The sequence below is a fragment of the Thermobia domestica genome, chromosome 4, assembly GCF_964235325.1.
Source record: "Thermobia domestica chromosome 4, izTheDome1.hap1.1, whole genome shotgun sequence".
Taxonomy (NCBI): domain Eukaryota; kingdom Metazoa; phylum Arthropoda; class Insecta; order Zygentoma; family Lepismatidae; genus Thermobia; species Thermobia domestica.
In genome coordinates, this window is record NC_137457.1 from 297912964 (window position 1) to 297985052 (window position 72089).

General features: G+C 36.2%; 1 protein-coding gene across 1 annotated transcript; it reads right to left on the bottom strand.

Moving 5' to 3' along the window:
* Window positions 1-1576: 1576 nt before the first annotated feature.
* On the bottom strand, window positions 1577-41067 carry LOC145684226 (progestin and adipoQ receptor family member 4-like). The gene is made up of 4 exons (XM_081756316.1): window positions 40854-41067; window positions 10897-11000; window positions 5453-5590; window positions 1577-2489 (listed from the first exon to the last, which is right to left on the bottom strand). Exons 1-4 carry the CDS (start codon window positions 41032-41034, stop codon window positions 2235-2237), a joined length of 678 nt encoding a protein of 225 aa, XP_081612442.1. The 5' UTR covers window positions 41035-41067; the 3' UTR covers window positions 1577-2234.
* Between the last annotated feature and the right edge of the window lie 31022 nt (window positions 41068-72089).

A 72089-nucleotide genomic window follows, 5' to 3' on the forward strand; every position in this document is an offset into this window, starting at 1 on the left:
CTTAAAACTATATTGAGTTTAGCTTTACTCACTTCGATCCCATGATATTGCCGGTACCAAACCAAACTCTTTACAAAACTGTCAGGCGTAGATATAAAGGTTAACGTAAGACTGTAATAACATGTACTTCAACTGAAAATCGAATTCAGTGATAATTCGGGGCATTTATTTAGTCACTAAGAGCCTCATTTCTCTAACTTGGAGGTAGTCAAATTAACTTTTGAACACATCAAGCAAATCAAAAATCTCAGGACAAATTCTTATGAATTGAACTTTAGATTGAATCGCAGCACAAAACAAACAGGAAGATCAGCTATGAGTAATTCTACATACTGACCGTAATTAAACAAGTCTAGTATCATGACTTGTGTGAAATAACGAATCTTTCTAATAATTTCAGCTTAGATTGTTATTATATATTTTTATTGTGAAATAATTCGGTACCTCTCATAATTGTCTTTCTCAGAAACATTTCAGTTGTACACATAAATACAAGTAAAATAAATATGTAGCTTTATTAATCTAATATCGAAGCTTCGTTGAACAGTCTGTGCAGTAGTTTAAATTTGTCATTCGTTAAGCATCATATTTTCTAACGTTAAGGATCATATGTTTTAAATATAAATACTGTTTATACTAATATACTTTTTAGAAGTAATACTGAACCAACATCCTAGCCTGTTCCTGTGAGATTTCCCAAATCAAGTAGTGTAGAGTTCGGACAGTACTTGGATGGATGAATATTAGAGAAAACCTGTTGGTATTGGCAGTGGAGCCTCGTTTCCCAACGTTTGAGGATAATTAGGGAGCTACTTGCAAGAAATATGTAGCGAATTCTGATTCCATAATACAAAATAAGAAAAAGTACTGAAACTAACTGGGGTCCATGCATCAAAAATTTATACCGTCAATATCTTAGTAATTAATAGATTTGGTTAATATATCAAATATAATTTTCTCTGATTATAACTTATTCTTTTGGAAGATAATAGATAAGACGATCTCAAAATACACGAAACCTACTTATGAAAAAAAAAATCAATTCATTCTTAATGTATTTTATGCTTTTAAGAAGCAATTTTGTGGTAAATGAATCTCAATGAACACAGGTTTTGGTCTAGTCCAAGGTTAGTCTATTTTTTAAATGTAATTTTGGGATATCTCCATTTGACATTGATACGGGTTTAATACGGGCATCATATTTCACTATGATTCATATCCCAAAGCTCCATTTCCTCAATAAATATTCTGAAATACAACTCTAAAACGAGAACATAAACGAAAGTTTTCTGTAAATGTTTTTTTTTTTTTTTAAAGTATCGACTGAAATACAACTCTAAAACAAGAACATAAATGTAAGTTTTCTCTAAATATTTTCTTTAAAGTATCGAATTAGTCCAGCGAAGTGCTTATTTCAAGATTTTTAACTTATTATAATTTAATTTGTAGCTCTTCCTTCTATCTCCTTCATATTTAAAAATAACGCCACCTTCTGAGATATACATATTTATTTCATGATTAATTCTAATAGCAACGTATTTTGCATCGTTATATTACTCATAAATGAAACAAAGTATTGAAAAACGTAGCTTTTATCATTATTATTATTAAAATAATTTCTATATTTATGATAGTCCCTCTTCTTAACGATTTTCATATATGGAACAAAAATATTGGAATGAATATAGACACTAATATAGCCCCACTTAATTTTTAAAACCAGAATATGTTCTATCTAATGGCAATGAAAATAATTCACACTATTAGAAGTAAAAAATATGTGAAAAACTCATTCAAGAAACGTGCAGGTAATATTGCTGCACACCATCTCTAATATATACTACTTAGTTTTTCTTTCAATTAAGTAATTAAATTAGTGTTTTATGTTATTATATATATATATCTTTTTTTAAATTCACTAACAATGTAATGTATTGGAAATTTTCCCAAATACAAACCTATATTTCTCTAACGGACGTGAAAAAACAATACCAGTATTGTGGCTGTGTTTGTGTCTATCATCCCTTTTTTCACAATATATTTTTTTATGTGCATTCTCTGCCTACTCGTAATACCTTCTTTAGTACAAAATAATAGTAATAATAACAAAGAAACCGAAGTTTTCCCCTTCTTGCCAGTGAAGTACCACACAAAGGAGTCCAACAAAGGGGAAAATTCTTCATCACACAATGTAACGTATTAATTCTTCGTCCGCTGCTAAACAGAAGTTTAAGTCATAGTTCCGTATGCTCCAGTTTGTCCGTAGCATTACTAAAACCTGCTACCTCGTGGTCGTCGTGTGAGTGGCAACCCACTTTAACCATCCACAGCAAGTCTTTCATGGTTGCTTGGTGCATGGAGTACACCGCAAGAACAACTAACACATGCATTATGTTGTGAGAGTTTAGATAAAAGTCTACACAGCCTGGGAACCATTTTTCAGGGATATTCATGGCTCCTATTGCACCTCCTATCACTGATAATAAATCCTAGAATAAATAAAAAATGAATCAGTTAAAGATAACTGCGTGAAAGGCAAATCAATATTAAATGTTATATATAAAGACCGTTAGTTTTGACAAAAATGCCAGAAATGTCAGTATTTTGGAATATTTATAAGAAATTGTAAATAAATGACATTGGCCATATTTGCCATTTTATGATTATTTATTTCAGTGGCGTGGCGTAACACTTTTACAATTGTTACCGGTTGCTGATATTACAAGTATCTCTAGTTTTTCAATAACAGAAAATCTAGTACTTTTTGCTTTTAGCGAATCAATCATTTCAGACTATAGGCATTGGCAACGATTTTTTAAGGGGGGGGGAGAGTCAAATCCCAATTCATTAACCTTAATCTTTTTGAAAAGTGTGGCTCTTCAGGTTTTTCAATTATTTACTAAATATAATCGAAACCGTCTCTCAATGATCTTAGATATTCTTCAAAGTCATTTTTTTTTCTGCAAAAATTTACATCATGAATTTCCTTCTCTAAGATATTGAACAAGATTTCTTATCTTGATCCTATAACATAAAACAGTTCAAGTAAAAAATTGAAGTCAAAACTTTAAAGGGTTTGGTAGAATTTTGCTGCACTAACTCTGGTTTGAGAATCTCATTCGTCGATGTTTTTGTCATGGATTTAAAGAGTCCTAACAGTTCATCTTTAAAGAATACAGCACATCATTTATCTTACTTCTATAGTTCCACCTTGTGTTTGAGGCTGTTGGGATACTTTTGTTGACTACACAGGCCGGTAGCTAGCCCAAAAATGTAGGGGGGGGGGCGGCTGAAGTTCGGAGGGCCCATCCAACCTTATTATAGTTCATCACCATATTATAGTTCGTTTCCATGCGTACCGTGAAAATTTTAGAGGGGGTAGCAAAAATCTACGGGAACCGGCTCCCCTAATCCCTCTGGATACGGGCCTGTGATTACACAGTCCAAAGCATTTGTTCTTTTTGAAGACTTTGAGAATAAAGAAGCAAGTCACGACATAGTTTTAGAAAAAACTTACAGCCTTTTGTATAGCCAACGGACTTTTTTACACTAAATTAAGCCTATAGGCATGACAATGAGAAAATAGACTTTTGTACAAGTATATCTTTGTTTAACAAGAGGCTGCTGCTTCCTACCTCAACAACCATAACCGAAGCTCCATCGTATGTTTGAGCAACAAGTTTTCCGTATTGAAAACGAGTCAGACTGTCAAACACAATTTGGGACAGTCAAACTACGGTATGATTAAGACAATTGCACCGTTCTCTTTCAACACATCAAACTGCATTAAAGTGCAAATTCAACTAGTAGGCTAGAGGCTATAATAAGTATTCCAATTAGAAGGAGCGTCGGGAAACATCTTTACTTCTCTCTAATTATCATTACTATGAAATTGTATACTGTTAAGACAATGAAAGAACTTTACGAATACGAAAATTACAGCTAAGTTTCCACACTGCTAGCTCGATCCTCTATAGTGAGAGGAGAGCGAGTAGAATAAACATGCTGATGATATTCTAGATTCTCCTTGTTTTGACAGGGAAAGTTCCTATTTTTTCCTGTTCCACTCAGCCGAACGGTAACATAAGGGCCATTCCAAACGTCCAAATACGAGTGCGCAGGATGCTTCTGGCTGGCACGCTGAAAGGTACTTCTGGAGTGAATGACCGCTATCGGGATTGGCGTTACCTCTGAAATCTACGGTATCAGCAATAATATGTTCCTATTTGACGCTGGCAGTGTAAATGCGCCATAGGCCGTCCCAACTTAAAAACAAGAAAAAAGAAAAAAGAAAAGAAAAGAAAGAAAGAAAAGGAAAATATGTAAACGTCTTCCCATGTTGATGATAAAATTTAGAGACATATGAAAACAACAAAAACTTTCATATTTTTACCGTTACCGCCGGTAACAGCGGTAATATGCACTACACGTCCCTGATTTATTTTATTTATTTATTCACAGTTTTATACAGTACTAGCAATTAGCTGAAATCGTAAAACATAAAGACAAAAACAAATAAATAAAATGAAATAAAAAAAAGATTCATCTCACAATAAACAAGGTTCTCATCAATTGAGTTCTATTGTTTCTCTTAGACGTAAAAATGTTGACAATGTATTGTAATTGTGCGCTAGTCTGTAAAACAAAGCTCTTTACAATCGATAACCTAGGTGTCTCATAAGTTAGCAAATTGAGAGAGCGAGTTCGCCGCCAAGGAATACGATAGTTAATCTGCGATAGTAAAAATTCAGAGTCAATTTTGCCCTTGATGATCTTATACAAATCAAGTAAATCAGTTCCACGGCGTCGTTGTGGTAAGTGAGAGAGAGAGTGAGCAGAGAGAAGGAAAGTGGTCTGGTGGGAAGGTGCATAGAGCATGAGACAGGTCAGCAAAGAGATTTATTAGTGAAGCAACTCAATGAAGCAACTCAGAATTTGATCGTATAAATTAAATCATACGGGTTTGTTTGCTCAAGGTAAACAATTAAATGTCATGATTAATAAGAGAACAAAGGCACTATCTTACAATCTTATTTACAGTGTGAACAGAGGACACCCTGCTTAAGCACTTTCACTGTCTAAACACAAACTTTCGCTCTCACTTTGTATGCGATTCCAAGACGCATCCCCCATTTTATACCTGAAATTTTGGCAGAAAAAGTGCGTCTTAGAATCGAGTATATTCGGTGTACTGAAAATCTTTTACATTACAATATAACATGTCTGAATGCAGTTGAGGAGTGGATGATACTATCGGGGCGCCCTTCTCCTTTGCTGCCCTCTAGCGTTGTCACTGTTTAGCAGATTGCATCTAGTGTTATTTGGTTTCTTCTGTCGGTAACACATATAGCCCTGCCATAAATTACTAGTAAACTGTCAAAAATAATATCCATTAGAAGTTCTTCATCAGTAAAAATATTTCAATAAGTCTAATATACGAAGAAACAAATACCTGTAAAATTATGTGGAGGAAGGCGGAGGGTTCCCCTCCGCCATATTTGGAGCATCTCAGGAAGCAAAGTGCAACCCTCATTGCAAAAGGCAGCGCGAAACACAGCCTTCTTTCCCACGGTGACCAAGCTCGTAATGCCTACAAAAACGTAAATTGTTAAAGAAATTAAGATCAAAGATAAAACTGAAGTACTATCATACTGTAGTCAAAAGTTTATGCTCTTAAAGTGGATAACGCCTAACAAGTTTGAAAGAGATGGAAGATCATTTAAATGTACGAAACAGAAATAGTTGCAGCTAATAGAAATTAGAATGTCCTTATCTCAATTTTCATGATATTTACAACACTAGCAATACTTATACAACACTAGCAATACTTTTACAACACTAGCAACAATAGTATTTCAAAATCAATCAAGACTCAGTTTAATTTTAATTAAACAAAAATTTTCAACAGATGGAGGCAGAATTACTTACCCTGTAAGAATACCAGATGAGGGGGACAGGAATATAAAATAAATCGTCGAAAGAACTTGAAATTTTGAAATTAAGTAAATTATATTAATTCAAAGGCATTAGTGCTGTATCGCCGGACCAATTTGAAAATCGAAAAAAGTAAGAAAATGTACTGCAATTGATTATATTTGGTTGGATTACATTAAGTTACGTTAAATTACGTTACATTAGGAGTTCAGTATTACAATACGAATCCATAATATTAGTATTAGTAGTAGGAACGGGTTAGGAGCCCCGCAGGGGTTGGTTAGGTTCTGTTCTCGACAGGAAATGGGCAAATTAAAGACTTGCTCAATTTTTTCTGTACATTTTACATTCTATGGATAGGTATAGTATTTCCGTAACTTTTACTATTCCCCTTACCTGACTTTCACTCATTCTTCCTCACAAACTTAAATAAACTCTTCAATTGGCCCGGTAAATTTCCTAAAATTGGTTCGGCGATACAGCACTTAACCCAATTCAAATCCTGCTCAGATGGGTCATTCTGACAAATATATTTAAAAAAAAATCTTAATTTGTAACATAATAATATTTCCTCTTCGAAACCTCAATAGAGGTACTCAATTTTTGAGACGCAGTTATGGACTCTTCTATATTCTTGAAGTTATAAATGTTTGTAATATAAAAATGAATATTGTAGAGTATATTCGATAGATATGAAAAGTCAGTTAAAACTTTATTCTTGCTTTTAAACGTTAATGTAATGTCACTCACATTCATTAATTTTAGATATTACTGGCAACTTTGTTATCTAATTTTATTGAAAGTGGCAGATGTCCGCTAGGATAACCTAGGTTTAAAAGTGATTATTAAGTATATTTTTCACCGAATGTATATTTTATTACTTCCTGTTTATGTTCCAATTAAGTCTCGTTTGCAATATGTCTTTTCTGATTCCTTGATCAATCACCTCACTGTAATACGACTTAAAAATTGTAATTGTATCTAAATAAATGTGAAAAATATTTTAAATCTAATTATATCATTCTAGTTCTTACTGTTTTCTTGATTTAGCACATAACTTTCATTGAAAATTAGCAACCTTGTTCTTTCCTGATTAACTATTACTGTAATTCTTAAATATTGAACCCGGTATATGTAAGACATATTTATTTATTAATATGTAATTAACTGAAATAATACCAATTAAAGGTTCTGTAAAATTATTAAGCAGTGCGAAAAACATGAAGCTGGAGTGTCATATTCTTGTTTTAAAAATCTGGCCATGGCAATCTTTCTTGAAAAGAACATACTGTAGCTATTCTTCCAACTTCATAAAACATTTAGTATTTTAGCTTGAAATAAAGACCCGAAACAACCAGAGAAGAAGCATATTTGCTCACGTATGGCCAGAATTTTGAATTAAATATGTACATTCAAGATTTTGCACATAAAATGTCATGCACATGGTGCAGGAGCGTCATTTCAGATTTTGCTTGGGGGGGGAGGGGCAAGACCACTTGATATAAGTAAAATTTCGCGTTTTTCATTGATTTACTACTATTCTATTGATAAACTCTATATACATCTCAAACTCAGGGGGGCAAATGCCCCTCCCTGCCTCCCCTAAATGACGCCCCTGAGATGATGCCATGTGATTTTGCTACCACCTTCCACTTTTCTAGTGTGAACTTGGCATTGAAGTGCGATGGAGCTAAGCAACTATTAGATTACGTGCACCTCTTGACTTGACCGCAGTTCTGTGGGCAGCTAGTAGTTTTACGGGGGAGTGTGATTTTTTTTCTTTAAGGGACCAGTCTTCTTGCATGTTAAAAGCGAACCAAAAGTTTTCTTTCAAAATATGAAAGAATTAATAACTAAGCAGACACATACGCATATTATGCATATACATATTACTATTATTCTATTGCCAGTACGTTACCTCAATGGTTCTCAACTGGTATGTCACAGAGTCCTATCGGGCATGTCCAGAAATTTTAGAATTTAAAAATCATGAAGCATTTAATAATTAATTAAAATAAATGTTCGAACAAATCATACCAGTCAACGTCTCCAGCAGCAGTAACAATACTCAGTGCTACATAGGGTCAATACTTTATAGACACTTATAAGCTTAATATTATAACTGTTCAAGCAAGCTAGGTGGTGTCAGGATACCGTACGAATTCAGTAAAGTGTGTCAAAAATCAAAAACAGTTGGAACCATTAAGTTACCTTTTTGAAACAAGACTCTTGACAGTGTGTGAATTCAGAATCATAGCCTTTAGGAAATGTACGGTACAGATAAGCTATTTATATGAAAGTCCATTTGTTTGACTGCGTTTATATTGGTATAAATTGTTTCAAATAAAAAAACACGATGAAAAAAATAAAATCAAACTCTAGCACTCCTATGCAATTGTATAATAATAAATTCGCAACTACGTAATCTAATTAGTACAAAGTGGATGGTTAATTTCAATTGTCTTAATTTTTTAACGTGTTGATATGGCTTAAAGTGTACTTTTAATATATATATATATATATATATATATATATATATATATATATATATATATATATATATATATATATATATATATATATATATATATATATATATATATATATATATTTATATATATATTCACATTCTGTCACAAACATTCTTCCTTTGCTGTAAGTGTTAAATATAAGTTTTTAAGTTTAATAAACATAAAACAAACAGGTTTTCAGAGTAGGGGCAGGAGATCATTTGGGAACCAGACTTGCATTTGCCCCACCGTGGCTGCACTTCTGCTTTATTGTATATACCTTGAAATCTTATGACTGCTTTAAGTGATTTTATGAAAATATTTAAATCCTTATGAACCCAAATCCTAGATATCCTTTTCTCCCCATTTTGAAAATGTAAGCAATACAAATAGTTTAGTAAATCACTATACAGGGTTAGCCTAAATGATTCATCGGGTTTCAAAGCACCGACCTTCAGGTCTCATGCCATGTAATTTCTTCCTGTAGAATTATGTTAATGACAAAGTTTCTGTACCCCCAATGCCAACAACGCTGCAAGAACTGTAGGAATGTATCATTGCTGCTGTGACGGGCATTGATGGAAACGTGCTAGTGAACGTTTGAACAAGAACTGGATTACCGTTTGGACGTGTGCCAAGCGACCAAGGGCGAACACATCGAACAATTTGTAGAATGTATTAGAAACTTGATGAGTGTTCGTATCTTTTCATGTACAACCCGCCTTTGTACGTCGTAGACTTGTAAGTAAACAGTGTTTTGACAAACGATGAATCACTTAGGGTAACCCTGTATTTAAGCTTAATAACTACCACAAAATTTACTCTCAGTAGCAAATTGGTTGGGTCAACGTGGGTCAACCATCAGATAATTGATTACATTTTCGGATCGGACACCAGACAGCCAAAAATTTGCCTATATAAGACCTCCACCCTTAATAGGTGTGAAACTTATGTTTTTTTTTTTTTTTTTAAAGTTTCATTCAACATTACGAAATTACAGTTGACTTCCGAACTATGGATATTAAATATTGAAACCGGTTGATCCACCAATTTTGGCTTCAACAGAGAGCACTGATAGTCGGAAATTGAATACATTCTTGGGAATCCATTTTCTGCTGCTTTTCATCTGATACAGACGGACCAGGGCATTTTAGAACTTATACTTAAACGTATCATTGATTAGAGTCTGGTAAAACGTTTAAAAAATAAAAAAATAAAAAAAGATGGTGGGAAATCGAATTTTGGTTCAACATTGGTGAACTACGTAATTTGTATAAGAGGACAAACGTTGCAAAGTAGTTTTTTTTTTTTTTTCGAACGTATGGTACTTTGCATATTATCATTGGCAAGTTACGAGGTGTGATCAAAAATTACGGTGAATAATTTTATTACAAACAAACTAATAAGGTTACATGGAATTTGATTTAATTTTTTTTCAAAGTAAAGTCCTTAGCTTGCAACGCACTTATCCCAACGTTGAATCCATGACTGGAAGCATTTCTGGAAGGCTTCTTCTGGAAGAGCGTTCAGCTGCTCTGACGAGGCCCTCTCAATGTCAGGAATGGTGTCAAAACGTTTTCCTTTAAGCACGGTTTTAATTTTTGGGAAGAGCCAGGAATCGCATGATGCTATATTTGAAGAGCACAGCGAATGTGAACAGACATGCATATTTTTTCGGCTAAAAACTCGCGGATCAAAAGCAAAGTGTGGCACGTCGCGTTTTCGTGGTGGAGAAGAAAGCCATCTGTCAATTTCATCGGCGATTAAAATGCTTTTCATGGTCCCATACGAGATGTTTAGTTCTTCGGAAAGCTCTCAAATAGTCATTCGCCTGTTTGAACAAATCATTTGTGCCACTTTTTGCACTTTTTCATCTGTTTTTGACGTCGAAGGATGTCTCGATCGTTGCTTGTTTTCAATCAACTCTTTGCTGCTTTTGAATTGCTCGTACCACTTGTAAACAGTCTTCAGTGCCACCGCTTCATCGTCATACACTGATTTTGACATTTCATGAGCTTCTTTAGCACTTATTTGCAGCTTACAACTAGACTTAATTATGGGGCGCGACAGACACTCTTAATACGTCCTCACTCTTCTGCCTCCGGAAGCCAACTAGCATGTCACAACTCGCTCAAACTCGACACTGCCTGTGCCAAGTTTTAGGCTACCGGACTTACTAGTTGAAATGGATACATCATCGATAGATGGCAGTGTGCAACTACATTCACTGTACTTTTTGACCACACCTCGTATTTATAAGTTGTTAACGCAATCTTTCGCAGAGCACCATTCCAATTAGCATATAACAATTTGCCAACATTGGTCCAACCATTTTTCCTACTGGAGTGCTTAGCTTATGTATATACATATAAGAGTAACAGAAGTGTGTAAAAGAAATTTGAAGCAGAAAAATAAAGTGGATGCTGTTTTATTTTATTTAAATTGTATTTACCTTATAAAGACCCCAAATAGATAGGAGACAGTAGGAGGAAATAGCCAGCCATTGGTATACCCATGGCAGACAATACACAGACGCACACACTGCAGGAAGAGCCCCTACCACAAAAGATCACAACCAAGTTAGGCCAAAATATATTATAACACAGAACGACAGTGGCGGAACTACTGTGACATAAGTATCTCAAACTACGGGCTATTGAAAGGTACGGTAGATGAAGGAGTGGAGACAAGCGGTTCTGATTCATTGTACGTAAACTTGGCTATTAAGTTCAGTGTTGCCAGGTTCAAGGATAAATCCAACGGCGTGAGAATTTTTGACACGGAGAGGTATTGAGAGATGTTTTACCCAAAGATCTTAAATGAAGGAATATTTCTGCGTAGTCTTTAAAAATAAATGACTTCAAAGTCTTTGAGAATCGAAAATATTCTAGGTTTTGGTGACCAAGAGATAATTTTTAATAATTTGATTGGTCGTCTATCATCTGTAAGACATATAAAGAGAAAGAAATAAGAGGGTACGATATATTGTTGAAAAGACTATAAGTCTAAATTTTGAGTTGTGGTACCAGCATATTACGCAACATCTCTAGGAAGATAGTTGTATAAAACTAAGCCTGCCAAATTATACCTTCGTTGAACAGTGTATCCCACAATGACGCCATTTTATCTGTTTTACGATGGAGGAAACTTTTTCAGATATATATATGTAGTCAAAATTTTCTTTTTACACAGTGATGTATATGAAACTGGAGATATATTTCCCTCTCAAGGAAGAAATTCTTCTGTGACAAGCATGGGGAAATTACTTGACGAAAGGGAGGGGGTCAGTTGATTCGAGCAATGTGAGACTGTATACTAGCTTTTGGGCCACCATGTATATTTATTATTCACATAGTTGAACACAACCATTTATTTACCTGCATATTGAGGCAAATTAAATTAGGTCTACATCTTTATTTGTTGAGAAACGAGTGTGATTTCTCTTCACCTTTCCGTTACATAATCTGTGCTGTATCCCGACTTCTACATTTAAGTTGACAATCATGCATTGTTGTAAGGGAAAGGAGAGAATTTTAATTAGAGCTCTATCAAATTTCTTCGGTGAGGACCCGCAATAGAAGTTCCGCCACTGGATAAAGCATAGACTATTTTGTTAGAAAATAAAGAGAGAAAGCAAGTTAATATTATTATACACAACACAATAAACATAAAAGCAGCAAGATACATAATCCAGTAAAACCTACTAGGTTGGCCACTTTCGTAGTTTGGCAGCCATGTTTTATAGACGACACGAAAAGAGAATTTTTGCTACGAGATAAAGCTCTTTCAATACATCTTCCGAAATAACACATCATTTTCACATAGAGATCAAAGAAAGATGGAGTTTTTTCATAAAAATCCAGTTTTTTAAGAAACAGAAATTTTCGTTTTTTTGTGACCTTCTTATTCAACTACCACCTTTGTTTTCTTGTAGACTAGAACTAAAAAAATGCCTTCACAACATTTACTACTTGTGAACCCTATCTTTCGTCTGGGGTTGGCTATCTTAATTGGTTTTCAAATTGGCATTTCTTCGGTTGCCAGCAAGCGTAAATTATGCAACCCAACGTATCACAAGTGTGAATTTGGTTACCTAACGGCTGCATTAAATGCCCGAAAGTTATACATCTTGTTATATGTGTTTTGCAGACTTCCTAAATTCAAACTGGCTGACAAGAAAAAAGAAAGTATCATAAAGAAACAGATACAAAACCATTTTTGTTTGGTATAAAATTTTGCTTACATTTCGTTCTTCGTTCAGAAAACATTTTATTATGAGTTTCAGATACTCTATTAGAACCTAATATAAGTACATTTTTGGCATAATGTTATTATAACGGTAATAAAACTTCATCATTCACAGATTTTTTTCACACGTGTCATGTAAATATTTTTAAAATAAGATATTTGGGTATTGCGTTTTTAACTTACTCTCCCTTGAATTTAACGACAACAATAAGCTCTATTTATACATATAGATATACTTGTTGCCAGGGGCGCACCCACTGGGGGTCCACCGAGTTCGGACTCCCCCCCTCCCCAAATTTCCTAACTCAACATACATTTGTATACTTTCCCAATAAAACTCTAAGCGCCTTATGGGGTGTTTACACTTGGTCGATTTAGTCGCACGGCTAAATCGACTCGTTGCATTTGCGACTAAATCGAAGCAACTAGGCCGAGTCAGATCGATGGATGTGTTCAATTGTTTCAAGCGAAATTGAATGCTGCTTGTCGACTCGCTCTCCTCTGGTCGATTCGAAATCGACTGGCAATTTTAAAGATGTCCAAGCAAGCAGTAATTGGTACAATTTGCGGTGTTATAGCAGAAGAAAATAGAACGTCTTTCAATTCAGTTGCCAGTCGATTAGTCGCCTTCGATCAACAAGCGATTAAATTGAGGTCCCGTTTACACGGTCGATTAAGTTGAAAGTGACGTCAATTCAACTGAATCGAACGCAAATCGACTAAGTGTAAACGCCCCATTATGCAGTGTCGTTCTGACGCGTCATTAGCGCCATACTAAAGACTTCGACTAACATATGTTTCCTGCGGTAGTCAGGCCTTTAGTATGATGCTAATCATAGGTCAAAACGACTCTGCATAAGGCGGTGCTTGTTTAACAGGAAAATGATTGATGTAGCATGAACTCCATCTCTCTTTCTCTTAAAAAATCTAGTTCTAGAATATCTTTTTTCCTGAAAATATAAAGGGAAATATTTTACAATTACTTATCGTATTTTTTGGATGCAGAATAATACCTGTTCAATATCACATAGACATAGTACCTTGTACTATTAGACCTTCCCTCCACCCCCCTCTCCCAAAGCTTGGACCTATCCCAACAGAAATTTCTGGGTACACGCCTGCTTGTTTCACATAATATCCTACGTAAAATATGTCTGTAACTCGAAATAGACACTAACTAAAGTTTAAGTTTAATCATGAATTGTAATCGATACTGTGTTTCGAAGTTACTATATTTTCAGAACAGTAGTTGCTTACACTATTAAATGTTTTAAATCAAACTTTTTTTTCGCTAAACATTAAAAGATCTACAAACAAATCGTTGTAACCAGGAAGACCACTGTGTCTATTGATTTGATTTCCTTCCTTTCCTATCGAGTAACCGGATTTCTTTCATTCTCGAGTTTGTAAATTGTTTGCTTCAGAATATAGTAATTAAGTGTTATTTCGTTTTTTAATGGAAAAAGAAAGGTAGAATGTGGTGTTATTTCTTCATTAAAATCGAAATGTTCAAAAACGCACAAAATTTCTCCAGAGAAAAGCCTACTTTTATTCGAGCCCTTGCATTTTTACTCTTTCGAGACGGGACAGTCTCTACTCTGGTCTCGTAGGCAAATGTATGTCTGTGGAATAACAAATATTTATAAATAATATTATTTGTAAGATAGCTACCTGGTAATGCGGAACAGGATTCTAATATAGGAATTATTTTCCGCCCACACGTACTATCCAAGTTTTTTCTTTATAAAATAATCACCAAACTTACTTCCACTTTAAAAAGGATTAGCCCGGGAGAGTAATACTCCCGGAAGTAGGAACTAAATACACGGTTCTGATTTTTTGGTGTTATCCGTTTCATGCCACGTAGCATACATATAGTAGATATCAAACGCTCATTGCTGTCGGTCCTCGTGGCCGAAATTGCTAGCGCTACGGGATAATAAAGGAAATCGCTTTTGGCGTGGGTTCAAACCCGGCCAAAGGATTTTTTAAATTTCATAACACTTTTTCATTAAAATAAGATGAAAATAATACTCAAAAAGTGACTTACTTACTTTTGTGCAGATAAGTAGGTAGTAATAGTACTACTACTACTACTACTAGTAGTAGTAGTAACGAGTTAGAAGCCCCGCAGGGCTCGTTTTGTTCTATCTTTACCTCAATGATATAAATTTTGTGACCAACTTAAAACAGCTGGCTAGGGTAGCGCGTAAAACAGCTGAATAGGGTAGCTCGCGAAAAAAAGTACTTTCAGAAGTATTGAGTCTTTAAAATAAAGATATCCGTGCAATCTGGTAAGAAAAATAATATAGTTCTCGAACATCTCAAAACTTGAAAATGCACAGTGTTGGCTACTTTTCCCTTCCCTTTGTATTTACTACTACTACATTCAACCTAATAAAAATAGGATTGAAAATTAGTTTTATTTATTTATGATGCAAATAGTTATATAACGATTATGAAATTTTTTAAATAATATGGTGTAGGCCTATTCAAAATTCAAAAATAAATTATAGCATGTGAATATTTCTAATTGGTTAATTTTCTTCTCTAATTAGATAGCGTCAAACCCACAAACACGCTTCAACAGAATGAAACAAGTCATTCGTAATCATTAGTATATCAGTACTTTAGTTAAAAGAAATTACTGCTAGTTGGTAGCACAATGCAACGCATTATCGCTACCAAATATTCCCTATACAATGAGCGACTGAAATCGAATATTGTAGTGAAGTATAAACAAATCCAGACATGGAATAAAGTCGAATTTTGCAACCAATTTCAGTTCGACTAAAGTCGAATTTCGTAGCAAAAGGGTTAAAATTTCAGTTCATTAACAAGTAACTCTGATAGGGTCAGTAATGAGGATCGCGTGAATTTTACAAATGGGTGTATTTAGGTAGTTCAACCGGCCCTTTGCATGTACCTTCTCATCACTCCAAGATGTGAGGCTTTGTTATTAATTGATACCAAATGACAATAATACTGTAAGCCTTTATATAATCCTCTCTCATGCCCCAAGTGTGTGAGGCATTAACCTTATTAATATTTTCTAACGTTTAACCAAAAAAAAATCCGTTAATTTTCAAAAACACTCTTAAACTCAAGAAACTTTTAACATCAAAAAATTAGCTCAAAGAAATTTCTACCATTTCAATAGGAGGTAGAGTGATTAGGTGTATATATTTTGCTGATGATATGACGCTTGTTACAGAATCTGAAGAGAAAATCAGTAAGATGTTAGAAAACGTGAGGAAGGGCTGTGAAGAATATGGAATGAAAATAAATGTTAGAAAGACAAAAGCTATGGTGATTGGAACGAAGAAATCGGTGTCAAATAAAGAAGTAGGAGGAGAGAAAATTGAACAGGTGACTAGCTTTTAATACCTGCGTAGTATTATTAGTGAGAATAAGAATTGTGGACGTGAAATAAAATCAATGATAGGAATGGCAAAGGAAGTCTTTAGGAGAAAGAACCCTAAAGATCTAAAGAGTCCTAAAGTCTATTTTGTGAGTCCTTAAATAAAAAGTTGGGGAAAAGACTTATAAAATTCTTTTTGTGAAGTATCGTATTGTATGGGTCAGAACATGGACATTACGTAAAAGTGACGAAAAACGACTGGAAGCTTTCGAAATGTGGGTGTGGCGAAGGGCGAAGAGAATTAGTTGGGTCGAGCGGAAAACGAATGAGAGGGTGTTAGAAATGGTGGGGAAGAAAAGAACAATTTTAGATATTATTAAGAAGAGGAAGAAGAACTGGTTGGGACATTGGCTAAGAAAAAATTGAATCATGAGGGACGTGCTAGAGGGTATGGTGACAGGAATGAGAGGGAGGGGACGAAGGAGACTATAATTAATGACCGATATCAAAACAGATAAATCGTACGTGAAGACAGAGAGGTTAGCGTAAGACTGTGGAGCATGGAAGCTTCTCAGTTGCAAAAAGTGACCTGCCAGTAATGGCAGAATACTTATGGTGATAATGATGATGCACATATTTCCAGGGGTGGGAAATGGATACAACCACAGTTAAAGTCATCGTTACTCGTGAATACATTAACGGATTGACCCCATTAACGAAATCAGTCGCAAAAAAAATAATTAAAAAAATACTTTCATTTAAGAGTTATCGTGTGGAGTAACGGACGGACAAATGGACGGGCTGATATTACAATTTTATAAAGCCCACTAGCACAATAATAATAATAATAATAATAATAATAATAATAATAATAATAATAATAATAATAATAATAATAATAATAATAATAATAATAATAATAATTGACTATATAAATCAATGGACTAAAAACGAAAGATGGCGTAAGTATTCTCAACACTACTAACTTTCTGCATCTCCCTTTTCTTTTAAGGTAGGATAAACTGCATTTTTAAAGCAAGACAAACTTGCAAAATTATCCCAGTAAACGGCAAACTTTAACACAAATGAATGTTATATTGACAATGTAAATAGATCTAGAATAGATAACTTCATATTTTTCTACGGTATACCATGCAAGGGGGTGAGTTGAGCAAATCTGTTTTGTAGGAGAAAATAAATAGTTAATTTGTTTGAGGATATTGTTTCAGTTTCTGTGTCAGCAGTTCAGGAACAATTTGTGACATTGTTACAAGTTTGCTTTAATGAAGTTTTCTCTTCAAATCAATATCACAATAACAATTCACGTTTATGATTTCTTTATGACACTGTGTCATCTCACTAAAATACATAGAGCTAATAATAACCTCTTGCATAAACAACAATAATGAGTCATAATGTGAGAATCATTCCAAGCAATATGGTTCATGGATTTTAAAAATAATTCTTTTGGATTTTGTGGTTGTTAAGTCTGTTAATGTAGTAATATTATTTTCAGATGACCGTATTTATAAATTGTAAAATCTGTCGTAGTATATATTATATACACGTCGATAAAGAAGTATATTTTAAACACAAGAAGAAGAAAATTTTCTGCCGATTACGATTGTATTTTATTTTAGCATTTTAGGTCTTCCAAATACACTGCTCCACAAAACTTAAGCAACTCGAAGAAAGTGGCAGAAAATAAAACGACACGATCACTGCACCAAGTATAATGAACAAACAGACGGTCCAGATGCACAATGCAACACAAGTGAAGACGAACAATACAGTTAGGATGTACAGGGTGACCAAAAAGTTCAGCACTACGAAAGCTCAACAGGTGAAGCTGGGTTGTGCGAGGGCATAGGCAGTCAATATGGCATGTAACTACCACGAACAGCTATACAGGCACGACATCTGGCCTCCATGCTGCAAATCAGAGTGTTGATCAAGTCTTGCGGCAGATGGCGCCACTCCTCGAGGAGAGCTGTTTGCAGGTCAGGGAGAGTGTGTGCTGGTGAACTGCGCTGCGCTATTCGCCGCCCTAGAGCATCCCACACATACTCGATGAGATTCAAGTCCGGCGAATATGCAGGCCATGCAATACGCGTAATGCCTTCGCTCTCCAGATACTCGGACACACGATGTGCACGGTGTGGGTGGGCATTGTCATCCATGAACAGGAAGTCTGGGCCAAATGCTCCGCGGAAATTGCACACATGTGTATTGAGAATTTCATCCAGGTACCGTTGTGCTGTCAAACTGCAATGTTGCACAATATGGAGGTCCGTTTTCCCGTCCAGCATAATTCCACCCCACACCATAATGGAACCACCGCCATAGAAGGGCCGTTTAGCAATGAAGTTTGGATGATAGCGTGCTCCTGGCTCTCTCCACACTAAAGTCCGATAATCTGACGACAGGCTGAATCTCGACTCATTAGAGAACATGACACGCGCCCACTGGTGTTACCCCATACAACATGTTCCTGACACCATGTGTAACGCGCACGTTTGTGCTCCAGTTTCATGGCACACACAGCGCAGGCCTTTTTGCATACAGTCCTGCTCTATTGAGCCGCCGACGAACAGTTTCACGATTCACGCGTTGTCCTGTAGCCTGAAACAACTCATTGGCCAGGTGAGAACATGAAGCTTGATGGTTACGTTTGACAGAAAGTGTGAGAAATCCGTCCTCGACGGCCGACGTCTTCTTCGGACGGCCTCCTCCATGACGTCTACTGACTTCACCTACATTTTGAAAGCGATTGCACAGCCTCGACACAACACTTTTGTTCACGTTGAATTCCTGCGCCACTTCCACTTGCGATCGGCCGAATTCCACCGCCCAATTGTTTGCCCGCGGTCAAAGTCACTCAAATGTCGTCTACCAGCCATTGCAAGGTGTGTACCCCACACAAGAACCACTAACTCAATGCTTGGAGCCTCGGACACTACTGGGCTGTGGTGTACAGCTCATGGCATAAGTTGTTCACCGCGCTTGCAACGATGCTGCTTATGCGATAGATTGGGTGTTCGACTTGCCTGTGTGTCTCTGTGTATGTGCATGCCACTAACCAGTGTTGAATGGGCCCCACACGTCACTTATACCACATTCTCTCGGGTTGCTTAAGTTTTGTGGAGCAGTGTAGCATAAGTAGCTTTCTAAGACGGAGCAGAAATGCTAATATGTACTAAGAGCTTGGATTTAACATGAGTCACAAACAATTTTCGTTATACCGAGTGCCTCAGAATCCTTTCCGTGATTATAAACATTCATAAGGTATAAAATATGACACCTTAAACTGTAATATATTCCAGTTTTTTTTGTTTGTTTATTGACTGTTATTTTGTTTGTTACAGCGCTTAGTGACATAACAACAGCGAAATTGGACACCTTTTGCAGAAACATGTACTCTAAACCAGGGGAAAGGTCAATGTGTCCACTGGTATCACGAGACATAGTCACCAAAAACAGTCCAGAGACAATTCCAAAGGGCTTACCATGGACAACCACCAGATGTTAAAGACATCAAGATTTGGTATGCTAACTTCAAGGAAACAGGCAGCGTTAGTGATCTTCCTAGTACAGGCAGAACTGGACCTAATGCGCAAACAATTCAGATAGTGAGAGATACCTTCGTGAGAAGTCCCAAAAAGTCAGTCTGCAGAGTCTCACGTGAGTTGCAGATTCCTAAGACATCAGTGCACCGCATCCAAATAAACGTTTGCTTTTCCGTGCTTTCAAAGTTCACATAACAGTTAGTGCGGTCCCTACAACTAGCGGATTATCGTGCTCGTTATGACTTTGCTATTGCTATGCTGTCTGAGATTGAGGAAGATGTTGACTATCTGAAACGTGTCCTTTTCCCAGACGAGGCCACCTTTCATTTGAATGGTATTGTCAACCGACACAATACTAGGATCTGGAGGTCCGAGAATCTCCGCGCTGCATGGGCGCGCTGCCGAAGGTGGGGCAGGGCAAGGCTGGGGCCCCCTTCTGGCTCATGAAAATGTATAGGTAATATAGCAAACCACATATATTAAATACCAGACGTAATATAGCGACCATGGAGATGCACCCCTAGAAAATTTTCTTCGGGCGCCCCTGCCGCGCTGTGTTTGAGACCGTCAGAGACAGTCCTAAGCGGAACGTGTAGTGCGGTCTTATGTACAATAAAATCATAGAACTTTCCTTCTTCAGTGAAAAGACCACCACAACCAAATACCTACCTCAATATGTTGCAGTTATTTGTTGTGTCACAGATTCAGGACATTCCGGACTTAATTTCCCCACAAAATGTGCCCTATCTTGTTGGAGTTAGATGTCCGTGCCTATTTGGATACATTTCTGGGGAGATGGATCCAGTGTTTCTTCCAGACATATTTTTAGAGGGATTGCCCTCCCGGAGCTCTGAGAGTGCCCCCCGAAGGAGATCAAAATAATACATATATAATATAATAAATAAACTAGTACCAGCAGTGCCCCCCGGAATACGAAGTGTGCCCCCCAGAACATAGTTTCTGAAAGAAATACTGGATGGATCGAGCGTGATGGTCCCATAAACTGGCCTCTACGATCACCGGACATGACACCACTGGACTTATTCCTTTGGGGTTATGTCAAGGATCAGGTTTACCAAATACCAGTGAACGACATCGCAGGATTACGGCGCAGAATTACTTCAGTCATAACATCCATCCCTCACGTAATGTTGACCAACACATGGGTGCAATTAGAATATCGCCTGGATATCCTTCGGGCAACGATTTATTAATTGTGTACACAAATCTTAAGTATATTACATACGATTCAAGATAAAAAGAATTTGTCTATGTGTCATATTTTATGCCTTATGAACGTTTGTAATCAGATAAAGAATTCTGGGACATCTTGTGTATATATCAAACCTATGAAGTATTTCTTGAAGAAAAATACATATGCTATTGAAGTCACACCAATATAAGCTTCATGGGACGTATTAGAGTTATAATTTCTTATATGTTAATCGTCAACCTCCTTGTGGAGCTTTCGATTATTAATTTAACTTCAATATTATTAGTGTTTAAGGGGAAAAATCCAAAAATGAGACATATATCAATCAACACAAATGTGGATAAGCATGAACGTTCATGTCGATGGGTATACGGACAAAGGTGATATGTCCATGCCGTAATTTTTGCAGGTGACAACATTCAATGCATCTCACAAATCAGAGGTTCATGCAAAACTTTGTTTTTATTAATGGAATATTTACTGGAGGTTCTTTTGTTTTAATGTAATGTGCACCAATTGCAAAAATACTTCGGACATTATCCACATGAGCCAAAACCTGACTTTCGAAGAAAAATGGACATATCACCTTTGTGCAGATACCCTGTGTAGTTTTCGAGACTTTTCTTTTGGAGAGTGAACCTAAAAATTAATACTGTACAAGAACCGCTCCACCGATTAAGGTAAATTGACACTTTACTGTATCCTCATCACCTCTTCATTATGACTCTGGCAAGAAGACAGTGCATAGTATGTATTCTTAATGAGATAAAGTTCATAATTATAATTAAGTCCTACTCTTTTATTTCCACTAGGGGAGAGGCCGCGGTAGCTTTTATGGTAAAGCACTCACCTCTGGCGCGTGAGCCCCCTGGTTTTGATGCCAGCTTTGTCAATAACAGTGGCGGAGAGTAATCCCACAAGTAGGGTAGGCCCAACAAACTAATAACATAACATTTAATGTATCATAAAATGTTTAAAATTACAGTCAGAATTATATTTTCCTTATTGAACAAAAAAGCTACCTAATCTATTTATGTTAAAGAACTTTCTTACCTGTATTTCTAACACTGTTTAGAGTTAAAAAATGAAAATGAAATGAAATCTTTAGTTTTACGTCCCACGGTTATGCCGGTTAGGCTAAAGGATACAGTAATGATGAGAGATGAGTGAAATGAAGAAAGTGGGAGGAAACGGGAGAACCCCGAGAAAACCCACGAGCACGGTGTTTGTCCACCACAAAGTCCACACGGCGCGAGCTGGGACCGAACCAGGGACCCCAAGCACCGGAGGTGAACGCTCTACCACTGATGAGTCACCGCGCCCCCTGTTTAGAGTTGAATTTATGTGATGTATAGATAGTAGTTTTTTGTTGTTGTTTAATTTAACAAGAAATAATGAGTATTTATAAGCAAAAGTAGACGCAAAGTAGCCTATTATTATTATTATTATTATTATTATTATTATTATTATTATTATTATTATTATTATTATTATTATTATTATTATTATTATTATTATTATTAAACATTTACATGAGGAAAACACGCAATGGAATATTCTCATTTAGCTTCATTACAAATATCCCTTTCTTCTGTCTGGGATTTGCAGGAGGATGAGGGGAAATTCCTTCTCAGTTGCTGTTTTTATTTTCTGCATATTTGAAAATGGACGGAGAGAAAAAGGAAGTACATTCTGACAGTTAGATATCTAATTTCTTGGATAAGCGTATGTTACTTGCATTTCTCACTTTAAAGTGAGTACAATACTGCATTTAATTAATGTATCACGTGATAATGACTTCACTAGAAATGTTAATGCTCAGAAGAAACTTTATTTGAATGAACTCAAGATATTTAATATTGTATTCTATGGAGTGGCATATATAAGGAGGTGGTTTCCGGGCTTAAGCACTCACCGAAATTTTATCGCAACTTTTTATTGTTTTATACTATATGTTACAGAATTTTCACATTTCCAGGAATAGAGTTACCATAGCCCCTCCCTAAACAAGCAAAGCCCCTCGAAACAAAATCGTAAATACCCCACTGATTCTATGAAATGTAAAACTCAACTAAAATTACATCACAAATATAATTATTTTATCCTGTATGGTAGCATTTAGTAAAATTATACATATTATGTTTTGCGTATCAGACATATTCTACAAGCTATTGTGAACCAGGCCCCATGTAGGTGGAAAAACACAGCTACTCTGAATAACTCCTGATAGTATATACCTAATTTAAACAAGTTTTCACTACTAGAAACACATAATTCTACACAGAAACTTCTTACTCTGTGCTAAGGAAATCATTTTATAACGTATTAACATTGAAAGATGCCTTCAACGCTAAAACCAAACTCCCAGAGGCGAGCCTTCGCACCTTCCCAACAATGCGTACAATCCCCGCGATAATAGCTTCGCTTCCCGAACAGCATAGCCCGCAAACCTGTCTAGCGAGCTGTTGAGGCTCAGACGGAAGGGACTCCCAGTACGTTTCTAACCTACTATTTTGTTACCAAAAAAACGAAATGTTGAAGTATTGACTTTATTTTATAAGAAATCAAAGATAAAGAGAATATACGGTAGAAAACAGGGTAGGCCCGGCCTCAGAGCCTCATAGTATGCTTCGCCACTGGTCAATAAGAACGTGTAGTGGGTGAACACACACCGTGTACGTGGATTTTCTCAGGGTTATGTCGTTTCCTCCCATTTTTGTCATTTCATCATTATCATCCATCTCATCATCTCCTCATGATCTTCTTTGGTCTCAGTACATAACATTGGACGTAAAACGTAACAATAATAATAATAATAATAATAATAATAATAATAATAATAATAATAATAATAATAATAATAATAATAATAATGTACTAAATTCTCTTAAATTATTGTAAATTTTCAGAAAATCGAGACAAATGATATAATTACTTTCGTGGCGCTAAAAAATCGTTTGTTACCAATTTTATACACTTGTTACTTTTTCTTTCAGTTTAACAGACGTGTACGTTGTAGTGTAAGAGAACACTTCAAATCCGTTTTCCAACAATGGTGTATTGTTGTTATGATGAGAGTCCAGGGAACAGTCTGCTAACGTTACTTTTTCATTTACAAGAACCGGTATTCTAATGCAGCAAGGCATTGTATAAGGGGTTCAAACCTGGGTTTGATTTATTTATATAAAGATCTAGCAGGTTCCCCGTTCTTCGCACGGGGAGAATACGTTTCGTTTTGGACATAAAGGGCAATGGGAGCTGAATTTGAATTTAAACGGCATCGAAAGTGTCACTGTTTATCTCAGCGACCCCAAAAACTATGTAACCGACACTAATATCGGTCATTTTGATATTTATTTATATATCTCCCCCTCCCCCAAATTGCAGGGCTGAATTTAGATTTAAACGGCATCGGAAGTGTCATTGTTCATCTCAGCGACCCTGAGAACTATGTAACTGACACTAATATCGGTCATTGTCGATCATTTTTATATATATTTCTCCCTCTTCCAAGTTGCGGGGCTGAATTTGGATTTAAACAGCATCGGAAGTGTCACTGTTCATCTTAATGAACTATGGATTCAACACTAATATCTATCAGTTTCGATTATTTTATAATATCCCCCTCTCCTAAGTTGCACGTTCAAAGTGAAATGATAAAAACCATCCCAAGCCTGAGCCTCATCTATATTGAAAATTTGATCGAGATCGGTCGGCTGGTTCAAGAACTATGAAATCGCATACTTTCAATTTTATACAGGGTGTCTCAAAAGTCCTCTGACAAAGGGTAACTGTTATTATCAGAGCTACAACAAAATGTAAGAGGGGAAACCGTCTCCAAATATGACGTTTCCAATCTAAATTGAAGGATTTTTTTAAAAAAAATCGGAAGAGCCGTTTGGGCTGTATACTCTTTATGCTCCCAATCTTAAATGAAAATGAAACGTTGCCATTTACCTGGATCCACAACATAAGTGAATGAAGTTACTGTCTGTTGTGCTAACGTCTCGATGGCCAGCCCCCATTTCAAACATGCCCCCATTCACCATACTCTTACAAAATATGTTCACTTCCTGTGCCATCCTTCCCGCCCCCAGCTCCAAATCAATGGCAACGTTGCATTTTCATTTAACATTAGGCGCATAAAGAGTGTACAGCCCAAACAGCTCGTCCAATTTTTTTAAAAAAATCCTTCACTTTAGATTGAAAATATTATATTTGGAGACGGTTTCTCCTCTTACATTTTATTGTAACTCTGATAATAACAGAGTTACCCTATGTCAGAGAACTTTTGAGATATCCTGTGTATTAGAAGATAACTACTGCACCATTTAAACAGTCAGCACTTGAATCGAACTGAGTTTTTAGCATTTCCATTCGATTCAAATACGCATCGTAAAATGGAGATAAGAAGGGTCAAATATATCTTTCAAATATTTCCCATAAAGCTATTCTTACCATGGAACGACAGGTAGGCCTACTTTAGCTAGTTTGCGGCAAGTATTTATTATACTATTGGCAGCATAAGACTATGAATTAGATTTTCAATAGACGCTTAGGCAATTTTACCATTTTAATCATGGTCAAATGAAAATTAGGTAAATGTTCATTTGTTATATTATTTTTCTTTAATATAACGGAATTAAATGCACACACACACACACACACACACACACACACACACACACACACACACACACACACATTATTATTTTCGAATGTTAGTGACGCATCCTATTAACCCGTATAAAATCAAAGTAAACTGTGTCAGGAGGTTGAATATTCTGGACAATGTTGGAAAAGGTAAGGTAGGTCTATAATTAGTGAGTTATTTCTGTTCAGCAGATTTTTAGAATTGCTTTTATATCATACGTTGACTTGGCGCCTTTCCATAAAAGAAGAAAGGACAGTTTCAAAGGGGAAATATATATTCTGCGAATTTATATTACTATTATTATCATAGACCCGCCGTTTCGTAAAAGTCAACGTAATCACGACAAACTTTTTTTTTTTTTTTTTAATGTTTGATTTAGTGATGCCAACTTGAAACCTTATAAAATCCGCTTTCAAGAGGCAGAAATTCCCATAGATCTCTATTTCTGTTGAATTTTCCCATGCTGTACTTAATTACAAAATTTTGAAGATTTAGGCTACAAAATGTGTGAAAAATGAAACTATTGTGTTTCACTCACTTTTTCTGGCATATGAATGAATTATTCGTAAATTCCGATCTTTCATGTTTATCAAATAGTTTGTGAACAAGTATCTTCCTTAATTGAAAGAGATATTTGAAAATGCTATGAAAACAAGTACATATTGTTCAGCGCCGTAACTTAGATTTTTTTTTCTAGAAGGGCAAGCATTAATATTTGGGCCCCTAGAAAAAATTGTTTGTATCCCCCGCAAAATTCGAAAATATGAACCTTCTTTCCACCTTTCTCTTACTCTTTGTGGGCCCTCCGGAACCTGTGGGCCCTCTTGCACAACAAGGTTTCAGGGCTATTAGTTACGCCCTTGGGCCCGTTTCGACAAATTAATTAAGGGGACAATATTGACAAATCTCAAACCCATACGATTAAATATTATTTCTAGAGCCCCTAATAGTAAACATTTTGCACTGAAATGGACCCACGACTCATTTTTGTTTTATTTACCTTTTGTGTGCTGTTTTGTTTATGTGATGTAGTGAACCTGTTTGATACTTCATTTATAATTTTATGTTCGTATCGTATATGGACAGACCCATATTTATCTATTATGCTCCCCTGTGCTCTAAATAATTTGCCGCCCCCACCCCCACCCGCACAAACTTACGTCTCAAACAAGGAAACAAGCCGTAATTTTGCAAACATACCTGCTCTTGTTGAGTAGCAGTTTAGGTATTACAAGTTACAAAGGTTGCAACGTAATTTTAAATGGCCAAATTCTCTCAATGATGATTGTGATGTGGTATTCTGCCCTAAGGTAGGTAACCATTGGTGTACATCACTGTGAGACACCAATAATTATTGTTAATAACTGATAAAAAAAAAATTGTTCACATTATTCACCGTCAGTAATGGTTCAATAACATTTATATTAATAATACAATAAGCTGTCTGTCTGTAGCGCTTTTCAACTCGAGGACCATAATAATCTTAGATAGAAACACGAAATTTTAATATGATTTAAAGCTCTTACAGAAATGATCCAAATAACTTGTTCCAGGTACGGTTACACCTTAACTGACAAGTGAGATATGATGGTGCAAAGTTCTCATAAGAATAACAAAGGGTCATTTTAAAAATAATCGAATAGACCATTATTAGAGTTGAATTCATAGTTTACGAGGTCGCTGAGTTTAACACAATCAGTTTTCATGATGTTCAGACTTATCCTCACCCCTTGGGGTGTAGGTGGTTGAGGATGACTTTTTAAAAAATAACCAGATAAGGTAGCTAATTAGTAACTACTGTAATTACAGAGAATTAAACATATTAACATATTTTCTTGCACTTTTGCGGGACTCTGCGGAGTGCTAGTTTTAAATATTACTATTTTATGAATCTTTAAAAAATTCCAAAATTTTGCCGCTCCCTAATTTCTGCCGCCCTGTGCTGGAGCACCGAATAGCACTTGCCTAAGTACGGGCCTATATATGGAGTAAGATTTTTTTTCTTAAAGTGGGCCCCGCTCGAACGGAGGGGAGCTTCCCGGAGGGAGCAGTGGCCCCCACAAGTTACGGCCCTGATTTTATCAAAATTTTATTATTTCAGTCATGTTTTCGTGCCACGGAACGTAACGAAATAAGACAAGTTCAATTCAAGTCATTGTGTGTGGAACGTATTGGAAGTTGGTTGTTTCTCGTTTGGTATTTTGTTGTTATATCTTACGTTATTTTTTCTACAATATCAGAGTACAATTTACATCTCTCTTGTATTTTTTTTCTTTTTTTGATCACTTGTCACTTTAAAAATCACTTCTATACCACAATAAAATTTTACAGTATCAAAATTTGATAATCGGTGTTGATTTCATGTTTATTAAAATCTCATTAATCTCCTTCCTGCCAATAAATGAAAAATCCCATATATGCAGCCGATTTCTACGAAAGTTCCCTATTCGCGAAATTAACGTTAAAAAATCCTATGAAATAGATTTTTTCCTACCGATTGGCATCACTGGTTTGATTCTGTGCAGTTTGCCTTCATTGGAAGTTTGTTTTGCTTTTGTTCAGGGTGTACTATAGTTAAGACGACGCAGTTTTCATGTCCCGTGGAGACAAGTGGAGTGACAGTTCTTTGTTTTCTTTGTATACCAAAAATAAGTTTTATATTATTTGATTGCATAATAATACAACATGCTTGGGAGCAGTCAAGGGGGCAAGTGTAGCCACCGGGGGTGACGCTTTCCCCTTTGTTCCCCTTCTAGCTTCGTCACTAGTGCTTTGTCCTCAGAATATATAAAGCGGTTTCCCAATAAAAATTAATACCAGAAAATTATATTTAAAATACAAATTGATAGATTTTTCTGTTCGTAATCAATAATTTGAATATATATATATATATATATATATATATATATATATATATATATATATATATATATATATATATATGTCCAGTCCAAAATCATATCTCAGTACATATTAATAAGACATTGTCACACAGGTGTGAAAAGTTCCGAAGGAGAATGGAACTCAAAATGTGAAACGGAATTCTGAAATAATGGAAAATGCAAAGTAGTAGGCCCCGACGTATGTCCAGCCGAGTCAGCAAAAATTTTTGTGACGTCATAGGTCAAAGGTCAATGACCTTGGCCCGGGGTCAATGACCTAGGGGTACCTAGGACCACCCCCTCTAAATTTTGGCAGGGGTACCTTGGCCCACCCCTTAAATTTTGGCAGGGGTACATAGGACCACCCCGCTTAAATTTTGGAAATTGCCAAATCTAAAAATTGGGTATGGTAGCCTAGGACCATAGTATGTACCTCTATCAGTATTGGGTGTCTATGTCGTTCCCTTTCATGGGTAAAAAATTGCCAAAAATTGAAATTTCGGGGGTTTTTGACCTAATTTATCCCCTTGGATGAGGTGTTATTACCTTATATAGTTATATGGGCGTATACAGGGGTCCATTACCTTTCATAAGACATGGGAATATTAATGCACCCCTTTAAAAATTTGGGAGGGGTACCTTGGCCCACCCCTTCAATTTTGGAAATTGCCCAATTTCAACATTTGGTATTATAGTATAGGACCCTAATATGTATTATGATAAATTTGGATGGTCCACCTCGTTTCCTTTTAGGGGTACCAAATTGCCAAAAATATAAACGTAAGCAATACGTTGTACCACGTGTTTGGTTTTTGGCTCAATTTATCCCCTTTGATGAGATGTTATTACCTTATATGGTTATATGGTCATGTATAGGGGTCCATTACCTTTCATAAGACATGGGTATATTTGTGCACCCCTTGAAAAATTTGGGAGGGGTACTTTGGCCCACCCCTTAAATTTTGGAAATTGCCCAATTTCAACATTGGGTATTATAGTACAGGACCCTAATATGTATTATGATAAATTTGGGTGGTCCACCTCGTTCCCTTTTAGGGGTACAAAATTGCCAAAAATTCAAATTTCGGGGGGTTTTGACCTAATTTATCCCCTTGGATGAGGTATTATTACCATATATAGTTATATGGGCGTATACAGGGGTTCATTACCTTTCATAAGACATAGGTACATTAATGCACCCCTTGAAAATTTTGGCAGGGGTACCTTGCCCCACCCCTTAAATTTTGGAAATTGCCCAATTTCAACATTGGGTATTATAGTATAGGACGCTAATATGGATCACTATAAATTTGGGTGGTCCACCTCGTTCCCTTTTAGGGGTACAAAATTGCCAAAATATAAACGTAAGCAATACGTTGTACCACGTGTTTGGTTTTCGACCTAATTTATCTCCTTGGATGAGGTCCTATTACCTTATATGATTATATGGTCATGTATAGGGGTCCATTCCTTTCATAAGACATAGGTACATTAATGCACCCCTTGAAAATTTTGGCAGGGGTACATAGGACCCCCACCCCCCTTAAATTTTGGAAATTGCCAAATCTAAAAATTTGGTATGGTAGCCTAGGACCTTAGTATGTACCTCTATCAGTATTCGGGGTCTATGTCGTTCCCTTTCATGGGTAAAAAATTGCCAAAAATTCAAATTTCGGGGTTTTTTGACCTAATTTATCCCCTTGGATGAGGTGTTATTACCTTATATAGTTATATGGGCGTATACAGGGGTCCATTACCTTTCATAAGATATGGGTATATTTGTGCACTCCTTTAAAAATTTGGGAGGGGTACCTTGGCCCACCCCTTAAATTTTGGAAATTGACCAATTTAAACATTGGGTATTATAGTACAGGACCCTAATATGTATCGTGATAAATTTGGATGGTCCACCTCATTCCCTTCTAGGGGTACAAAATTGCCAAAATATAAACGTAAGCAATACGTTATACCACGTGTTTGGTTTTTGGTCGATTTTATTCCCTTTGATGATGTGTTATTATCCTATATAGTTATATGGTCATGTATAGGGGTCCATTACCTTTCATAAGATATGGGTATATTCGTGCACCCCAGGAGGGGTACTTTGGCCCACCCCTTAAATTTTGGAAATTGCCCAATTTAAACATTTGGTATTATAGTACCGGATCCTAACATGTATTATGATAAATTTGGATGGTCCACCTCGTTTCCTTCTAGGGGTACAAAATTGTCAAAATATAAACGTAAGCAATACGTTGTACCACGTGTTTGGTCTTTTGGCCCAATTTATCCTCTTGGATGAGGTTCTATTACCTTATATGGTTATATGGTTATGTATAGGGGTCTATTCCCTATCATAAGACATAGGTACATTTGTGCACTCCTTTAAAAATTTGGGAGGGGTACTTTGGCCCACCCCTTAAATTTTAGAAATTGCTCATTTTATATATTTGGTATTATAGTACTGGACCCTAACATGTATTATGATAAATTTGGGTGGTCCACCTCGTTCCCTTTTAGGGGTACAAATTGCCAAAATATAAACGTAAGCAATACGTTGTACCACGTGTTTGGTTTTACCTAAGTTATCCCCTTGGATGAGGTTCTATTACCTTATATGGTTATATGATTATGTATAGGGGTCTATTCCCTATCATAAGACATAGGTACATTTGTGCACTCCTTTAAAAATTTGGGAGGGGTACTTTGGCACACCCCTTTAATTTTGGAAATTGCCCCTTTTTACATGTTTGGTATTATAGTATAGAACCCTAATATATATTACTATAAATTTGGGTGGTTTACCACGTTTCCTTTGATGGGTACGAAATTGCCAAATTTTAGTACAACCACGTGTTTGGTTTTGGCTCAATTTATCCCCTTGGATGAGGTCCTATTACCTTATATGGTTATATGATCATGTATAGGGGTCCATTCCATATCCCCTTAAATTTTGGAAATTTTCCAATTTAAGCATTCGGTATCATAGTACATGACCTCAACATGTATCATGATAAATTTGGGTGGTCCATCTTGTTCCCTTTCATGGGTAAAAATTACTAAAATATAAACATAAGCAATATGTTGTACCATGCGTTTGGTTTTTGGCCCAATTTCTTCCCTTTGATGGAGGTTCTATTACCTTATATGGTTATATGGTCATGTATATGGATTCATTTCCTATCATAAGACATGGGTACATTGACGCACCCCTTGAAAAATTTGGGAGGGGTATCTTGGCTCATCCACTCGGTTTTAGAAATTGTTTTAATATAAGCATTTGGTATCATAGTACAGGACTTCAATATGTACCACTATAAATTTGAATGGTCCACATCGTTCCCTTTCATGGGTAAAGAACTACCAAAAATCGAATTTCGGAGGTTATTGACACCTATTTAGCACGTTATATGGTTTATTACCTTTATATGTTTATGTTCCCTTTTAAATTTGGGAATTATCAAATAACAAAATTCGGTAAACGTTTTCTAGGACCCATTGGTATTCCTCTTATGGCCAAATATTCAAAATTTAAATGTTATTGACCGGCTTTATTATTGAATAAGTACAGGATTTATTACTTTTTCATAAGACACAGGTGTATTTGTGTACCAATATTTAATTTTGGGAGGAGTACATTTCTTATTGTCATATCAATAATTGGTAATTGTTCTTTGGGTAAATCATTATGATCACGTGATCAGTTATTGACCTATGATGGGATTAGGAGTCCAGGACATTGGTACATTGAAACTTTGTAGGATAATTTGAGAATGTGTCATTGGTATTGATTATTACAGCCAAATATAAACGTAAGCAATACGATGTACCACGTGATTGACCTTGATGAGGTAGTGTACAGGGATACATAGCTAACCTTATTGAATCTTATGACTCATAGTCTTAAGGGAATACATGCTACAACACTGGCAAAGTTATTGTTGATGCAATTTGATTGGTTGATCACTATCTTTCGTGCAATCTGATTGGTTGATCACTATCTTTCGTGCAATCTGATTGGTTGCTGATTTTCAAATCTTTGCTGCATTCAGTTTTTAAGTTTTGTTTAACATTTAAAAATCTTGGTTTCGTTCAACATTTTTTACTCACTGATAAATATGATCAAAACCGTTTATTTGTTAATCGAATAGTTAAAAACCGGATAAAGTTTGACGGTTAACCGTGAAACGTAAATTTTTTTTAGTTTGAAATTTTTTGTTTTAATTTTTTGTTTCAGAATTTTGTTTGAAATTTTTTGTTGCAAAATTTTGTTTGAAATTTTTTTGTTTAAAATTTTTTGTTCGAAATTTTTGTTTTGAAATTTTTCGTTTCAGAATTTTGTTTGAAAATTTTTTTTGTAAATTTTTTGTTTAAAATTTTTTTGTTTGAAATTTTTTTCGTTTCAAATTTTTGTTTAAAATTTTTGTTTGAAATTTTTCGTTTCCAAATTTTGTTTGAAATTTTTTGTTTCAAAATTTTGTTTGAAATTTTTTTTTGTTTCAAAATTTTGTTTGAATTTCTTTCGTTTGAAATTTTTTTGTTTGAATGTTTTTCGTTTCAAAATTTTGTTTCAAAGGTTTTTGTTTGAAATTTTTTGTTTCAAAGTTTGGTTTGACATTTTTAAAGTTTGTGCACTCATTAGTAAAGAACCGGAACTGTTTAGAACTAAAACCTCTGGCAACATTGTGGTGCAATAGTACACGTTAGAACATGATGCAATAGTACACGTCAGAACATGATAATGAAACGTCATCAGTTTGCATTATCGTTCGCGTTAGTATTCATGATAACATCATCATGGCTACTTGTCTGCAGTTTCTAAACACGCGTGATGTGATGAAATCATTTACCAAGATTACTGATTTACAACAGAATGTTCCTTATAGAATCTTAGCTAGCCAAATGATCGCTACAGAGTTTGGATTAAGAATCGTAGTGAAGCTTGAAAATGATAAGAATATAATTTTACCAGCAAGATATTTACCCATGGAAGCATCAAAACAAGAAGAACTGCTGCGTTTCTTAAGTACTGGATCTGTATCTTTATGCTATAAAACTCTTGGGTCGAAGTCATCAGTTTGAATTTAGTACACAGCCAGATTCGTCAGCAAAATCATGAATTCAAACGTCAGCACATCAGACATAGTTGTATGAATGTGGTTGGTCAGCATGACGTCAGCAACTGTGATGAAACCATGAATTCAAACGTCAACACATGACGTCAGCCGTAGTTCTATAAATCAACCAATACCGTGAAATCATTTGAGCAAGTGCTTTTCAGGAGGAAAGATGTGTACTTCTAACGATAAAGAATTCATCTTCGCAAGCTATTATCCAATAAACAAAGCATGTGATGATTGGTATCAGTGCTAGAACATTTAAACCTGTGATTCGATTGGGCAAAGCAGAACAATTTGGTGTACAACTGCCCTGTGAAGAATGGCACGAATCGACCAAATGAACGATGAGCTAAATGTGACCATAGTCAAATCATTAGGCTCAAATCATGAAGTGGTGCTGCGTACAGTCCTCGAAGAGAAGATGGTGCTGTTACGTAAAAAGAGTACATTCCATGTCCCTCGCAATATGGTGTATCTAACACAAACTGAATGGAACAAATTTATCAGCGTATTTCAGTGTGTGAAACATGCAGTGGAAGTGTGCAACAAAACAAGTATATTCCTGAAAAAGTACTATTTTGAAAAATGTGTTATGCATATTGTACAACATGTATCTAGATATTGTGATGGTTGTCGGGTGCATACCTGTATTGATAAACAGTTTATTTGTGATCAAATGGACATTGAGTTTCCATCAATTGATATTGCATTAGACCTTAAAAGACTTCAACTGGAATTAAAATTATATGCTAAAGACAAACTAGTACAAGAAGTTCAAAATACATTTTATCGACAATATCCAGATCACATATCTGGTATGGATGTATGTGGAATGTAATAAAATGATCCATTTCAATGAATTGTGTTTTTTTCATTTCAAGTACAACCCCATATTCTGACGTGTACTATTGCATCATGTTCTAACGTGTACTATTGCACCACAATGTTGCCAGAGGTTTTAGTTCTAAACAGTTCCGGTTCTTTACTAATGAGTGCACAAACTTTAAAAATGTCAAACCAAACTTTGAAACAAAAAATTTCAAACAAAAACCTTTGAAACAAAATTTTGAAACGAAAAACATTCAAACAAAAAAATTTCAAACGAAAGAAATTCAAACAAAATTTTGAAACAAAAAAAAATTTCAAACAAAATTTTGAAACAAAAAATTTCAAACAAAATTTGGAAACGAAAAATTTCAAACAAAAATTTTAAACAAAAATTTGAAACGAAAAAAATTTCAAACAAAAAAATTTTAAACAAAAAATTTACAAAAAAAAATTTTCAAACAAAATTCTGAAACGAAAAATTTCAAAACAAAAATTTCGAACAAAAAATTTTAAACAAAAAAATTTCAAACAAAATTTTGCAACAAAAAATTTCAAACAAAATTCTGAAACAAAAAATTAAAACAAAAAATTTCAAACTAAAAAAAATTTACGTTTCACGGTTAACCGTCAAACTTTATCCGGTTTTTAACTATTCGATTAACAAATAAACGGTTTTGATCATATTTATCAGTGAGTAAAAAATGTTGAACGAAACCAAGATTTTTAAATGTTAAACAAAACTTAAAAACTGAATGCAGCAAAGATTTGAAAATCAGCAACCAATCAGATTGCACGAAAGATAGTGATCAACCAATCAGATTGCACGAAAGATAGTGATCAACCAATCAAATTGCATCAACAATAACTTTGCCAGTGTTGTAGCATGTATTCCCTTAAGACTATGAGTCATAAGATTCAATAAGGTTAGCTATGTATCCCTGTACACTACCTCATCAAGGTCAATCACGTGGTACATCGTATTGCTTACGTTTATATTTGGCTGTAATAATCAATACCAATGACACATTCTCAAATTATCCTACAAAGTTTCAATGTACCAATGTCCTGGACTCCTAATCCCATCATAGGTCAATAACTGATCACGTGATCATAATGATTTACCCAAAGAACAATTACCAATTATTGATATGACAATAAGAAATGTACTCCTCCCAAAATTAAATATTGGTACACAAATACACCTGTGTCTTATGAAAAAGTAATAAATCCTGTACTTATTCAATAATAAAGCCGGTCAATAACATTTAAATTTTGAATATTTGGCCATAAGAGGAATACCAATGGGTCCTAGAAAACGTTTACCGAATTTTGTTATTTGATAATTCCCAAATTTAAAAGGGAACATAAACATATAAAGGTAATAAACCATATAACGTGCTAAATAGGTGTCAATAACCTCCGAAATTCGATTTTTGGTAGTTCTTTACCCATGAAAGGGAACGATGTGGACCATTCAAATTTATAGTGGTACATATTGAAGTCCTGTACTATGATACCAAATGCTTATATTAAAACAATTTCTAAAACCGAGTGGATGAGCCAAGATACCCCTCCCAAATTTTTCAAGGGGTGCGTCAATGTACCCATGTCTTATGATAGGAAATGAATCCATATACATGACCATATAACCATATAAGGTAATAGAACCTCCATCAAAGGGAAGAAATTGGGCCAAAAACCAAACGCATGGTACAACATATTGCTTATGTTTATATTTTAGTAATTTTTACCCATGAAAGGGAACAAGATGGACCACCCAAATTTATCATGATACATGTTGAGGTCATGTACTATGATACCGAATGCTTAAATTGGAAAATTTCCAAAATTTAAGGGGATATGGAATGGACCCCTATACATGATCATATAACCATATAAGGTAATAGGACCTCATCCAAGGGGATAAATTGAGCCAAAACCAAACACGTGGTTGTACTAAAATTTGGCAATTTCGTACCCATCAAAGGAAACGTGGTAAACCACCCAAATTTATAGTAATATATATTAGGGTTCTATACTATAATACCAAACATGTAAAAAGGGGCAATTTCCAAAATTAAAGGGGTGTGCCAAAGTACCCCTCCCAAATTTTTAAAGGAGTGCACAAATGTACCTATGTCTTATGATAGGGAATAGACCCCTATACATAATCATATAACCATATAAGGTAATAGAACCTCATCCAAGGGGATAACTTAGGTAAAACCAAACACGTGGTACAACGTATTGCTTACGTTTATATTTTGGCAATTTGTACCCCTAAAAGGGAACGAGGTGGACCACCCAAATTTATCATAATACATGTTAGGGTCCAGTACTATAATACCAAATATATAAAATGAGCAATTTCTAAAATTTAAGGGGTGGGCCAAAGTACCCCTCCCAAATTTTTAAAGGAGTGCACAAATGTACCTATGTCTTATGATAGGGAATAGACCCCTATACATAACCATATAACCATATAAGGTAATAGAACCTCATCCAAGAGGATAAATTGGGCCAAAAGACCAAACACGTGGTACAACGTATTGCTTACGTTTATATTTTGACAATTTTGTACCCCTAGAAGGAAACGAGGTGGACCATCCAAATTTATCATAATACATGTTAGGATCCGGTACTATAATACCAAATGTTTAAATTGGGCAATTTCCAAAATTTAAGGGGTGGGCCAAAGTACCCCTCCTGGGGTGCACGAATATACCCATATCTTATGAAAGGTAATGGACCCCTATACATGACCATATAACTATATAGGATAATAACACATCATCAAAGGGAATAAAATCGACCAAAAACCAAACACGTGGTATAACGTATTGCTTACGTTTATATTTTGGCAATTTTGTACCCCTAGAAGGGAATGAGGTGGACCATCCAAATTTATCACGATACATATTAGGGTCCTGTACTATAATACCCAATGTTTAAATTGGTCAATTTCCAAAATTTAAGGGGTGGGCCAAGGTACCCCTCCCAAATTTTTAAAGGAGTGCACAAATATACCCATATCTTATGAAAGGTAATGGACCCCTGTATACGCCCATATAACTATATAAGGTAATAACACCTCATCCAAGGGGATAAATTAGGTCAAAAAACCCCGAAATTTGAATTTTTGGCAATTTTTTACCCATGAAAGGGAACGACATAGACCCCGAATACTGATAGAGGTACATACTAAGGTCCTAGGCTACCATACCAAATTTTTAGATTTGGCAATTTCCAAAATTTAAGGGGGGTGGGGGTCCTATGTACCCCTGCCAAAATTTTCAAGGGGTGCATTAATGTACCTATGTCTTATGAAAGGAATGGACCCCTATACATGACCATATAATCATATAAGGTAATAGGACCTCATCCAAGGAGATAAATTAGGTCGAAAACCAAACACGTGGTACAACGTATTGCTTACGTTTATATTTTGGCAATTTTGTACCCCTAAAAGGGAACGAGGTGGACCACCCAAATTTATAGTGATCCATATTAGCGTCCTATACTATAATACCCAATGTTGAAATTGGGCAATTTCCAAAATTTAAGGGGTGGGGCAAGGTACCCCTGCCAAAATTTTCAAGGGGTGCATTAATGTACCTATGTCTTATGAAAGGTAATGAACCCCTGTATACGCCCATATAACTATATATGGTAATAATACCTCATCCAAGGGGATAAATTAGGTCAAAACCCCCCGAAATTTGAATTTTTGGCAATTTTGTACCCCTAAAAGGGAACGAGGTGGACCACCCAAATTTATCATAATACATATTAGGGTCCTGTACTATAATACCCAATGTTGAAATTGGGCAATTTCCAAAATTTAAGGGGTGGGCCAAAGTACCCCTCCCAAATTTTTCAAGGGGTGCACAAATATACCCATGTCTTATGAAAGGTAATGGACCCCTATACATGACCATATAACCATATAAGGTAATAACATCTCATCAAAGGGGATAAATTGAGCCAAAAACCAAACACGTGGTACAACGTATTGCTTACGTTTATATTTTTGGCAATTTGGTACCCCTAAAAGGAAACGAGGTGGACCATCCAAATTTATCATAATACATATTAGGGTCCTATACTATAATACCAAATGTTGAAATTGGGCAATTTCCAAAATTGAAGGGGTGGGCCAAGGTACCCCTCCCAAATTTTTAAAGGGGTGCATTAATATTCCCATGTCTTATGAAAGGTAATGGACCCCTGTATACGCCCATATAACTATATAAGGTAATAACACCTCATCCAAGGGGATAAATTAGGTCAAAAACCCCCGAAATTTCAATTTTTGGCAATTTTTTACCCATGAAAGGGAACGACATAGACACCCAATACTGATAGAGGTACATACTATGGTCCTAGGCTACCATACCCAATTTTTAGATTTGGCAATTTCCAAAATTTAAGCGGGGTGGTCCTATGTACCCCTGCCAAAATTTAAGGGGTGGGCCAAGGTACCCCTGCCAAAATTTAGAGGGGGTGGTCCTAGGTACCCCTAGGTCATTGACCTTTGACCTATGACGTCACAAAAATTTTTGCTGACTCGGCTGGACATACGTCGGGGCCTACTACTTGCAAAAGTCTCACTAAATGAAAATTTGTATTTCTCTCTAATCTGGTACAGTTAGTAAAATTTTAATATTTTTTAATATTATGCTGTAAAATAAGAAGCAAAGTTTTGTATTCGCCTATGTTTTGCTTTGTTTTTTGGTTAACATTTTATTAGGTGCTTTTTGGTTAATATTTTTAACAGTTGAAAATAATAGAACTTGTGAACCAGTTTATTGATTTCTTATTTCTAAAACTTTCGTTCAAAAAATCAGTCACCATTTGGTTGCAAACCGAAATACGAATTGATAAAATTTATCTACTCATACTTGTCAATCAAAGGTGATCGAACGGTAATTGAACTGATCATAAACTGGAATGTATATATCTAAATATTACACTTTCCCCTCCTATCAGTAAACATATTAATTTGAAAAAAGGAAACAAGTTTGTTATAGCTGCTAAAAATAGATATTCCTGCATGAGATGACCAGTGATTGTAAATTACAAAATATTCGTACTTGACAATTTGCATGCGATAAAACGGAAAAGCTAAGTAAGAAAGTTAAGCATTTATTTCTCTCGTACTATGACAAAAACACTCCCAGTCCCGCGAGATCGGTTGGTTGGTTCAAGAGGTATGGAGTAGGGATGGCCAGATCCGGATATTTTTGGATTCGGATATCCGGATCCACTTGGGTCCGGATATCCGGACACTGGATCCGGATCCGAGATTTCGGATCTTGGATCCGGATCCGAAAATCCGGATATTGGATCGGATCCGAAAATCCGGATCTTGGGTCCGGATCCGAAAAACCAGATCTTGGGTCCGGATCCAAAAAATCGGATCTTGGGTCCGGATCCGAAAACCTAGTAAATTTTATATATATTTTATACATATGGATATTTTAGTTCTGGGTCTGAATCTAAGGCCTAAAATATGCAAAACAGGAGTCTGAATCTGAACTTCGAAATTTCGGATCTGGATCCAGGAACCGAACATCCAGATCCGGATCCAAGATTCGAAACTTCGGATCCGGATCCAAGATCCGAAACTTCGGATCCGCATCCAAGATCCGAAATTCCGGATCCGGATCCAAGATCCGGATATTATAGAATCCGGATCCGGATCTTATAGGATCCGGATATCCGAGATCCGGATCCGTCTGGCCATCCCTAGTATGGAGTCACAAACATAGTCACTTTCATTTTTATCAACTGCACTAAGCATTTACTAACAAAAAACGTATAGTGCGTTCACTCAACAGGAGTGCAGTTCGGCAAATTTCTTTCAAGTTCCCATGCTTATTTTCACAACAGCATCCCTTCCTCCCTCCATTCTTCTTTTGACCGCATTTGCGGGGTTGCAACGTCTTAATACAGACTGTGTCTGTTCTTTCTTCCCAGTACTATGGCTAATACGAAACAGATTTCACGCAAAATGTAAGAACAAGGAAACTGGTCTTGGAAACAGAGAGTCGAGTCGAAACTAACTTACAGGACAGCATTTGGAATTGTGGCAAATAAAACTCCACGTGGAGTCGACAATCGACTGCCAATTGTTTGAAATGATAGTTCTCGTTGGCCTTTTTGCTATCGGGGATGTTTCCCACAAGATCCCTCCGACGATGACATATTTGTGGCACAAGCCACCACACGTAGAAGATGGCATTCTTTACATACGAACAGCATTTCGGTTGAAGATACGAAGTATATAATCAATAATTCTGATAATTGAAAAAAAAAAAACTCTTATAGGCTGAGAAACTTTGGAAGGCCTTCAGATAGAATTTATATGAGGCCCATGTCCTTTATCCTGTTTCTCCATCTATGACTAACATATTTGATTATAATCCATTCTCCTAGTGTTACCACTTTTGATTATATTTTAATTATAAGAAGTTAATATGGTTATACATATACCTAAATATTTTATAAAGTATAATATTTAAAAGGAAAACTTACCAAAACTTTGACTTATCCATATACCCAACATATCGAGTTGCAGAAGTCGATAATAGATGTCAGCTCCTCCGTCCAGGTTCATGAACAGATGATAGATGAAGCTGCCGATCCACGGTGCCACGCTACCCACGATGTGGCACCACGGAAGAAACGTCATCTGCAGTTCATCCCAACGGATCATCTGAGGAACACAAACCAAAATGTAGACGATGGGGATACCTAGCAAATAAAGATAAAACCAACATTACAATCAGGAATCACATTAGTAGTAAAAGACCATGCAAAAAATTTTGTACTCAGCAAGTCAGGAAAAATATTGTATAGACTATGTTATACAGAATAGAAATAAAATTCTGTGGTTATTTTACATTACTCATATATACTCTTAATATATCCTAAAATTATCCTTAATTATAGACAAATAAGTAATGAGGGCTAAAAGAACTCAAATTGCGCAAAAAAGATCAAAAATAAATAAGATTTTTGAACCCAGTACTGTGACAAATATTGTTAACGGCAAACGCGCATTACCATTACTGAGCGTGTGGCATTGTGACTATAGGCATGTATGTGGATTTGTATCCCAAAATATCGTTCGTGACCCGAAGGAAAAAATGGTTCACCAAACGTGTTCGTGATTTGCCCGCGAGAAAAGTTATTCGTGGCACGAGGGTTCTCTGTACTTCGTTCATTACAGTGAAACTACTGTTGATAGTATCCGCAGACTCGTACAACGTATGCATAATTAAAATTTCACATAAGCATCAACATTGTCCAAGAGCTTGAACAAACGTTTAGGAATATCCGCAATTGACTTAGGAAGTCTTGTAGTAGTCATTTTGTTAATGTCTAAGGCTAGTAATACCAACCAATACCTATGGCTGCTAAACGAATAGATCCTACACCAGTTCTCTCGGAGGACAGCTTATACGCAACGTTCTTCTAACAGGATGGACTCTCTCCCCATTACGGATGTGGTGTGCAGAGCTATCTGGGTCATCAGATTCCTTGGAGATGGATTGGGCGTCGGAAACAATTGGAGTATCCACCACACTCTTCGAACCTCACTTCTTTGGACTTCTATCTATGGAACCATCTCAGGAGCTGGACTTTACAGCACTTGATGCAGCGCATTGAGGATGCTTCTGCTGCCGTGCACGGAGCGCCCGGAGACATCACAAGCTGTGTATGAGTGAATGAGGCGTATAGTATGCTATCCACGGTGGTAATTTCGAGCATGGGCGCCCAAAGGGGAGCAGTGGGCCGGGCCCCCTGGTTCACGAAAATGTATTAACAAACGTAGGTCTAATATAGCAACCAGGGAGATGGGACCCCTAGAAAATTTTCTTCGGGCGCCCATGATTGTGAGAGAATCAACAAGGACAAACAGGCCGTAATTAGTGAACGGTTAGTGATAAGACAAAACGTTCAGCAGTATTGCATTCTTGCGAAAAAAAAAAAAAAACTACATATAAAACATGTGACCTTTCTATTTTTTAAAAAGTGATATTCAAGATGGCAGACTCCAGCATGTAGGCTGTGGTAGTCACTTGTGTTTTTGAAGTTGATTTATACCCCTAATATCATCTATGAGCAGTGTAGACCCGCAACTTAACACTTTTTGTTTTGTGTGTGTGTGTGTGTCAGAAATACCGGTAGTATCTGACTTTTGGTCGATCTTGTATATATGCAAAAATGAATTGGAAAATAAAACAATATTACCTATTACATTGTATTAAACAACTATTGGTTTATAGACCTATATAGCAATTTTAATTAGCTAAATATAAAATTTGATACGATTAGAATTTACGCGTTACCGTATTTTAATTTGTTACAGGTAAGCGTAAATAATCATAATTACATATAGAAATGCGTTACCAGTCAACCATCTTATAGGCGTCGGATATGTAGCAGAAGCAAATTGTACTTCTCAGCAAACGAATTCCTAACAAGACCCTAAAACAGAGTTTCTACAGTGTAATCGGGTTTAGAAGTTCTGCTCTGATATGCCATCTGGTGGAAGAAGAATGAATTTTGTTTTTGTTTACCTTCCATGGATGTGAATAAACTACACGTTAACTAATATATAAATAGTAATAATAATAAGGTATACTTTGAGTTGATTGGGTTGATTTTGAGTTTAACGTCCCGTTCAGCAGCGAGGCTATATGCGACGTAGACCTACTGATTAACGTGGATTCCGAACCACTTGAGCTCTCGCCGGGCAGGTATATTTTGGTATGCCTTGTTTTATAGACAAGTTAAAGCTCTCTTCTTAGTTTTAGGTTAAATGTTTTTTTTTAAAAATATATGAATGTATGTATATAGGTTATTGTTAGATGTGCAGGACATAATTATGGGCGCCCGCAGCACGAGCAAGAGGGGGCATTGCTTCTCCCTGGATATTCGAAAAAGGTTCGGTTTTGAAAGTCTCAATCGAGGGTCCGAAGATACCCGCCGTAAGGAAACAGGATGATAAGAATGTTTGGCAGTTCAACAACTTCATGTCAAAGTCATAAAGAAATGGTTGAAGAAACCAAGAAAAAACATTTCATAGCCATGAATCCATGATGTAAGCTCGCTATATGGTGGTTATTGAAATTGGAACTGGGAAAGAGGTCATGTTAAAAAAAAAAAAAAAAAAAAAAAATCTTAACCCGTCAAGCATCAAGGATCTTATAAAATAGAGGATCTGCCCTTACAACAAAATCTTTAAGCCATACGTCACAATTTCGCCACCCCTACTCTGCCCACTCCGCCCAATAGGATCACAATGATTTGAGCCAACAATCATGGCGGAAACGAAAGTAGCCAATCAGACGATGGCGGAAACGAGAGTAGTCAATCAGACGTGCCGATGCTCGGTTGTTTTTTTGGCTTCATTTATTTTATAGGATGAAGATACATATGGGCAGATTCTCTATTTTATAACATCCTTGTCTTCGGTAGTGTAAGAAACTCACGTAGAAATTGCAAAATACTCACGCACTGATGAATTTAAATTTTATCGTTATTCCACACATCTATAAGCTATCGCAGAGTTTGGCGCCCTACCTTTCCTGCTCCCTACTTTGTTTATCTATTTTTTCAACCTTTTCGTGTGACCATTTGTTGTTGCGAAAGCTTGCAACGTTTTCTATTACTGAAGTTTGCGATATCCTCTAAAATGCTTGTTATGGGTATCTTTTTTTCTGTCTTATTTTATCACATACCGGTATATAATTTTGTTTACATTATGTTGTAATCCATGCATTAATATATATATAAAAAAAAACAGACTGAAAATCCTGGGAAAACCTCTGGATGAAGAAAAGAACTTGTAGCTAGCATTGTGTAGTTGCAATTCAATTACTTCACCAGGAATACAATGGTATGTAGTGATGCAGATGTTATGCAAAACACTTAAAAGAAAAATACAAAACAAGTTTAGCAAGCTTAACTCGTTATCTGACATTTTTACTGTTAGATCATCACGCAAACTTGAAGAATGGGACAATTTGAGGTTTCGTCGACTTACACAATATTTGCGTCGTGGCTGTTGCAAGTACAACTTGAACGAATTGCATGACCTCGAGCTTGGCTTTTCAAACAACAACGTTCTCAGTTCTCAATGTCAAAACTAAAATACGATAATATCTCATTTTGTAGACTAAACAAACTGGACATAATATTCAAAAGTACAGTAGCTCGTTTGTAATATTGTAATTCATATTTGTCTGTGTTAAACATTCACTTTTCTTTCTTTTTTTACAAATCGCATATAAGAGATTCGCAATTCTCTTCTTCAGTTTGGATTCATTCACCATTTTTATCATTTTAGTAAATTTTTACATTAAAATTTATTAATGTAAAATGCCATTGAGTAGGTATGCAGCCAGGATTTCGTAATAGGGGGGCCCGTGACATGAAATACTGTGGTTATCCACCAGAAGCTCGATCAATCTAAACTATTTTACTGGCAACATATATAGGTTTGTTAGGACAATAAAATGAGGATATGTTAGTAAGTATTTTAATAACAAACTATGAAGAAACCTCTATTTAAAAAAATATAAAAAAGCATTAAAAAAAGATTTAACAACATCTACATTCCTTCCTCTGTTCATTCAAATATAACAATTTTCCTTTCATTATGTTTATGACCTCAGCTATTATAAAAAGTATATATCCCCTATTATAAAAAGTACATATCCAATAATGTCTTGCAGAATATTTTACAATATCTGTGTTCCTTTCTCTGTTGAATCAAATGTTAATAGAACACTAAACTTTTTGGGCCTTATGTAGACATTCTGACTAGGGATAGCCAGAACCGGTTCCTGGTGGAACCGGTTTTCGGGTTTGAACGGATCCGGTTCTAGAAGATCCGGTTCCGGAACCGATTTTTCGGATCCAGGTCTGGAACCGATTTTTCAGATCCAGGTCTGAAACCGGTTCTTCGGATCCAGGTCTGGAACCGTTCCCAAGATCCGGTTCTGGAACCAGGTTTTCAGATCCAGGTCTGGAACCAGTCCCGAAACCGGATCTCCAAGAACCGGTTTCGAGGAACCGGTTTCGCTGGAACCGAAACTTTGTGACCATCCCTACGCTAAACCCGAGCTGCTGGCAGGCTGTGAACAGTGTGCTAGATGAAATGGTGGAAGCGACAGGCAGGCGCCCAGGCGACGCCCGCTTGTCTCATTTGGCTAAATAAACTGGGTAACTGGCAAACTCATTCACTAAACAGGCAAACTGGCCAACTCATTTGGCTAAACACCCACTGGTGGTCCATTTTTTTTCCTGGGGGCACAAGCGGGTCGGAGCGGGGAGGGCACAAACGCATGGTCCTCTTTGCAGTGTTTTGAAGGTGAACTTTGTGCTTCCTTTACGGGTCTTCGGGGACTTTCGGATCCAGTCTGGAACCGGTTCCTAAGATCCGGTTCTGGAACCGGGTTTTCGAATCCAGGTCTGAACCGGTTCCTAAGATCCGGTTCTGGAACCGGGTTTTCGGATCCAGGTCTGAACCGGTTCTGAAAACCGGATCTCCAAGAACCAGTTCCTCGCGAAATCGGTTCCGCCGGAACCGGAACTTTGTGGCCATCCCTATTCTGACGCGTAACTAGTGCCATACTAAAGAGTTCGACTAACATACGTATGTCTCCTGCAGTAGTCAGACCTTTAGTATGACGCTAACCATACGTCAAAACGACTCTCCATAAGGTCCTTTGTGTTTATTATTTCGTCAACCACTGTTTGTTCCAAGTGACAAGTTAAAGGAGCAGTAGAAAACTGTTTCTGAAATAACGTGTTCGATACTGCAGAGAAGAGGACGAAAAATTATGATAAAAAATGTCCACACTATTACAGAACAGCAATATGTTTTCGAAAGCTTGAGATTTCCTTGACTTAGAGATTCTGAGAATTACGTAAGTTTTCAAAAAATTTCAAATTCCCTGACTTTTCGAGGATATCCCGCTTATTCGCCACCATGTATTGCAAGCAATTCGGCTAATGCGTTCCTCGTAAGGCTGGAGTGGAGAACAAACAATGAGAAAGAAACATGCTGACAACGCTGTGCTCAAATTTGCGTATCATTGGCTACTGCTTATTTAATTTGTCTACTTTCTCTCTCTCATTGTTTTTTTTTTCCATCCTTCCTTAAATTTTTCATTTCTGGTTTCGAACGGGGGTCCGGACACCTGGAACCCCCCTTTGGCTACATGCCTGCATTGAAACATTGAAACAGCGCGTATACTATAGGCTGTGGAAAATCAATAATTCTACTTAACAACTCAAGCTCATAGTTTAGAGGTAATTACGCTGAGAATGGATAGTAATGGTATAATCGATTTACGTTAGTCCTAAGCTTTGGTTTACTCACGTGGTTATAATTTCCTGTTCATAATTACACATTATACTATCACTGTTCACAGAACAAAGATCTCATCTATCGTTCCTATCACAGTCTTGAGTTTGATTCTCTATAGCGATACACACCTTAAGAAGCAGAGCAGCGTACACGAAGAAATCTTGTCTGAGTTCGGAGTTCGGAGCTTCTCGGAGTTCGAAGTTCTCTTACTAGAAAAGTAAGCTGAAGCTCGGATAATGCAGAGTCGGGAATCGAAGGCTAGATATTTGTCATCCTTGAATTCGTATCTTCAAATTTATTGCTTAAATTTATTCGAATTCGTGGTTTGAAATGCAAAGTCTTGTTTGATATAGAAAATCGTTTTTTTTTTTCCTCGGACTCCGTGTCGCCAATAGGCGACATGTGTATTATTCATGAGACCCCATGTTGCCTATAGGCGACATGCACTTAGCGACCAACTGACAAAGATACGAGAAAGAATAACTGAAAATTGCCTAACAGGGTATACAACCGAAGGTAATTATAATATTGGAACATAAAATCTCTACCAGAAAAAATTGCTGGGCCCGAGGAGATAAAACTGATGTTCGGACTCGATATTATCGGTGTAACGAATAAACAATTTCTGATCCAATCCGCGCCCCTGTTCAACTGACAAGTGAGTCCATTTCTGTGGACGCTAAGGTGATCTTTCGTCATTTTCCATCCATTGATTCTGTAGAGTTAGTGCACTTTTTTTTCTTCTTACTATGATTATTTTGTTACCAAGGCAGAATAATAGTTATTGGATTAGCTGCTTGTAATTTGCCAAGAATGAATTCTCGAATGAAGAATATAGGCCTAAGCTTTAGAAAAATGTTTCAGAATAGGAAAACGAATATCAAAATGAAAACTTCAGTTTAACGTTCCATGATTATGCTTTTTAAAGGCTAAGAGAAACGATAATTAAGGCAAGTGAATGATTATTGAAGAATTCGTGGAATGGGAACGTGGGAGGAAACGGAAGTACTCCGAGAAAACACACGGACAAAATGTTGTCCACTACAAACTTATTTGGGTGGGTATCGAACCAGCGACCCCATGCACTAGAGGTAAGTGCTCTACCATTAAGCTACCGTGCCCCCCACGAATAACGAAGTAAAAAAAAATTTCAATAAAATTTGTCTATATCCAAGTATATTACGATATTATTATCAGGCATCGTGTTTATTTCAGTAGAGTCTACGCGTTATGGCGAAGATTTGAATGTGTAATATACAGGGTAAACCCGAAAGTATATATACAGCGCAGTACTGATCAACCCATTGCTTTTTACATAATTTCTTATTGTTACCCATCAGATACACTTAATTTCTTTATTATTTGTTTTTAAAGCCTTTTTACTTACATCTTAAGCTCAGAACAGCCGTGGTAAATAAATCTATAAGCTAGAATGCTATATTTGATAGATGCTGGGGTATATACTTACTTTTGAACCACCCTGTACACGTAAGTGTCCTATCATTGAATCGGAACGATGTTATCAGAAAAAAAAAAGGAAACTTGAACATTGATTTCTTTCTGATGTTAAAATTCCTGTCGTTTAGTGGAAAGTAGTAGAAAGCTTGCAGTGAGAAAAAAAGGTATCATAAATCTATCAACGGTTGCAAGACTCGCAATGTATATAAAAACAATAAAAAATATGGGCCTATTCGATTTTAAATTCAATGGCTTTTTATGCACTACGTCTGTACATGACCTTACTGTCAGACAAGATTATAAACTTTAGGTTTTTATTCTTTTTATTCTTAGCAGATATGAACTAAAGTGCTTTACTACACCAGCAGGTGCCTCTCCAGACGTTTATCATGAACATTATTCACTTAGATACAATGTGTAAAAGAAAATATTGCAGTGAAAAATACTATTGCGCTTTCTATAGCTCTGCAATAAGTTGACTGATTCGTTGGAGTTCGACTCCTTTAAGACCAAGGCCATACGAGCGGGAACCTACTACTGAAAGTGAGATTCAAACCATTATTCGCGTTTAAATAAGAGGAAAGACCTAATCGAAATACGAGGGGTGATCAGAAAGTAAGGTTACAAATCCTGCAGTAAAGCATGTATATATTATTTCATACAACCAATACAGTCAATAGGTTATACATATATTAGGTTATTTTTCAACATAGTCTCTATATCGATTAAGTCGCATCGTGTGACTTCAGAAATGTTGTCACGAAGTGTTTCATTTCCTCGTCTGAAGCGAAGCGACGCGACGGCCTCCAAAGTGTTCTTTCAAATGCGAGAACTGGTGAAAGTCGCTTGGAGCGAGGTCCGAGCTCGGGCTCGGGTTCATACTCGATGATGTCCCAGCGAAACTGCTTCAACAGCGTGGTGTCTTCTGGGCTGTATGCGGGCGCGCAGTCATAAAGGAAGATGACGACCTCGGAGAGAAATTCTGCCCGTTCCTCCTGATTGCTTCGCGCAACAGTGTCAAGCTCTCTTCTGTAACATACGAATCTCCAGAAATATCGATCTTCTAACCTTATTTTCTGATCCTCCCTCGTATATAAGGTTTTAACCTCTCCATTTTTTTTAAAGGTTTGATCAAAGAATCTTTTAACCTCAAAAATATTTTATCTTTCAACCTAAAAATAAAATTCAGCACATATTTCCATGTATAATATGGATTTCCAACACTAAAGTCGCCGTTGTCCGTCAAGTTATCAACGATGACGTTCCGTTAACATTGCAGAAAAAAAAAAAAATAACAGAATTCAAAAATTCGCTTTCGATCAAGATTTATGTGGACTAACAGACAGAAGGACAGACTTGCTACCATTATAATATTCTTAAAAGGCCATTAACGTGGTCCTAAATAAAGTCAATATTTATATTATTTGTATACAAGTAGGATATGAGTACACAAATACACCGTACTTTACGTAATAAAAGGAAGTCATTAGTTTAAGAATGTTTATCTGTTTAATTGCCTTTTACGATAATATATTGCTACCATGCTGGTCGATTCAATATCCTGATATTTTACTATGGCTTTTGTATAGAAGTAGATCAGATGTCCAAATCACGCTGCGTTTCATATCCGCTACTTCATTTTCCTCATCAATCAAAATATGACATAACATATATGTATTGATTCTGAGCACGATACTTTTGTGCCAGCTATTATCGATTTAGTTCGTACTCTTGACATAATTATGCCATGCATAGCTTTCAACGAAAATGATGGTAGGTTTTATTTCTATTACACGTAAAAGTGTTTCTGTTTTTAAATATTTTGACGTTTATGTTGTTGAAAAACTGAGTTTTTTGTTTGTTTGTTTGTTTGTTTGTTTTGAGTTTGGTTTACCAATACTCCTTTATATTTACTCCCTCTCAGGAGCGCACCCAAGGATCTTATAAAATAGAGGATCTGCCCTTACAACAAAATCTTGAAGCCATGCGTCACAGTTTCGCCACCCCTACTCTGCCCACTCCGCCCAATAGGATCGCAATGTTTTGGCGAAAACGAAAGTAGCCAATCAGACGATGGCAGAAACGAGAGTAGCCAATGAGACGTGCCAATGCTCGGTTGCTTTTTGGCTTCACCGATTTAATAGGATGAAGATTCATATGGGCAGATCCTCTATTTACAACATCCTTGAGCGCACCCACGGGTGTGATCCACTGGGTCCAGACCCAAAAAGAAAATTCCTAACTCAGCATACATTTGTACACTTTCTCAATAAAACTACTTGTTTGACAGGGAAATGATTAATGTAGCATGAAAATTTTATCTTCCACTTTACCTGTACTCCTTCTCTTATAAGAACTACGTATCTAGTTATATCTAGTTGAATATAAAAAGCAATCTATAGTGCTGCAAAATGTCTTGAGCCGTGGCAAAAATGCAGACTAAGCTCACACCCTCGACACACCCACGCGTTGAGCCAATAAGGGTTCAGCTCTTGCTAAGCGACAGAGCGGGGAGTGGAATTCCTTGAGTCGATAGCAGCGCTTGGAACAGAAGACTAGGTGTCAAGTTAATGCGGTATATCTATAGTTAAATAAACAGAAAGTGAAAGTTTTACTGCGAAAATACTGGTAACACAGGTTGGGCCCAATCGAAGAAATGCCTCGAGGGGAATTCCGAATCTCCAGCTTCTCCGGGCCACTTCTGAAATCATCACTGGCTAGTTTATAAAGGCTTTTAGATGGCATTTAGTGTATAAATGGCATAGAGGAAAGATGAAAAATATGGGCGTCGGACATAAGCTCACCGGGCAAAAGCTCTCCGGACATAAGCTTACCTACAGTCTTATGTACTATACACTACTGATTTGTTTCCAACCATCATATAAAATATAAGTGAAGCTGATAATAGAATTAATTCATCTTGTATGGGCCCAAGGACACCGATCCTGAGGGACGGGGTCCCCGAGTCCCCAATGCTTATGTGGGCTCCCCATATATCTTTATGAATATGTATTTTCGTGTATTTTTGTTGTTATAGGTATTGTTATATGTAGGATCTACGTATTTTTTTTTTAATGAAAATATAATATTTGGCATAATTTGAATTCGTCTTAAAATCCTCATATATGCCTTCTTAGACCTATGTCTCCAACCAAACACACATCTGAATGCCCCTCCCCCCAAGTTACAGAGAAATCTGCGCTCTTGGATAGGCCTACCATGCTTGTCAGATGACGAGTGCATAAAGAATTAAATGCTTGTCAAGGACGAGTATGGTATTAGAGCCTGTCTATTCCATCTGTGCCCTCGGAAACTATGCGAACTATACTTCGGCCCCACCCACGCCAACCCTCTAGCGGATGAAATCCTCCCTTTAGTTAGGGCAAAGTAGTGAATGACCTCAGCTGTGTTGCCAATTTGTCTTTCAGTAGTTCGGTCTTGACGAGTAAAGATCGTAGGCTACTTAAAGTGGCTAGCAAGACAAATCACAGTGAAATAATTCATTGTGGTAACGCTTCAGCATCCAACAATTGAAAGATTTCGGCCGCAGCAACTTGTCTCTCCTCTTTTGAGAGAGGTACATAAAATCACAAATCGACAGCATCGCCAAAAGGGGTACAGTTGAGATAAAAAGGCTCTAATTGGCCACCAAAATCATGCACATTTCCGTTTATTATATTGCACGTTTAAAAGATAAAAATAAATAAATAAATAGCTAAAAGTCCAACTGAGGGAACTACACGAAATGTAGTAATTGGAGGGAAACAAGTAGCAGTGTCACATGTACACCACGTAAAGGAGTTTGGTTTGTATGGCGTGATATTTTCTCAAGTGATATTTAAACCGGTAGTGGTAGTAAATTGCTACCATTTCCGGTTTAGAGTGGAGATGGAATATATTCTTGGTAAGATTAATTGATTGCAGAAAACCTTATTCTATAACGATTTTATTCTATTCTACAACTTTAAAACCGGAAATGGTTGATTTTTCTCACTTCCGATTTGAATAGAGAATTAATAGAGATGATGGCACTTATTCTTAGAACGCTAAAACGATTTTTTTTAATCGCTTCTCACTATTTCATTGCTTTTGCTCTATATAGTTTATTGAAACCGGAAGTTGTAGTGGATTCCTATCATTTCCGGTTTTAGTATAGGGTTAAGGATGGAGATGAAATACACTCTTGGGACGCTTAATCGATCGCAGAAAACCGCTTCTCGCTATCAACCATAGTTTTCACTATATAACGATCAAAGTTAAAATCGGGAGTGGTTATTTCTGTCACTTCCGATGTGAATAGAGGGTTGAGACAGAAGATAGCACCTATTCTTAGAACGCTAAATAGATTAGAAACCTTTATCATTATCTATGGTTTTTACTGTATATAGTTGGACAAACACCCGTGTGAGTGTGTTCTCTCGGGGTTTTCCCGTTTCCTTCCACTTTCTTCATTCCACCATTTCATTCATTTCTCAACATCACCGTCCCCTTTAACCTACCCGGCATAACCCTGGGACGTAAAACTTAAAAATTTCATTTCCTTTTTGTTCCTGTATATAGATTATTGAAGCCGGAAGTTTTAGTGGATTCCTATCACTTCCGGTTCTAGTAGAGAGTTAAGAATTGATATGAAATGTATCCTTGTAACGCTTGATCGATCGCAGGAAACCGCTTTTTACAATCTGTTACCGTTTATACTTATATTGATCAACGTAAAAACCGGAAATGGTTGATTTATATCACTTTTGGTATGAATATCGCCTGCAAAATCGAACTCGATCCCAAAGTTTTGATTTTTTTTATTTTATTTATTTATTTATTTTTATTTTTATTTTATTTTATTTTATTTTATTTTATTATTATTATTTTTTTTTTTTTTGTCTTCTGGACGGACAAACGCACAGTGAACACACGCGCAGGGTAAATATACAAAGGAATTTTGGTAATCCATGCTCCTTAAAAATGAAACGAGTTAATTTTACTGATGGTTAATTTCGAATTTATTTATTTTGGGTCGTTATACAACATCCAGGTTATAAGGATGAGGTCTACTATTAATTATTGAGTGGATACTCAAAATGAGAGCCGGAAGGGGGCAGGGGCGGACAACCTGGCTCACGAAAATATAACAGCAAACCTCGTATATTAAATACCAGAAATACCACACGTAATATAGCAAGCATGGAGATGCACCCCTTAGAAAATTTTCTTCGGGTACCCCTGTATCAAGGTACAGTAGTATGAATCCACTCTTTATTGCTCAGCATGGGCCCTACTATTAATTATTGAGTGGATACTCAAGGTAGTATGAATCCACTCTTCATTGCTCAGCATGGGCCCTACTATTAATTATTGAGTGGATACTCAAGGTAGTATGAATCCACTCTTCATTGCTCAGCATGGGCCCTACTATTAATTATTGAGTGGATACTCAAGGTAGTATGAATCCACTCTTCATTGCTCAGCATGGGCCCTACTATTAATTATTGAGTAGATACTCAAGGTAGTATGAATCCACTCTTCATTGCTCAGCATGGGCCCTACTATTAATTATTGAGTGGATACTCAAGGTAGTATGAATCCACTCTTTATTGCTCAGCATGGGCCCTACTATTAATTATTGAGTGGATACTCAAGGTAGTATGAATCCACTCTTTATTGCTCAGCATGGGCCCTACTATTAATTATTGAGTGGATACTCAAGGTAGAATGAATCCACTCTTCATTGCTCAGCATGGGCCCTACTATTAATTATTGAGTGGATACTCAAGGTAGAATGGATCCACTCTTTATTGCTCAGCATGGGCCCTACTATTAATTATTGAGTAGATACTCAAGGTAGTGTGAATCCACTCTTTATTGCTCAGCATGGGCCCTACTATTAATTATTGAGTGGATACTCAAGGTAGTATGAATCCACTCTTCATTGCTCAGCATGGGCCCTACTATTAATTATTGAGTGGATACTCAAGGTAGTGTGAATCCATTCTTTATTGCTTTCGTTGCTATAAAGGAACGAGACAGAAGAAAAATATTTACTTCGTTATAATGTATTTTGGGGGGGGGTCTATAGTTTCTAAATAGCCTTTGGCATTAAAAAAACGAATTGCGCGAAGTACTGTATGAAAACGAAGTATAAATAAATAATACTAGAATGAACAGTTCGTGCTACCTATTGGATATTATTAGAACTTCAAGGCCGCTTATATGTCGTGATGAACAATCGGAATAGCTTCAATAATGCATTGGATATTAGGCGCTCTTACATTTTCGACGATACAATAAGATCTGCAAACACTGCGCGAGACTTCATTTTTTTTCTTTCTTTCTTTTGACAACGAAATATTTATAATGATGTCACTAGGTGCACTGTTTCTATATGCTTCCAGGCATTTGTTTTTATCTGATTCTGTAGTACCCAAAGTCATTATCTTTGTCTATATAAATTGTCACGCGTGTCATATCACCGGTTGATGAGAATCAGCTTCTGTCTTGTTTGGATCGCCGACTGCAATAGTCTTTGTTACTGCTTTATTACTGCCGTCAATGTTCTAGTATTTTGTTCCTCAACGTGTGCTTCGTTCTTTACACAGAGCGTAATTAAATGAGAAAGAGTTTGCTGCCTGCGTCAACGGTAAAGTTGTTTTTTGTTGGGCTGACGAAAAGAAATGAATAAAACTTTTCTTTTAAAAATAATATTTATTTAAATATACTTGTGATACTTTTGGTTTCTCTTTTAAAATAGGAGCTATAATTCATTCAATCATAATTATAATATCTGTAATTTTGATTACAGTGGCGCCATTTCAAGTTTTGCTCGGGGAAGGGAGGGGGCAAGACTTCCGATGCAGTGTTTCTTCCAGACATGTTTTTGGGGGACACTAGCCCCCCAGAGCACTGAGAGTGCTTCCCGGAGGAGAGCAAAATAATACGTCTAAAACATAATAATAAATAGAATAGTGCCGTGTGAAATTAATACGTATGTGTCCGTGAGAATACTAAGTGTGCCCCTCGGAACGTTCTTTTCTGAAAGAAACAGTGATTGGATTTACACTTTTTCATTAATATATTATTCTATTATTGATTAAAATGTTTATATTTCTCAAACATGGGGGGGGGCGAGCAATTGACCCCCTGAAGCTCCAAGTGACATCCCTGTTTAAGTGGCGTGTATGAATCATTTAATTGGTATTTATACGATCGCAAAAGCAGAGATATCAATATATCAATATGGATGTTATAGTTTCAGATACAGCATGTTGGCCATTTTACACTCAAACGTGTAACGACAGTTTAAAAAAAAAAAAAAAAAAAAAAAAAAGAATTCAATAAGTCATTACGGCATTAGCCTGGCAGTAGGGCGATAAAAGTACTAAAATACGATAAATAATTTTAAACAAGTAAGAGAGTGACGTGTGCACCACGTGAAGGAGTTTTTTGGATGGTGTGATAATTTTTTTTAGTAATATTGAAACCGAGAGGTGGTGGTAAACTGATACCACATATGGATTTAGTAAAGAGATTAGAGTGGAGATGGATTATGCTCTTGAACGCTGAATTGATTTCAGAATACCGTTTCTCGTTATCTATTACCGTTTTTTTCCCTATAGCAATCAAAGTTGAAACCGGAAGTGATTGATTTCTGCAACTTCCGGTTTGAACAGAGGGTTAAGAAGTAAATAAATCGATTCCAGAAAAACCGCTTCTCGCTCTCGTATCGTTTCTGTTCTATATAAATCAATATTGAAGCCGAAGTTGTTATATTTCCGGTTTTAGTAAAGAGTTAAAGATGGGAATGAAATGTATTCTAAGACGCTTCATTGATTGTTGGAAACCGTTTCTTGCTGTCCTGCTTTGGCTGTATAATCATTAACGTAAAAAACGGAAATGGTTAATTGATATCATTTCCGGCTTAAATATCACTTACGTATATAGTGATCAATGTAAAAACGGAAATGGTTAATTGCTACCATTTCCGGTTTAAATATCATCTCCATAAACAAGTTTGATTTCTAACTTTTAATTCTCTATATTCTGACCAAAATTAATGGTGACCCAGTAAATATTCCTTAAGCTTTTTTGTACTTCGGACAGATGAATGGACAGAGTAAATATACAGTGGGGCTTTGATAACTTGAAGCTAAAGCGAATAGACAAAAGTCCGACCTATCGAATTTTTCTAGTAATCAAGGTTCGAGTTATTAAAATGGCCACAACAAAAATTCGAAATATGGAGGTTCCGCATTCCTCATTAAAAGTGATTATGTATTCTCTATATATCTCGAATTTTAATTCGTTCAATCTCTAAAGCTTGAAATTGTGAGCGTTCCTTAAATTAATTAAGATGATTTAAGTTTTAGGATGTATATTTCTCTTCTTTCGGCACCTATGGCCATTTAGCCCGTCACGTTTTGAGGGATGACGTCTCTCGGCGAGCACACTATTCGGGGAAAGGGAAGGTAGAAAGGATTGGGGAACGAAGGAAGCGGTCTGGACCTGTAAGTTAGGTACCACCTGGTGTGAATGAGGAAAACCTCATTCAGGGTGGCTTGGCTGAAAAAGCGTTGATTCTGAAACCCTTAAAATTCTACTTATCGAGGTTGTAATTTTTAAACATTTAAATTACAGAGGTTATTCTAACATTGAGTGTTACAGAGAGTTTAAGGGAATGTGAAAAATTCAAGGTATCAAGGCATTCGAGTTATCGATGTCCAACTGTATAAAGAAGTTTCGGTAAATCAAACTTCTTAAGAGGCCTAATCACTGCGAAATTAAAATACCGCTAATTTTACAGTAATTATCTAATATCTTCAAATAGATAAAGTATAATCAAAATGTGGAACAAGAGTGCGCTAGACAATATTATTTTGCATGAAATACAGTTATCACGAGTCACCTAGTAGCTTTTCGTTTACAGTCATTTAGAAACGCGAAAATAAATGCCGATTTTCTAAATGACTGGAAATCGAAAGCAGATAAATGAGTCGTGATAACGCTATCTCATGTAAAATAATATTGTCTAGCGAGCTCTTGTTCCACATTTCGATTATCTTTTTTCTATTTGAAGATAGCATATAATTATTGAAAAATTAGCAGTATTTTAATTTCGCCGTGATGGGGCCCTCTTATGGCTCGAGACCGTATGTTGACTGTTGATATGTCGTAATACCAGTTTTATTCAACGATTGATAATAATCTGCGTAACAACAACAACCACCATACTCTAGGGGGAGATTATTGTAAATTAAGTTGAAAACATTATGAAATAAATTCTTGCAACCTGGAGAATGCGACATTAATTTCTAAATTGATTTTGCGAAAACAGAGTAATAAAGGAAAAAAGAAAAAAAAACTTTCTCGGAATGTTACTTCATTCCATTAGATATTCATTATTTATCGATTAAACCTCTTATACAAGATAGGAGTTGCAGAATATAATAATACTGTATTAAATAATGTTATCTTTTTTAAGAATCTCGCGTACATGCTGTCGCTCTAATTTATTTAAAGGTGAAAACTTTTCACTGCATTACTTTACCTTAGATATATAATTTCCTTTAAAAAATAATGAAGAGCACGAAATTATTCTTTTCTCATTTTCCTTCCTTCCATTTCTCTGAATCACGGAGAGTTTCACTGTTAATCCATTTTCAAGTACAGCACATAGAGGGTGGTTTTAAAATTCCGCCGGATTTGAAAGAAGCTGCATGGATTACAAACGAACAATCATATCAATATAACATAACTTGTAGAACGTTATGATAAACTAACTATCAATTTTGTCGATAAAAGCAGCATTTTAAAATTTTTCACATTAATTGTGTGAATTTATATCCCACTTTATATATATAATAACTGAGTTACCCTATGTCAAGGCACTTGATATATAAATAGGGTGCCTCAAAAATGCCTTGACATAGGGTAACTCTGTTATTATCAGAGTTACAACAAAATGTAAGAGAAAAAACTGTTTCCAAATATGATGTTTTCAATGTAAAGTGAAGGAATTATTTTTTAAAATGGAATTAGCCGTTCAGACTGTACACTCTTTATGCGCCCAATGTTAAATGAAAATGCAACGTACACCATTTAACTGGACCCACAACATAAGTGAATGAAGTTACTGTCTTTTACGAATGTCGATTGCCAACCCCCATTTCAAACATGCTCCCATTTACTTTATTTTGTGGGTCCAGGTACAATATTATATATTATTTACGAAGCCTATGTTTGTAACCGTTAAGGATATAAGTGTGATTGCTAGGATTGGGCGTGTTTCCCTCTTACGAGAAAACAAATCTCATAGTTAACAGCGTACTTTTTTTTTTTTTTTTTTAACACAGATTATATGAATACGTTATATGACCAATTGTAGGATTTATACCAGTCTTGGGAAGTAACGTAACGCAAGTAACGCGTTACTTGTAATCGTTACTTTTTAAGTAACGTTTCCTAGTAACGCGTTACATTTTTTCCAAAGTAACTGTAACGGTAACGCGTTACAAATTTTTAAGTAACGTACCTAGTTTGCGTTACTTTTTTCGCGTTACATTTCGGATGAGTAACTACAATATATGTATTTTTTTTCGATAACAAATGTTTCTTTCCTGTAAGTGAATTTCTCAGAATGAAACAATGGAGCATGAACGATGTCAGCGACCGATAATTCCTGCACTGTTCGCCTTTTCCCGTTTCGCCTTATGACCTCTAGCAATGAAATTTGCATGTAAAACCTGTTATCACTTTTCATCTTAATGTAAGGCGGAACGGGAAATCTCGATGTGCATTTTCCCGTTTCGCCTTACGAACTTTATGTTGGTAGGCTTGCAAATACATTCATAGATACAATTTGTTTTGTTTATTTATATAACAAAATATAGTACCACTTAATGTTTTTGGAAGATGAGGGCAGCCTCAGAGAATTCACGTATAGTGATTGCAAGCAACTGGAATATTATGTCTTAGATTTTGACAGCTCCAAATCAATACATTCAGTGAGTGAACTACAAGTGCAATGGTACTGGTAGTCTATTTTACTTTGATTGGTGTTGTTTTTATAAAGATGGAGAACGAAAATATTTTATCGTTCGAACATTTGAAAGAATATTTTTCTTGAAAGCTGAAGACGATGGTGAACAGAATTTAAAAGTAAAGTGGTGCCCCGGCGGGAAATATTTATCAAACTAGGATGCCATAATTAACGACATTCAGTAAGAGGTAAATATGAATAAACTATGTTCTGATGAGCAGGCCTACTTTATTGATGTAATGTTGATGGTATGTAATATTAGAGTTCTTTTAGATCAGTTTGCATATCCTAAAGTCCCGTTGATTGTAGAGTTTGGACCAACTAGCTTTAAAACGCATATATCGATCCCGTTGATTATAGTTTGGAACAACTAGCTTTAAAAAGCATGTATCGATTTTAGAGTTATTGGCAAGTTTTGATTCACCCCCAGTTCATGTGTTCTCACTTTGTCAGTTGTAGTGTAATGTTTCTCTATAATCTGTATTTTTAATTTTACATAGCAACATTGTTACTATTATATAATTAGTTTAGCAGAATAATAAGCAACCATTTTTCTAACGCATAGGGATGGGCACGAGTCAAGCTAAAACTCGACTCGAATCCAAGTCGAGTTTCGGGTCGAGTCAAAAGTAATATTCTCGAGTCGAGTTCCGAGCCGATTCATTGTTTTTGGCGTCGAGTTTCGAGTCGAGTCGAGTTTGATAAATGACTCGCTCGTTTTAACTCGTTTTGAAAGCATGACGTGATTACTCTGGAAAGCGAAAGCCGTGAGTAATGTAAGCTAAGCAGTAATATGGAATACTTTTAGTGTTGCTCACGGGAGGGGACACTGCTCGTATCTCGTCTCGTCTCGATAGCGAGACTACAAGAGATTTTTTATAACAAGCTTAGCTCGGCTCGGCTTAACTGAGCCGATGGCTCGAGCCGGCTTGTTTGGGGGTGAACCATTGGCTCGAGCTGGCTTGGTTGGGATGAGCCCTCTGCTCGGTTCGACTCAACTGAGCAAAGGGCTCTAGCCAACTCGGTTGGGTGAGCTGTTGGCTCGGCTCACTTCTCGGTTTGGGTCGATAGTGAATGAGCTGTGAGCTGATCTGCTCGAGTCGTAGACAATTCTAAACCCGGGCTGAGCAGTTTTGAAGATATTTGGCCATTGCCCTATAACTTTTAACAATGTTTGGCTCGAGTCCAAATACTAAACCTAGACCCTCAACCAAAATTCAGAAGCTCGTGAACAATGTCCTTGACTCCTAGACTTCACGACTACCGAGGTTGGCAATCAACTATGTTTTTAGTATTCAGATATAAACAGCCTATCCTTCATGTTTACACACAGTGTTATAATAATAATAATAATAATAATAATAATAATAATAATAATAATAATAATAATAATAATAATAATAATAATAATAATAATAATAATAATAATAATAAGTTGTAGTAGTAGTAGTAGTACAATTCATAATCATTATATTGTCTATGTAAGATACTTGAAGAGAGTACTCGAAACTATACACCAGATTTGGCTCGACTCGACTCGAATTCGAGTCGAGTTGGAGGAAATTTTTCAAGCCGAGTTCTCGATTCGAGCTCGAAGATGTCTGTTTCTAGTCGAATCGAGTTTCAAAGAAAACTTGCTCGAATTCATTCGTACCCATCCCTGCGAGTAACGAAGTATGGCATTTTAGTCAATGTTACATTACATTAAAATGTTCATATAGCTGTCAAGTAAAAATTTGTCCTTGCTTTTACTTAAATCGATTCAGAACGTGCAATAATAATAATAATAATAATAATAATAATAATAATAATAATAATAATAATAATAATAATAATAATAATAATAATAATAATAATAATAATAACGGTAGTAATAGTAGTACGGAAAACTGAAGTAATAAGATTTTTTCACATATTCAAAGTTTCGGACCGAAAGTAACGCGTTAGTAACGCGTTACTTTCGAAGTAAAGTAACAGTTACTTTTCTGAGGCAAGTAACGCGTTAGTAACGCGTTACATTTTAAGAGAAAGTAAAGTAACTTGTAACGCGTTACATTTTTACAAGTAACTTACCCAACACTGATTTATACTGTAGAATGGAAGAAATTTGAACTTATGTCTGATGCACTTGAACATCAGAGCTATGCTATAGGGGTTCGGAAGTATCTTGAAACTTACCTACAAGTCCTACAGATGCCAAACAAAAAGGAAAAACATGCTCAGCCTCCTTTAAGGTCGACATGGTATAGGCTTATCCGCTGGTTACTTTTTTTTTTGGGGGGGGGGTGTTTTATTTTAGACACAAAAGAAAGGGGAAAAAACAAGAGTTCAAGAATAGATTTAACAGTACAAGAAAAATTGCCATATTAATGATTGCCAAAATCAGATAAGTTGAAAAAATTTGCTGCATTTCTCTTGAATCTCAAAGGCAAGAGTGAATCATTTGAAACTTACTTTGGCTCTACAATCAGGGCTAAAAATGTGGGGAAACGCGGGGGATACCGTCCCCCTACCTCCGAAAGATATGTACACCGTCCCCCCAGTTTCTAAAAAATTACAATGGGCAGAGATAGGCAGGGGGACGGCGTGACGTCATGCCTCCACCTACCGTCCCCCTACCTTTTCAGATCCACTTTTACCCCTGGCTACAATCATATATCATGCGCCTGTGTACGAGTGGTAGACAAAACAGAATCAAAAATTTGAAGCGGACGAATATAACCAAGAAAGAAGAAAAAGCTGTTGTTGAACAATTGCTGATGATCCAAATTTCTACAACTAAAGTAGAAAGATTTTTACACACACTTTTGAAAACGTTTAATGGATTACAAATTAGAGCCCGAAAAAGCAGACATGTTTATGTTCTACGCATCTGAAATATTAAAGCCTGTGACAAACATCTTGGCATTTCAGCTAAACGAATAAAACGCAAGCTCTGACGCGATGTTGCCGAATGCTAAGGAGTGTGGTTATGGCTAAGTAAACGAGCTACAGCGTGATCAGGTGGCAAAGGATAGACGTGGATGTGTACAAAATAAACGTGGCAATACCGCTGACCTTTCATTTGCTAGCAGCATTTAAAGGGGACTTGGAGCGCCGCCTTCAAATGACAAGATGTTTATCACGCCGTTTAGTACAGGCGGGAAGTTCAGCAATATTTTCATTAACATACCCATTCTACAAACTAACTTTCAATGTCCCAATATCCATATTTGTTTTAATTATATTACCTTGTGTTTTCTCCAAGTTCCATGATTTTATTGCTCATTGGAAGAGTGCTTATGTCTTATGCGAGAGTCTCTGGTTCGATTCCTGGTCGCATGAATTTGCGGTGGACAGCTTCATGTCTGTAAGTTTTTTTTTGGAGTTATCCCGTTTCATCCCACATTCTCATTCCACTACTAGTTTAATAATAATTCACTTTCGTCATTCGTCTCTTTTAGTCTAAAGGAGTATAACCACAGAAATAGTAACTATAAATTGTCTGGTTCACACTAGAAAATTCCCTTGTTTCCAGTGGCGGTCTATCTTGACGCGATTGAGTTGGCGAGTTACTGAAATTTTTGAAAAATGAAATGGTTTTCTATTCTATTCTTTTTTCATCAAATACTCGATACATAAAATCAAACAAGTTAAAATCTTAATCCCTGGTATCACTGATTTTCCTACACTACTGTAGGTGCCAATGGTGAAATCCTTGAAACGATGTCTCCCTTCCTTAACTCGCACTTTGCACGGAGTTGGAGAGTTGGAAGTGCAAGCGTCATAATCATACCATGTTGAAGTGCTACTCAAGTGCGTAGCTCTTCCGATTTTTCAGTTCGAGTAGCTTCACAGAAGCTAAAGCTTTGCAGTTCAGTTGAAAACACATTATTGCCAGTTTAATTATTATTTTTTTTAATCAAAAATATAAAAAAAAGATTAAATATTTTTGTCACTTAAAAAACTCGGGGACCGAGGTCCCCCCCGGCCCCGGGCTTGATCCGCCACTGCAGATTCTCTTAAATATAGGTCACGTTAGATTTAATACTCTTTGTACAATATCCTATTTGCTATGCAAACCACCTGAAAATCATGGTTGGAAGCCTCTTAAAAAATGGTCACTTTTTTTAACTTCACGAGTCATGCTTATGTTTAGTCACGAGCCGCCATTGCTTATTACTTACTGAATAAATGACATACAAATATTTTCTATGGAAACACACATATTTATTGATTCTTTTTCGCTATATGAGCATTGTTATATACTACACTGATAAAAAATGTATGTAGCGTACGTAAAAAAAAAATGTAGGTTGCATGTGTAAATCCTGTAGTTTTTGGAATTAAGGTATAGCAAACGTATAACTGAAGAAGTATATTTTATCCGTACTTTCTGTATAAATGTTCCGAATAAACGTACTTTATGTAAGAACGAAAGAACTGTGTATGGACTGTCAGGATTTCACATACAGATAGACGTATGTAACATATAGCTGACGTATGTAACATACGTATATGTGTGTAATATACGGAAGACTGTTGAATGTCAGACATCCGGCAGCGGCATGACGTTACATCTATGGGCAGTGCGTATGTAGGTTATGGATAGCGTATGCTCCGTACTGATTTCTGTAGTAAACATAAGGAATCCTTATATTTGTACAGTACACCGCTGTCCGGATAACGGATTTTTCCCAGTATATGAATATCAAACAAGTGGATAATTGGTTAATTAATTAATTACAAGATATTAACAAATTTTTGATGTGCGTTTAAAATCACGTTAACCATTGCCATCTTTCTATTAGCGTTATCTTCAATGAAATCTGTATCGTCCCACAATTATGTCCTTTAGGTTAAGCGAGACGTTGATTAGAGCAAGTGAATGATGCTGTAAGAATTGGTGGAATGAGAAAGTGGGAGAACAGGGAGTAACCCGAGAAAACACACGGACACGATGTTGTTCACCAAGAATTTACTTGGCCGGGAATCAAACCAATGGCCTCACACTCCAGAGGTAAGCGCTCTATTACTGAGCCACCGTACCCCCTGTTGTCGTTATTGTTATAGACTGTTATGAGGGCGAGTGCTGATGAAAACATCATGATAATTATATTTATTTTCTAACGTTTACTTATTAATTTGCTGATATTTGTATTCTTACTACAACATGATTAAAATTCGTGGGCTGTTGCATACTAGGGTCTCCTATAATTAGTATCGTACCATGTTGCAGTTCCAATATAATTCATCAGACATTTCCGGCATGAATCGTGAAGGATTGAAAAAAAAAAAAACTTTGTCGATTAACTCTCTCAGTTCAAGAATGAACTATTCGAAGTTTTTCTTATTTCTCGTCACGTCTCGAACAAATGAATGTACTCAATAACTCTTCTTCCTCTCTTCCACACTGTGAGTCTATTTCTAGTAGTCTGTTTCCAAGTCATTATTTCACCAACGAAGACGTACCCCCCCCCAAAAAAAAAGAAATAGAAGGTTTCGTATTAGAAGTAATTTAAAGAAATATTTAACCTCGTTCAAACCTGATTTTCTTTTAATCGTTAAAGAAATATATGTCTGTATTTCAGAGAATCCAAAAATAAATTGATTCAGAATTATTGATTTCCATTCTCAATTTTCGTATACCTTCTCGCCTTACTCACAGTTATACGTTACTAACATATGTAGTATTCAAACTATAAATTATACAACGTTTCTTATACTTCAGGCTGGCATCATTGTATAATAGTTTGTTATCAGATGTTGATATTTTTGTTTGTAAAAATTATTTTAGAAACAAGCTATAAGGAGCCTTCAAGAGATGGTCTCTGAAGTTTCTTACCACGTGCGGAGGGAAAATCCAGCTCCTTCCTTGGTGCTAGCGTTACCAACTACGATCACTCTATTTTACACCATTAAGAAAACTGCCATTTTACAGGGTGGCCCAAAAGTAGGTATATCCCCTGCATTGATCAAGTATAACATTCTAGTTTATGAATTTATTTGCTTCGACTGTTTCGGGCTTAATTTATAAGTAAAAATACGTTAAGAACAAATAACAAGGAAACTAGGTCTACCTGTTTGATAACAATAAGAAATGATATAAACACAGTAAGGTACTGTATACCTAGTTTTGGACCACCCTGTATATAAATGCACTGAAAAAGCCTTGAAACGTGAGTAGTGGCAACACCGCTGCGAGCTGTATTCTCTCTAAATGTGGTACTTATTATTTTTTTTTTTCGTTTTAATTTTGTTGGTGTTTCTTATGTACTTTTTACATTGTTTCAGTGTGGAATAGACATATATCTGTATCTGAAATATTCATAAATAAATAAATCGTTAGCTTGCAAGTTATCCTATTATTAGAGTAGTCTACAATCTGATTTTGATCTAAGGTACCAAACGTTCTCGAAGCATTCCATTATGAAAATAAGAAATAAAGAATAAGGTACACTAGGGATGCGCACGAGACAAGTTGAGACAGGATTTTCCTGACAAAATTTGAGTCGAGACACGGCTCTTTCAATAGAGAAATATACACGTTTCCTGTTGAGACATCACTTTTACAGCACATTTTCGAGACGAGACAGCCACAAATCTTGTTTCGTGCGCATCCCTAAAGTACACTAAAACTATTGAAATCCATTTTATCAATGCAAGCATGAAAATTTCGGTGGAAATATTCTGGCTATTCCTACATCCCCCCATACAGTACAAGATTGGAATCTGTGCTAATTTCATCTGGTATCTTATTCACAACTGACTAATTGGTACAAATTCTCAATTATGTATCCCCAGCCAAGTGAGCTTGTGGTGGACAACATCATGTCCGCTTTTTTTTTCCCCGGGGAACTCTCATTTCCTTCCAATTCTTCCATCATCAATCACTTGCCTCAATTATCGTATTTCTTAGCCTAAAAGGGCATAATCGTGGGACGTTAAACTAAAATGAACTAATATTGTTGAGACTACGGGAAGTTTCTCCTCGCATATGCACTGTTAGTATCTAGTCGTGTTGGATTGCGCACGATACGATACGAGACAGAGTTTTCGAAATGAGACAGATCTCTTCTAACAAGGAATTGGATACATTTTTGAGACGAGATACCTCTTTCACCACACAATTTCGAGACGGAACAGCCTCGACTTTTGCCTTGCGTGCACCCCTACACGTCGTGTTGTGATTAAGCAGTCTACGTCAATCCTAAAATCTGATATTCTTCTCCTTCTTTCTCTCCTCAATCATATGTTGGTGGGCAAAAAACTTCTCTCTTCCTTGGGAAAACCGTTTTATACTTTAATAAGATCTCTTCTTCGTAACTGTAGTTAGATATTCTATTCGTTGGTCTTCCTCTTCCTGCTTTTCCTTCTATCTTTCTCTCTATCAGCACGGTGATCCAATCGGAGTGCCGAATAAGATGTCCAAGCATGCTGTTTCTTATTTTTCCTATTGTCTTCATGATCTGTCGTCTTTCAATAGCTTCTTTTAGCACGTCTTCGTTCCTTTTCCTTTCGAACCATGATATGCGTAGCATTCTGCGTCAACACCACATTTCAAATGCTTCCAGCTTGGATATTTCAGCTTTTCTCAATGTCCACGTCTCTGATCCGTAAAGCGACACGCTCCATACCAGAGTCTTAAAATCTGGCATTTAGATTTACTATTTGAACAACTAAGTCAGTAGCTTTTTGTCAGATTTTACCGTTGACGAGGGGGGAGTGAGCAAGATTATCCACAGGCATAATAGTTTAACGGTTTTTATTAGTATACAATTAGTCAAAAGGTTAAACTAAGAGGGCATTTTGTCCCTTCTTCTCCCCAATAACGCCTCTGAATTAAGTTATCTGTATTAGGATATGTTTTAAGATTTAGTGAAGAATGCTAATATACAATCTTGATCTATAACTCCGAACTAATGTGGATAAGTTTTTACACAGGAACTATCTAGAAAGAAAATCTAAAATAGGTGTGCGAGATGTAGTTAAAAGAAAAGAAAACAAAAAGGGAATGAAAACAATGGAAGAAGACAAATGAAAGGAAATTAAATAAAAACAGAGGAAATAAGGAAACAAAAAGAAATGAGAAAAGGAAAACAAAGGAAAGGAAAGAAAAGAGAAAAAGAAGCCAATGAAATAAAAGAAAAGAAATGAACAGAAAAAATAAAGCATTAAACAGAGAGACTTGAAAACTGACTTATAATCTATTTAGGTATGACCTTTGATCTTATCTTTACACGAAACAACTTTTAAACTACAGTAGTACTATAAATGTAATTTGGAGGTGAAACAAACAAGAATTATCACTCTTCAGTAAGTCAAAATTTGCTTATTTTCATTTGCTTTTTCATTTTTTTTAATTCAATCTTTAAATTTTTAAAGTCTTTGATTCCATTAACCATTTTTTTTTTCTAATTTTAAAATCTCCAAAGCTCGATATTCATGGGTCACCCTTACTGTTATTGACTACCTACCTACAAAGTCGCATTCAGAGAATCATCTTGGCAGGATCGATTTCTAACCCTCTACCTGTAACATCCGAAGTTGCACAGGGAAGTATACTTGGTATACTTTTAAGCCCTGTATTCGACTTGGTCGATGGCTTATCGACTTTGCAGTTGCTACTAAATTGAAGCGACTACGTCGAATTCATTCTTTGGATTCTGTTCAATTATTTCAACCAAAATTGAAGGCTATTTGTCGACTTATTCACCATTGGTCGATTCGAAATCGACAAGCAATTTCAATTCAAAGATGCCCAATCGGGAAGCTACTGTAACAATGTTGTATTATAGGATAAAAGTTGCAATATGAAATTAAAATAGTAATGACAAAAAAACAAAAGTATGTTAGGTAAGAGAGGAATGTATTAAAAGAATCATATATTTTAATGAAAGAAATTTCAATAGAGTAGGGGAGAAGAGGGTAATAGCGGTCAGGCGATAATGATGGTCAGTGATGTCATTATATAACGGTGAGTCACAGACAAATTTTGACAGGTGCTGCTGTCTGCCGAGTCCCCAATAAAGCTTGATAAGCATTCCCGCCCAGATCGCAGTCTTTGTTTGAGTACAGTAGTGAAAAGTGTGTTTTGTCATTTTCTGATCTAAAAATAAATGACATTTACAGACTTGTTGTACCATTTGTTGTTGTTCGATAGTGCTGCTACTTGTACATAGAATACTTTGAAGAGTCTTCTTAAAGGTACGTATTCATTTTTTCTTAATTGAGCTATATGTGTGCTATACACTGAAGGGAATAATAAATGTACGTTTCGGATAATGGCGGTCACTCGATAATTATGACCGGTATTACCCTCTTGAGTCTTGAATAGTATTCTTATGTCTCATTTCAGATGTCCTCTAAGTGGACAAGGAAAACAGACAAAGGGAAATGGTCAACACAGTCGCTGGAAAATGCTATTGCTACCATAAGAGAAGGGATATCGATTCGGAAGGCAGCCAAAATGCATGGAATTCCCTTTAGTACCTTACAAGAGCGAGTGAAGAAAGGTGTTTTTAGCTCTCCAAGATTTGGAAGAAAAACTGATTTTCCTCCAAATTATGAACATGCTCTTGCGAATCACGTCAAATTACTGTCCAAAATATTCCACGGTTTGTCACCTATTGAGTTGAGACGCATAGCTTTTGAATATGCCGAACGTAATAACATAAAAAATCGTTTTAATAAAGCAAACAGGATGGCTGGAAAGGATTGGCTTAGCGGTTTCCTTAAACGGCATGATATTAGCGTCCGGAAACCTGAAGCTGTGAGTGTAGGTAGAGTTATGGGCCTTAATAAGATGGATGTTAACCGGTTTTTCACCAATTTGGAGGAAGTAATGGAGAAGTACCATTTTAAAGATACTAATATATGGAATATGGATGAGACTGGCATAACCACAGTCCAAGATCCAGAAGTCGTGATTGCTGTAAAAGGACAGAAAAGAGTTGGCTCAATCACCAGCTGGGAGAGAGGAAAGACTATAACAGTTGTTTGCGCTATGAGTTCCGGAGGTCAGTTCGTGCCACCAATGTTCATATTTCCTCGACAGCGCATGACACCATTGCTGGAAAAGAACGGCCCACCCGGTTCTATTTATCACTGTAGTAAATCAGGATGGATAACAGAAGAACTATTCGTGTTGTGGCTTAAGCATTTCGCGGACTTCACCAATGTATCGAAAGACAATCCTGTCTTATTAGTCCTTGACAACCATACTTCTCACTGCACATTAGAAGCTTATGAGTTTTGTAAAGATCGTGGAATCGTTATGGTTTCCTTACCACCTCACTCTTCCCATCGTCTCCAGCCGTTAGATGTGACTTTTTTTTCTCCTTTACAGGCTGCATATCGCAGAGAATGTGATTTGTTCATGAAAAGCAGGAATTTTCAGAAGATAACCCCTTATGATGTAGCTGAACTTTTTCATAAGGCATATGCAGTCGTAGCGACTATTGCTAAAGCAATTTCTGGGTTTCAAGCCACAGGTATCAAACAACTTAATCCAAATATCATTACCGAAGAAGATTTCCTTTGCGAAACAATTCTACAGAATTCTTCCAGTACACCTGTTTGTACTGATGATGCATCTCCAGCAGGCGATCACTCAGAACCAGGTTCGCTGTTATCTTCTCGTCTACAAACAGACAACAAACCTGAAGATCGAGTGCAACAAGGATGTTCACCAAGTAAGCCTAGTTCTACATCTTCTAAAGAACCTGAAATGTTAGTTCCAATAGAAGACATCTATAATCTCCCATTGACGAGCACGGGCTATCGGGGAAAAGAGCGGGAAAGAACGCATTCTCAAATATTAACATCCACACCAATGAAAGACCGACTTAAAAAGAAGAAAGCAAAGAGACTTCAGAAAGGCCTTAAGAGCTCTAGTAAGATAAAGGAGAGAAAGGAAGAAGAAATATTCAAGAACTGTGAAGTACAGAGCAAGAAGAAAAATGAACGTAAGCAGAAGAAATTACTAAATAGAGGCCTACAGAAGAATTTTGATAGCTATTCAGAAAGCTGTTCGCTTAATGAAAGCCAAATCTGTGACGATGATTCTGATGATGACTGTGAAACAAACATAGGCAAAGATCTTTGCCTCATTTGTGAAGAGTATGGTAAAGACGGTGAGATGTGGTTTCGCTGTACAGGGTGCGGATTGTGGGTACATCAAGCGTGTAGTGGTTGGGACACTGCAGAAGGATATACTTGTGATAGATGCAATTGAAAAGGTTGTCTGATAAAAGAAAACTGTTTTAAGGTAGTAACTTCATGTTTTTGTACATATCTAAATGACTTATTATATTTTATCTGAAACTTCAAACTCATTAAAATTGTACTTTTCGTTTTGAAAAACCTTATAAGGCAATATTAGTACTAATATGTTGTATATTACTACCGCCATGCAGTTTATAAATACTATAGTTAGGTTCCTATTGTTATTACTAATAATATAACAAATAATTCGATTGGTCAAGAAAGATAGGCAGACATTTAAATAATTAAAATTGTTTAGTACGCTGAAAGTAGGCCTACTGAAGCAACTCCTCTGTAAAAGCAGCTAAGTTTTTATGATTCTTATTGTAAAGACCTTTAATGACTTTCATTTTTACCTAAACTTTGAAATTACATTATGAAAACTACGTTATAACGTGTATGATATTATTAATATTTAACCATATAAATATTTTCTACTCTATGAATTCTATGTAAGAAAAGTGTATAAAAATAAATATTGTTCCAGTGGACATAATTAGTTCTTTCTCTCATTTCCATACAGTTATACATAAGCTAAGTAGCATAATTATTATGAAATAAATTATTTTTATATGAAAATTGTATTGTGTAAGAACTGACCGCCATTATCCGCATGTGAGGGAAATCCCGGTCAAAGCTCTTCTTTCACTTTTTCGGGTGTATGTGATAGATGATGCTTCACAGAATATTCAGAGTTGTTGTTTTGCAAAGAGTACATTTTAGCTTAATTATTCCATTTTAAAAAGTTCGAATAACTGCTTCCAATTCTCCAGTATATCGAATTGCGCTTAAGTGACCGCCAATACCCCATTCTCCCCTACTCAAAACAACCGCAAAATACACTCATTATTAACGAACCTCTATTCCATACTATTAATTGCATCCATCCTCGTATTTTTGTCTCCCTGTATCATTCACCTGCCGTGCTTTCTATAGCACTTTCCATATATTACATTCCCAAATATGAAATAGTTCGTGGAAATCATGTAAGATTAAATCGAAAACAGACCAGCATTAAAATACAAATTGCAGCAGGTTTTGTTATTTAGATTAAAGCAAAGAGCCTGAAATGACCATCAACCCGCTATACATAGCTCCTCTACTGGTTGCCTTTCCCAAGGGTCAATAGAGCCAAAACGACACCTAAAATGTGAAATACAAAAATATACTTTTTTTTTTTTTTTTTTGAAAATTTGAATGATAACTGGCAAATCTACACAAAATTTGGAATTTACCAGCGAGAACGGCATGTTTCTAGCACTTATGGGTTTCCAAATTTTATTGTCCAAATCACTGACCACAAATATATATAAACTTTTCTAGCATTTTACATAGATTGTTAGATTGTTACTTCTCCAGTTTTCATTTGAATAGATTTTGTAATACACAAAGCAGAAACACGCGTTTTCACTCGCAACACAAATCCTAAGTTATCATCTTTAATTTATCTATTATTATATTTGGCTTTGTAGATTGAAATATTCATACGGAGTAACCGCTCTATAATGATCTTATTAAGCGGAGATATTGTTGTCTTGTTGAGCCGCATAATTTCCTTTCAGTGTGTCTGTTATATACATGTACATATTTAACTCTTTGGATGCATAATTCATTGTCTCTAAAGCTTGGTAATATGGCGTTAGATGTACATTTA

What these genes read in the sequence shown, in the direction of transcription:
- LOC145684226 (XM_081756316.1), bottom strand. Translation starts at nt 41,034, where the DNA reads ATGATCCGTTGGGATGAACTGCAGATGACGTTTCTTCCGTGGTGCCAC. An exon ending in ATGGATAAGTCAAAGTTTTG is followed by an intron (nt 11,001 to 40,853) that starts GTAAGTTTTCCT and finishes CTTTTGTGGTAG; the next exon opens with GGGCTCTTCCTGCAGTGTGT. An exon ending in TCCTCCACATAATTTTACAG is followed by an intron (nt 2,490 to 5,452) that starts GTATTTGTTTCT and finishes TATTTATTCTAG; the next exon opens with GATTTATTATCAGTGATAGG.